This window comes from Lycium barbarum, chromosome 8 (genome assembly GCF_019175385.1).
Source record: "Lycium barbarum isolate Lr01 chromosome 8, ASM1917538v2, whole genome shotgun sequence".
Lineage (NCBI taxonomy): Eukaryota > Viridiplantae > Streptophyta > Magnoliopsida > Solanales > Solanaceae > Lycium > Lycium barbarum.
The window spans coordinates 122,204,474-122,276,562 of NC_083344.1; the positions used below are offsets into that span (position 1 = coordinate 122,204,474).

At 32.9% G+C, this 72,089-nt stretch overlaps 4 protein-coding genes, 1 long non-coding RNA gene and 1 pseudogene across 6 annotated transcripts in view; all 6 read left to right on the forward strand.

The window, feature by feature from the left end:
* The first annotated feature begins 698 nt into the window (after positions 1-698).
* LOC132607036 (probable disease resistance protein At1g61300) lies at positions 699-7,304 on the forward strand. The gene is made up of 3 exons (XM_060320824.1): positions 699-4,233; positions 6,274-6,783; positions 7,047-7,304. Exons 1-3 carry the CDS (start codon positions 1,555-1,557, stop codon positions 7,113-7,115), a joined length of 3,258 nt encoding a protein of 1,085 aa, XP_060176807.1. The 5' UTR covers positions 699-1,554; the 3' UTR covers positions 7,116-7,304.
* Positions 7,305-25,669: 18,365 nt separating this feature from the next.
* On the forward strand, positions 25,670-31,699 carry LOC132607037 (probable disease resistance protein At1g61310; annotated as a pseudogene).
* A 5,781-nt stretch (positions 31,700-37,480) lies between these two features.
* Positions 37,481-39,241, forward strand: LOC132605383 (uncharacterized). The gene is made up of 2 exons (XR_009569166.1): positions 37,481-37,837; positions 38,553-39,241. It is a non-coding gene; the product is annotated as an uncharacterized LOC132605383 (long non-coding RNA).
* Positions 39,242-55,619: 16,378 nt separating this feature from the next.
* LOC132607039 (uncharacterized) lies at positions 55,620-59,983 on the forward strand. Its single transcript, XM_060320827.1, has 8 exons — positions 55,620-55,755; positions 56,774-56,829; positions 57,744-57,887; positions 58,781-58,854; positions 58,963-59,017; positions 59,086-59,148; positions 59,306-59,433; positions 59,594-59,983. Exons 1-8 carry the CDS (start codon positions 55,707-55,709, stop codon positions 59,670-59,672), a joined length of 648 nt encoding a protein of 215 aa, XP_060176810.1. The 5' UTR covers positions 55,620-55,706; the 3' UTR covers positions 59,673-59,983.
* Positions 59,984-63,010: 3,027 nt separating this feature from the next.
* On the forward strand, positions 63,011-64,250 carry LOC132607038 (thaumatin-like protein). The gene is made up of 2 exons (XM_060320825.1): positions 63,011-63,170; positions 63,440-64,250. Exons 1-2 carry the CDS (start codon positions 63,104-63,106, stop codon positions 64,111-64,113), a joined length of 741 nt encoding a protein of 246 aa, XP_060176808.1. The 5' UTR covers positions 63,011-63,103; the 3' UTR covers positions 64,114-64,250.
* A 3,985-nt stretch (positions 64,251-68,235) lies between these two features.
* Positions 68,236-72,089, forward strand: part of LOC132607041 (amino acid transporter AVT1D-like) — a 12,988-nt gene continuing 9,134 nt past the window's right edge. For both annotated transcript variants that reach the window (XM_060320831.1, XM_060320829.1), the window contains exon 1: positions 68,236-68,414. The gene's annotated coding sequence lies outside the window, so the exon portion shown is untranslated. The remainder of the gene's footprint in view (positions 68,415-72,089) is intronic.

Below are 72,089 nucleotides of genomic sequence, written 5' to 3' on the forward strand. Positions count from 1 at the left end.
TCCTTTATATATATACATTTACTCACATAGTTACAATTACCTTAAAACCCCTATTTTTTCTATACAAATAGTTTTGAGAGAGTAGTTTTCTTTTCCGCAATTCTTTAAATAGGTGATAATAAATAATTAGATAATCCCCCTCTAGTATTAATTAAGCTAAGTTTAAAGACTGTTCTCGGATAGGCTCTGAGGGATGCTTAATACCTTCCCCTCGGGGTAAATAAAACCCTTACCTAGAATCTCACGGGTTTCAAAGACTAGAAATGGAGTTTACTTTTTTTAATGGTTTCCTAATATTTCCTAAAATTAGGTGGCGACTCCGAAAATTTACAAAACCAGAGGAAACATAGTCATAAATTGTGAACTAATTTTAATCCGTTAAAAATAGGGCATGACAGTGAGTATGTTTTGCATGGTCATAGTGAAGAAATGGACTATCTGATTATTTTATCTTTCCATTTCTTTGTGGTGCCATTTGGTTGTAGACATTATTCTAAAACCATCTGTAGTCATTTGTGTGAAACTGGAAGGGAAATACTTTGTTAAAAGTTAGAGAGAATGCATGCACAAAATCTATTCTTGGAGTACTTGGCAAGCAAATGGAAAATTCCAAAAAGCAACAATTACTTCTTCCTTTTTCTTCGTTACAGTGTCTGCCATTGCAAGAAAGCATATATTTTGGAGAAGTCATCAAATGAGTTTACAAGTTTGAGTGAAGCAAGATATGGAATCAGATCTTCACTACTTTAAGACTTTAAAATGTTAGCTAATAGACACTTCCACTTTAATTCTATCATTTTGACCCCACTCTTCCTCTTTCTTTATTCTCAAGCCTGAATGCAGAGCTTATATATATCTCAGTGAATATATTGCTTTGAAGAAAAGAACCAAATTCTCCATTGCCGCTCTTTGATCTTTTATTTTCATACCATATTCTACATTGCCGCTCTTTCAGCTTTCATTTACGCACCAAATTCTCTATTGCTACTTTTTTCATCCTTTTACCAAATTCTATACATTTCCGCTCTTTCAGCTTTCATTTCCACACCAAATTCTCCGTTGCTACTCTTTCATTTTATACCAAATTCTACATTGCCGCTCTTTGATCATTTATTTTCATGCCAAATTCTACATTGCCGCTCTTTCAGCTTTCATTTACGCACCAAATTCTCTATTGCTACTTTTTTCATCCTTTTACCAAATTCTATACATTGCCGCTCTTTGAGCTTTCATTTCCGCACCAAATTCTCCATTGCTACTCTTTCATCTTCATACCAAATTCTACATTGCCTCTCTTTCAGCTTTCATTGCCGCACCAAATTCCCCATTGCTACTCTTTCATTTTCATATCCAATTCTCCATTCCTGCTCTTTCATTTCCATACCAAATTCACTGTTGCAGATTTTTGTGCTTTCATTTCACACCAAATTCTTCAAGCCTGCTGCTTTTTGAGATTTCATTTCATATCACCTTTACTTCCCAGTAACTAAGAAAACCAATCAAAAAGAGAGAATTAAAAAAAAAAAAAAAATTGCAGTAACAAAGGAGATAGCTATGGATTTCTTATCTAAAGTTGTGGACAAAGTCACAGATTGGTTGATCGATTCAATTGTGCGAGAGATTGGGTATTTCTTTACCTATGAGAGCAACATCAGAACTTTGGATAATGAATCTGCAAAGCTGGAGAATATCAGAAGTGGAGTGCAGCTAAGAGCGGAGGCTGACCGGAGAAGCTTACGCGAAATTTCATCCATCATGGAGGATTGGTTAAATAGTGTTAATACGACTACTGCAGATGTGGCGAGTATACTGCGAGGTAGAGCTGAGGTTGAAAGAGGTTGTTTCTATGGCCGTTGTCCAAACATGAAGTCACGTTACTTGCTGAGTAAGAGATCGAAGGAAATTGCACAGGATGTGATTAAACTTCAAACTGAAGGAAAAGATCATGTTAAGTTCTCCCATCCTGTCGAAATTGTAGTTATGCCTAGTAACAGGGGTGAGGAGTTTGACTCCAGAAAACAGGAGGAGGAAGAGGTCATGGAAGCTTTGAGAGATGATAGGGTCATTATTATTGGGATATGTGGTATGGGTGGTGTCGGTAAGACGAAACTGGCTGAGAAAATAAGAGCAAGGGCGAAAAAAGAAATGATGTTTGATGAGGTTGTAATGGCAACTGTCAGTCAACAACCAGACTGGAAAAGGATTCAAGGTGAGACCGCAAGAGAAGTCGGGCTGACATTAGAAGGGGATAATTTATGGAGTCGTGGAGATCGGCTGCGTTCAAGGTTAATGGATCAGGAGAGTATCCTTGTAATATTGGATGATGTTTGGGAGGCTCTTGATCTAAAGAAACTTGGAATTCTCAGTGGTATCAACCACAACCATCGGTGCAAAGTAATATTGACAACGCGCCTCCGAGATGTTTGTGAAGCTATGGAGGCTCAGACGATCATGGAAGTTGCAACCTTATCTGAAGAAGAGGCATGGATCCTTTTCAAGCAGAAAGCTGGTAATTCAGTTGACGTTGCTTCCCTTCATCTCACAGCAAAAGATATTGCCGCTGAATGCAAGGGGCTGCCACTTGCAATTATTACAGTTGCAGGAGCACTAAAGCATAAGAGCAAGCCTTCATGGGAGGATGCCCTTCTACAATTACAAAGATCAGCACCAACAAATATCCCAGGAGTGATTAAAAATGTGTATCAATCTCTCAAGTTAAGCTATGATTACTTGGAAAGTGATGAAGTCAGGCACCTTTTCTTGCTTTGTTCCTTATTCGAACAAGATAGTAATATCTGGTCAGAGCAATTACTTAGATATGGAATGGGGCTTGGCATCTTTTCAGAAATTAAAAATTTAGAAGAAGCAAGAAAGCGGGTGTGTCATCTGTTAGAAACATTGAAAGATCGGTTCTTGTTATCTGAAGGCTACACTGATGTTTATGTCAAAATGCATGATGTAGTCCGTGACGTGGCTGTATATATTGCGTCTGAGGGCAAGCATGTCTTTATGGTAAATCACGATGTGAACTCAGAAGAGTTCCCAAGAAGAACTTCTTACGAGCCATACAGTCACATGTCAATTGTTGCAAAAGGATTTGATGAGCTCCCTAAACCAATATCTTGCCCACGACTTGAGTTTCTAATGTTAAAATTCTCTCAAAGGCCATTCAAATTGCCGGATGATTTTTTTGTTGGAATGAATAAACTCAATGTCTTAAGCCTGAGTGGATATAAGGACTCAGTTCTGTCTTTTCCAGCATCAATTCAGAGGTTGTCAAATCTGCGTACACTATCTCTGATTAATTTAGGGTTGGATGACATATCCATCATTGGCGAACTTGTCAATTTAGAAATTCTCAGCATCAGAAATTCTTACTTAGAGGAGCTCCCAGTGGAGATAGGAAAATTGACCAATCTAATTATGTTAGAGTTTTGGAATGATGAAAATGAAGTACTTAAAAGGATTTCACCAGGGGTCTTATCAAGACTAGTTCGATTGGAGGAACTAACAATATATCCATGTTCTGACGAAGTGATTTACAGTAACTTGGACCTTTCCTCCAAGCTGACACGGTATGCTCTAATAGTGGGTGGTGATAGTTACGTCGAGAGTTCACTCGCAGATAAGTACAACAGGATTATAGTTCTCGATGGGGTCACTGAGACCACCCCATTGGGTGATTGGATCTGCCGCCTGTTGAGGAAGAGTGAACTTGTACATTCAAGCGGAAATGGCTCCAAGAATGTGCTGACCGAGTTGTTGCTCGATGGATTTCAGAACGTGAAAGATCTCTGCCTGGCTGATTGCGATTCATTGACACATTTATTGAATATCCACTGTCAGAATAATATTCCGTTTCCCAAACTCGAAAGGTTGGTGGTAATCGATTGTCCTCATCTACGGTATCTTTTTTGTATGTCCTCGGCTGTAGGGAGTTCGTCAAACACGGCAGTAGTTTGCCCTGATGATGAGGAGGAGGAAGAGGAGATCTATCAAAGGATACATATCAGACCACAAGGGAACAAGGTCCAAGTAATCAAGTTCCCCAATTTATACCACTTGGACCTTGAAAATCTGTTTTGCCTCACTCACTTTTGCAGTGACACTGTTGAGGGCATTGAGTTCCCTCAGTTACGATTCATGTGCCTCTATTACATACAAGAGTTCCAAAATTTCTGGCCTACAGCCAACAACTCTATCACGGACTCAAATCCTCTTTTTGATGAAAAGGTGTGCTTCTACTTTTCTACCTCTGACGTGTCATGAATTTTTTTATTTTCCATTTCTTATTAGGAGGGTTTTTATGAATTAAAATATTACCTTATACTTGAGCATTAAAGATCTTTACTTACACAATGTCTAGTTTTTTCTATTATGTACAATATTTTATTATTTTTACCTGTGTACTTTATCTATAATTTAATTTATATTTTATCTTATGCTAAATTTTCAATTATAAAATATTTTCTAACTTGTAATTTGAAGTTCATTTACAGTATAAATAGAATATATTTTAGGATTTGTTATAAAATCTGCCTCTATTTTTAATAATTATTTGTCGTGTTTCGTGTATAGAATTTAAAGTATAAATAGATTATATTTTGCAAATTTTTATATGATACTTATAGATGCTTCTCAACCAAATAGAAAAATGAAAATTGAAAATTAATTATAGAACAGTCACCAAAAAAAAAAAACATGTGTACTAGTGAATCCTTAAAGCAAAAAGAAACTCCTCAAGAACAATTATGGCTGAAGCATTGAAGAATTTTATTCACAATATTTAATGCATTGAAAGATTATTCTACTGATAGTGACGATCTTGCTGAAAGACAAACATGGAAACTCAAAATTTTGATTAACGCTATTAAGGGATAGATTTGATTTACGCCAGAAAAGGAAATACTAACAAATTTGATTAGAGTACAACTAGGACTCTAATTATTTTAATATCTTTTTCTAAATCATAATTGTAAAAGTTATCATGATTGTCCTTTAATTTACCTGATGATGTAAAGTGTTTTATACAGTGCATAAAACTTAAACTCATATATTAAAGGTTCTCACTCTCTTTTATTCTCGATTGTATAAATAAATTATTGAATTTGATTGCTATTAATAAAAAAATTCTACTAGCAAATTATTTTAAATTTTTGTATTCTTCTCATTCTTTATTAATTAAATTGTTAACTTATAATTACTAGAAATTTTAAAAAAGAGAACAAATATCATGTTATTAAAATAAAAAGTTAAAAGAGACAAACTTTTATAATTTATAGGATAAAATATGTATTTGAAAAATTAGAGTGAGGTAGGAGGGAGAGAAAGCTTGTTGTTTAAAATTGGAGAGAGAATTTAATTTTTAAAGCAAATCCAGAAGAAAAAAAAACTTTTATTCATTTTTGTAATGCACTGTTAGAGAGCTCCCCTGTCTCCACCCTAATTTTCCCCAACTCGTTCTCGTCTTGCAACAGACTGATGGTATTTGAAAAAGCAAAAGTTGTTATCAGTAATAGAAAAACAAAAGATAATTAAAAATATTTAAATGAAACAAAAAAAAAACAGTATAGAAGTCATCCAATTCAACAAAATTCTCAATTACACTTTGTTAAATTGGGGAATTTTCTATGTTTGAACTACTCCTGTATTCTAATCCATTTTTTCTTCTTTTTGTTTCATTTGAATGCCTTCTTCATTTGTCTTTTGTTTTAAAAATTATGGATAGGCAAAATTTAAATATTGTGAACTTTTTTTTCTTTTTAATTTTCTAATATGGAATTTATAAAGTGGCAAAGCACTTACATGGCCAGTGGCATGTCATAACCTATTGCTGAAAATTTGACGTTCTAATTATTTCTATTTTCTAAGCAATTGACACATAGTTCAGTTACTTTAATGCGACAAAAAAATATTTCAGTAACTTTAGTGTTTTAAGTGGGTAAAATGTAGTAACTTAAATGGGGCAAAATATAGTTTTTGTAACTTTACTGTTTACGACAGATAAGTGGGTAAAGTTCACCAATCATTTATGAAGATAACCCTATTTTAGTGCTACGAATCCTGATTTTTCTTCTTCAGTTTCTACTTGGAATAAAACTCAAGAATTAAAATATCCTGCTAATTCTAATTCCATCATTTCATTTAAGTAAATAGTTTTTCACTTCCTATTACCTTGATGTACAATGAGATATGGTTCATTTTTCGATTTGTACTTGAAGTTATATTGAACTTTCAACCGTTATACAAATATAATTCCTTCAACGTTTGCAGGTTTCTTGTCCCAGTCTGGAAGAGCTAGAACTCTATAGGGCTGACAGCATAACTGCTCTATGCTCTCACCAACTTCCAATTGGCTACTTCAACAAACTTGAAATATTGAGAGTATCGTATTGTGACAACGTGAAAAACTTGATGTCTCCATCAGTGGCCAGAGGTGTTCTGAATCTCCGAATACTAAGTATAGCAGATTGTCCATTAATGGAAGAAGTGATCACAGAAGAGGAACAACAAGGAGAAGAAATGACTAATGAGCCATTATTTCCCCGGTTGGAAGAGCTGCACCTTATCCTTCTACCAAAGCTGGGACATTTCTTTATGACAAAGCGTGCTCTTGAATTTCCATTTCTCAGAGAAGTGCATATTTATTGCTGCCCTAAAATGAAGACGTTTTCTGTGAGTACACCGAGTCTCGAAAAGATGAAAACTTTTTTTGAGGTGAACGATGATCTTGGGGTGGAAGATGATCTCAATAAATGGATACAGCGGAGGTTCAATTCAAAGGTTTGTCTTGTGCTGCTGTATATTCTCTGTCATGGATTAACACACCCCTTTCTACTGCTCTGTTTCCGTTTTAACTATTAGTACTATACTAAGTAATATCTAGATAGTTGTTTATGTTTATCACTTGAAGCAACTTTCTTTCACTTGCCCAATTATATCCAATTAGAAATCTAAATTGTAAGCGTACTCTTTTATCTTTCAACGAGTTATAATTGTACTTTCTAATCTAGTCATCTCTGTCATTTTGCAATCTCCGCTTCCAGGAACAAGAAGCTAGTCATGGCTCTGCTGATGGCGACAAATCCGAAGCTAGTCATGGCAATGAATCTTGAAGCTTGTGGTAGCGATGAATCAAATGTTCTCAGAGTATCATTCTGAACTCAAAGTCAGATTTAAATAAGTGTAATAATGCAAATATCTTTTCATTTTCTCAAGCACATTTTAATTCCTTCTCTAAGAACGTGTTTAAGCATTTTGTGTAAATTAAAGACCTTAGCTGAAATATAATTATTTCGCAGTCATGTGATGATGAATGATTGAATCCTCAACCCAGAACTATTATAAAATGGAAATCGTATCTCCGCTTTTATTATTTTTTTAATGGAAATAAAGAGTGGTCATACATAATTCAAAAGTTGAAGCAACAACAAATTTTGCAAATATGTTGAATGCATAGTTTTAGTGTTTATTTAGCATGTTTATTTTGGAATGATATTGGGTTGGTGTAGCTGGTCTTGCATCATTAAAAAAGAAATGGAAAAGGGTCAAATATACTCCTCGTTATACTTTGGGTCTAAATATACCCCTAAGGTTATACTTTGGGCCAAAATATACCGTTCCACCGTGAAAGCTGTCTACCTTGGACATTCTATCCTACATGACAATGATATTTGATAAGATTGATGTCACGTGATATTGCCACCTCATCACCCCTAATCCATTTTATTCCTCTCATCCTCCACCGCCATTTCCACTATTACCGCCATATTATCCTTCAATCCCTCCTTCAATCCCAACAAGGTGATTACACCACCTCCAATCCCAAGTACAACTACCCTAATTCTGTCCATAACTCAGCTCCGATCCCAAACCCCACCCCATCACCACCGTCATACTCCTCTGCTCCGCTGTTCACCGCCACTTACAACACTCCGTCTTCAGATTATTTATCTTATCCTTCTTCTTACCCTCCTCCTTATACACACAATCCGATTTACTCTCCACTGTTCCGCCATCTCCATTACAGTCCTAGAACCCTCAGCCCCAGCCCTCCTCTCCTTCTCCTTCATTTGAATCTCACGGACCTTACCAAAAACCCAGTTCATTCTCAAGGACCTTATTATCCAATTCCTAATTCTTCCTATCCTTCAGTTTATCCAATTCTGAATTTTAATTATACCTGAAAGTTTGATCAAAATAGACCTTATTTTGATGATCACGTTGTATTATTCCTTCCCAACCCAATCGACATATTAGGTCAGTGTTGTTTGATTTCACTCTTACACAACCCGTGACCAGTACTCAATAATTGAATACCACAACTTACTGTCTTCTCTAACGTTTAACTTCTACCACCATTAAAATACACAAACATTAAAGTTTCTGACATATCCTTGCTGGTCCTCTCTTTCCCACTTTATGATTTTGGTTATAGAGAGAGAATTGGAGGGATAATTTTTTTCTAGAGCTCTAACTATATGGCGGTAATGGTGGTGGAGGGTGAAAATTTTATTGGTGGAAGCTGGGAGAAATAAAATGGATTAGGGTTGATGAGGTGTCAATGCCACAGGGCATCCAACTCATCAAATATCATTGCTATGTTGGATAGGATATTCAATGTGGACAACTTTAAAGGTAGAAGGGTATTTTTGTGCCCAAAGTATAGCCGTAGGGATATATTTGGAACCAAAGTATAACGAAAGGTATATTTAGCCCTCTCCCAATAGTACAGGGGTATATTTGGCCCTTTTCCAAAAAAGAAAAGATTAACGTCAAGCTTACAACTCAGAAATACAAGTTAATAAATTACACACAAATTTAACTTCTATACAATATTGTTACAAATGTTTACACTATCACGTCATCTAAAAGATGATCACATATAACCATCCATAAAAAATAAAGCAGGATTAAAACCCTGGAAAATGCAGGTTACTTGTTACAAGTCACAGTACGTTGAAATCTATTGACAGTGCTAGAGAGGTAATAGCTTCAAACTTGATATCAATTAAACCTGTCAACCGGTTCAAACCGGACCGGACCGGTAACCGGTTAGAAAACCGGCCGGTTTCCGGTCTAAAAATCAGAACCGGCCACCGATTCCGGTTTAACCGGTTCCGGTTTATCAGTTTTAAACTGGAAACCGGACCGGTTTTAAACTGTCCAAAACCTCTTTTTTTGGTATAGTATATATATATATTATAGTATTTATTAGTATCTTGTAGGTATATTTACATATGTTATATAAGTTTATAAGTAAAGTTTATATATTTACTGACTAACAGCATATACGTATATATATATATATATATATATATATATATATATATATATATATTAAGTTATATGCTTAAGTTATACTACATATACCTAAAATATACTAAGAATATACTTATATATATCAATATACTCAGGTTATATATATATATATATATATTATAACTTAAGTTATTTATAGTTTAAGTTTTTTCTAAGTTTAGAAATTAAGTATATTTATATTATAAGTATATTCTTAGTATGCCGAGGGTCTTTCGGAAATAGCCTCTCTACCTTCCAAGGTGGGGGTAAGTTCTGTGTACACTTTACCCTCCCAAGACCTCACGGTGTGGGATCCAACTGGGTATGTTGTTGTTGTTGTATATTCTTAATATATTTTAGTTATTTTTCAAGTATATAACTTTCTAGTTTTTAATTTAAGTAAATGTATATTATAAGTATATTCTTAGTATATTTTAGGTATACTCCTAACTTAATATAAGTAAAAATATGAACACAAGTAAATAGAAGAAAGCTCAATGAGCCATATATTTTATGCATTCTTGGATAACATTTATTTGCAAGATGTAATTTTTTTTAACTTGCAAATAATACATGAGTTGCAAAGAAATAGTAGAATAATAAAATCACCAATTCTCAATCATTTGGTTAATTTCCCCCATGTCATATTCGGCCATGGAGATATCTTCAAAGTCTTCTATTTGGTCCGGTCCGCTTGCTATCAAATCTTCAATCTCTTCCTCTTCGCCTTCCACCGCTTCTAAGTTTTGGTTGCGTCGCTCCGATCTAATCCAATCGCGAATGCACACTAGTACTTGCAAGCTAAATCCGGATAATGAGTGTCTATGGTCTCCAATTTGTTGTCTTCCTTGGCTAAATGCACTCTCCGAAGCCACGGTTGATATTTGAACCGTAAGGATAGCTCGAGCCATTCTTGAAAGTATCGGATGACTCGCCTTGTATTTCTTCCACCATGCTAAGACGTCCAAATCATCTAGTTGGTCGATATCCACATTTTGTTGCATCAAATAAAGGTGATATTCATCAAAATTTGCATTAGAAGAAGGAGTTGGATGTGAATGTAAAACTTTTGAATGCGACATGCCCTTGTTGCTACTTTGAGAAGTAGTAGGGCGTGGAGCAACGGGTGTAGCATTTTCTTCCAAATTAGAATAATGACTAAAAACTTTTCTAAACTCGACATCAATGGCAAGCTCGGCTTCAGCTAAAGATGGTTCAACTTCCTCTTCAATTTCTAAAAATGTATAAATTTGATTAACCAATGCTCTAGTATAAGACATTTTTAAACAAGAATTTAAAAAGGAACCCAATATAAATAAAGTTGGGATGGGAAAAAAATACTTCTTAAATTTTGTTGTCATATTAAAAATAGCCGCTTGATAACCGGATTTATATTTACACTCTTGTAAAATTCTAGCTATTTCCGCTAAGTAGGCTAAAATTCAGGTTACCGTGGGATAGAATTGTCTAGAAAAAGCAAGAGTTGCATTATAAAAAAATTGTAAGAGTTCAACACATTCCTTAACATTTTCCCAATCGGTAATATTTAACCAATCATCATAATTCGTATTAAAATGGTTGTGAACTTGTTGTATGAGAATCCTATACTCATATGCTTGTTGTAACATAATGTAAGTGTAGTTCCACCTAGTCTCAACTTCTACTTGAATTTTCCTAGGTTTAAGGCCATTTTCCACACAAGAATTCTTAAAATCTCTTAGTTTTGCCCTATTAGCATTACAAAAAAGAAACGCAACCGCATTTCTAACTTTTTGAATAGAATCTTCAAAACACTCAAGACCATCTTTAACAATTAAGTTTAAAATGTGACAACTACATCTCACATGAAAAATATTTTTTAGCGGAGGGTTTAATTCCCTTTTTAAAAGACCAACCGCCTTTGTATTATTAGAAGCATTATCTAAAGCAATACAAAGTGTTTTTCTATAAATGTTAAAAATTCTCATAATAGTAGACACTGAATCCGCTAAAAAATTTCCATCGTGACGATCTTTCCCTTCATCATATAAAAAAGCTATAATTCTTTTTTACATAACCCAATTATCATCAACCCAATGACATGTAATAGCAAAAAAATCTAACTTGTTAAGATTAAGACCCAAATCGGCGGTAAGAGAAACATTACAATTTAAAGAATTAAATACATGGCGCAAATAAAATCTATATTTTTTATACAAATCTATAACATCCGCTCTACAAGTACTTCTAGGAATACCCTCAAATAACGGATTATAACAACGTTGAATATAAGTAACAAACCCCAAACCTCGAAGGAAAGAAAAATGGTAAACAATCATAAGCTACCATTTTAGCTATTTCTACACGCTCTTTTTTCTTGTCATACTTAAAATTTTTACCGGTTCGTGGGTCTATCATCATTTGAATACCCCCTACATTTGAACCTGTTAGCTCTCCCCAAACATCCTTATGCTTAGTTTTTATATGACCCATTAGTGTACCCGTTCCACCATCCTTATTAGTTTGTTGCCTAAAAGCAAATACTTGTCCACATATGGTACATTTAGCTGTTTGACTTTCCTTATTCTTAGTCATAAATTTCCAAATTTCAGCGGTTGGCTTACGAGTTCTAAGCGGTTTGTCTTGTGTATGTGATTGTGCAGGACTTGTATCTCCTATGAGATTTTCGGGGGCTTGTGTTTCATCATCATCATCATCAATTTCATTAAACGTGTCGGTATAATGTTGTTGCATTGCCTCATGATCTAAAAGTGGATTATTTCCACCAACATCAATACCTAAATTAGGTGTTTCGTTCACAAATGTTTCCTCATTAAACCCACCTCTAACAATACCACTATTACCGGCACTACGTCTAAATCTCTTCGCCATTATTAAATAGAATTAATCTAAATTACACTCAAACAAATCACAAGAAAATAAATTTCAACAAATTAAATTGCGTAAATTAAATAGCGAAAAATAAAGATAGAGTTGGAACGAAGGTACCAAATTGCCGGACTAATTTCCAACAAAGTGAAGGCGGCTAGAATTGCAAATCCACCAAAGCTACTTCGGATTGTTGCAAAATCACCAATTCCACCAACAATATTATAATTGCAAAATTAATAATTGAAACTAGAATAAGACATTATAATATTTAATTGAGAGAAATTTAAAGTGGCTAATTGTTGCAAAGTAACTATAATTGAGAGTTTGAGAGAAAAAGAAGAGTGAATTGGTGTGGATTAAAATGGAAATGGAGAGGGGTTTATATAGGGGTGGGGGATGGGTTAAAATGTTAAAAAAAAGTTTGGGGGTTCGGGGGGGGGGGGGGGGGGGGGGGCAAAAGGGGAGTTTGGAACCGTTTGGCAATGGTCATTTTTGCAAATGGACCGTTGGCCAACGGTCCAGCCCAATGTCCCAACGGCTACATTTTAAAAAAAAAAAAAAATCTGACCGGTTTAACCGGTTCCGGTCCCAAAAAAATTGAAACCGGACCGGTATGTATTAAACGGTTGATCGGACCCGTTAAACCGGTGGAACCGGTTTTACCGGTCTGATTCCGATTTTACTGGTCCGATTACCGGTTAACCAAAATCGGTTGACAGGCTTAATATCACTAAATAAAACTTAGAAAAATTACTTGCTTTATGCCTATCAAAAAAGAAGAAGAAGAAGAAGAAGAAGAAGAAATTTTATAGCTTCTTGTTATCACTGTATCTGAAAACTTGAATGGTCTCCCTTTTTTTTTAGGGAAAAGGGTCAAATATACCCCTGTACTTTCTTTTATTAGCTAGCTTTACCCTTCATTAGCGATTGTGAACAAAAATATCCCTGTCATTACTAAACTTTACACCTATACCTCTATTTGGATAGAAAACCTCAAATCAAACTCAATTCCAAATTTCATTTAAAATTAGGGCAAAAAACATTTATGTACATGGTAAGGGGATATATTTACAGAACATGACGGTATTTTTCAGCTTACAAAATATATCAATAGATTTGTTACAAAATCTATACGAATTAGGTAAATTAAAAAGAAGTAAATAAAAAACATTAAATAAGGTAAGGAAATCGTTTTACTTATTTTATCCACTTTTCTCTCTCCATTCAAAATTTAGAGATATAGTTCCCTGATTTTCTTCAACTTTTGCTTCCTTATTTCATCCACTTTTCTCTCCCCATTAAAAATTAAGAGATATTGTTACCTAATTTTCTCCAACTTTTACTTAAAAAGTCCATTATAATTGGTAATTTTTATGTACAAAGTTCATACACCAAAAAATATATATGTCTAATTTTCGTATGCAATATGTATAACTGTATAGATTCTTATTTTTTTTTTATATATGAAATCTGTATAAAAATTAAATGAGTATTTTGAATATTATAAAGTACATATAAATTGTATAAAATCTAATCAAAGTATGTATAAATTATGAGAAAAATATGTATAATAAACTTGTAATTGATACAAACCAGATTTCATACATAGTTCATACACCAAAAAATAAATATATATTAATTTTTGTATGCAATATGTATAAATGTATAAATTCATTATAATTTCTACGTATGAAATATGTATAAAAATTGTATGTATATTGTGATTATGATAAAGTACATATAAATTGTATAGAATCTGATCAAAGTATGTATAGATTATGAGAAAGTATTTATGTCTAATAAGTTTTCTGATTGATGCAAATCAAATTTCATCCACATTTCATACACATAGCAGTTTTTAACATTTTTAAGACTAATTGATATCGAATTTGTTCGCATTTCATACACATTATGCCGCATATATCTAAAAAATGACATATATCAGACTCCATACAAATTTCATACATATATTAGTTTTCAACATTTTTTAAAACTACGGTTTATATAATTTATACAGGTTTTCAAAACACACAATGATCATATATATATATATATATATATATATATATATATATATATAAATCTGAAACCGATAAAATTCAATTTTTATGTACAATTAATACACAAGTTAGTAATCAAAAATACTTTGTAATATTGGTTTGAAAATTTATACTAGGAGAGAACATGGACTTTAGATATGAAAATGGCGTCTATCATAGAGGGAGAGGAAGAGAGAGAGAGAGAGAGAGAGATATTTTTAAAAAGAAGAAGAAGTTAAATGGTAACTATCCTAGAATTAAGTCCACATTTAAAATCAGATTTTCTTCTTTAAAAAAAGCCTAAAATCGTGGGTATCCCATTAAACCAAAATCTGATATACTTTGTAATTTTGTTGGTATGTTTTGTAAATAAGAAAAAGTATTCTTATGTTTTGTAATATAGAGTCTTAAATAGGTATTATTATGTCATTTTCCCTTAAAATTATCCATTTTGAACGGAGCCTCATTGAACCCATTCTGTAAATTGTAAATTGTAAATTGTGATGTTCTTGTATTTACACAAAAGTAGAAACGTCAAAATCAGGAAAAAAAAAATTGACTGATAGCAATAGTTAAACGAATATAATTTGTTTCAAGTTGTAATCCACCCATTTTGTGGTTTAAGAACACGGAGAGTGGAATTTTATTTCTTGGTACCTTGATGCTATTATTTGTAACAGAGGTTCATATGGATTGATAACTATCCTTTTATTTGTGAGACGTTTGGAAAAGGAATATTTGAATTTAATAATTTCTTCTGAAAATATACCAAAACAAACTGATGTTACCGATGTCCAGTTGAATGCTATTAATTATTGTTCTTTTTGTGGTCTAGGCAAAGAGTTCTTTCACTTAAAATTCACCAAACTAAGAAATTTTGTCTCTGTTTTCTCCCAGAGCAAGAAAAAGAAGTAGAAGCCATGGATTCTTTGAAATACCACTGAAGGAGTGAAGACTAAGAAAAGGGAATTAGACCCACATTGCTATAAGTGTTTCCAGTGGGGAAGGGAGAGTAAGAGCAGCCAATTGGAGAGGAACAATTTAAAGCTCAAGTTTGAAAAATCAGATTGCCGCAAACGAGCTCCGTTTTGAGTGAATATTACTGCAAAATAATGGAAATGTCTTGGAGAGTTCATATATGAAATTTGGATTAATTAGGTGGAGCATTCAGAGTTTCTTTTTGGTGAATTTCAGCTTCAAATTCGTTGCTGAAGAACTGGTGTGTCAGGGCAGGTCAGCAAAGGAAGTGGGAAATTTTAAGTGAAATTGGAAATTGGGTTTGATTTGGGGGTTTTCATCTAAATAGGGGTATAGGTGTAAAGTTTAGTAACGATAGAGGTATTTTTGTTCACAATCGCTAATGGAGGATAAAGTTATCTAATAAAAGAAAGTAGAGGAATATACTTGATCCTTTGCCCTTTATTATATGATGAAGTTTCACTATAGCAAGCAATTGATGGCATATTGCTATTCATAAATGTTACTACTACTTAGAAGAGGGAGTTCGGTCTTCCCTCTTCGTCGTAGTTTATTGGCCCCATAAAAAATAAAAAATAAAATTTTTGAACCCTATATTAAATAGGCCATAAAAAAATTGTAAAAAAAAATAATTATGGATCCCATATATATTAAACAACAACTAATATTTTTTAAAAAAATGGGCCTCATATTAAACACCATGCGTATTCGTAACAAACACTAATATAATAAAGTTTTAAATACGGAGCATAAACTAAAAAATTGTGGATCCCATATATATTAAACAATAACTAATATTTAAAAAAAAAAAAAAATGGGTCCCATATTAAACACCATGCGTATTCGTAGCAAACACTAATATAATAAAGTTTTAAATACAGAGCATAAACTACAATGTTATATTAGTCGTATTTTGAACATAGTATCCCATATTAACAAAATCAAGCAACATATAAAAAAAAAGGGTGCAGACTTTGTATTCTTAGCAAACACTAATATAATAAAGTTTTAGATACGGAGCACAAATTACAATGTTATATCAATCGTGTTTTGAACATAGTATATATATAAAAATAAAAATAAAAAAATAAAAAATTGGGCCCCATATTAAACAGGCCCATTAAAAAAAATTTGTCGGCCCTATATATATTAAACAACAACTAATATTAAAAAAAATGTGAGCCCCATATTAAACACCAGTTTTTTTTAAAAAAAAAAGTGGAACCCACCACATCCAAACTCACGGGACAAAAAAATGAACCCCATATTAACAAAATCAAACAATATTAAAAAAAAAATGTGAGCCTCATATTAAACACCGTGCGTATTCATAGCAAACACTAGTATAATAAAGTTTTAAATACGGAGCATAAACTAAAAAATTGTGGATCCCATATATATTAAACAACAACTAATATTAAAAAAAAAAAAAGTGGGCCCCATATTAAACATCATGTGTATTCGTAGCAAACACTAATATAATAAAGTTTTAAATACGGAGCATAAACTACAATGTTATATTAGTCGTATTTTGAACATAATATCCCATATTGACAAAATCAAGCAACATATATAAAAACAAAGGGTGCAGACTTTGTATTCTTAGCAAACACTAATATAATAAGTTTTAGATACGGAGCACAAATTACAATGTTATATCAATCGTGTTTTGAACATAGTATATATATATATAAAAAAAAAAAAATTGGGCCCCATATTAAACAGTCCCATTAAAAAAAATATTGGCCCTATATATATTAAACAATAACTAATACAAAAAAAAATGTGGGCCTCATATTAAACACCATCCAGTATTAAAAACAAAAGTGGAACCCACCACATCCAAACTCACGGGAAAAAAAAGTGAACCCCATATTAACAAAATCAAGCAATATTAAAAAAAAAAAAAATTGTGGGCCCCATATTAAACACCGTGCGTATTCGTAGCAAACACTAATATAATAAAGTTTTAAATACATAGCACAAATTATAATGTTATATTAATCGTGTGAGGACCCCACCGCCTGGGTCGCCCAGGACCGGTGAGTAGACTACAGGTGTAACCCATGCATGCTGTAGCCCCCTCCCATGCTTGACATGGCTTGACATACTGGGGTATTGTCTCTGTAGGGGTGCAAGCCAATTCGATTTCACTCTGCAGAGTATCGAACCCGCGACCTCCTACTCCTTTACATTCCCCTGAGGGAATCGCCTCTTACTAATTGAGCTGATACCAAGCTTTGTCACGCCCCGAACCATGGCCTGGACGTAACACGGCACTCGGTGCCTGATTGCATGTGACCGAGCGAACCACATGGCTTGCTGAATCATCATGATACATAACATATGCGGAATATAACGTGAATGCATAATGATCCTTTATAAAACATGGTAAGTCATAATACTTAATAAAATACTTGTTTAAGCATGAGTGAGCCAAAATGGCTATACGACTCCAAATGTCTGACATGACATAACTGACTTGTCTAGTCTATGAAACCTCTATCATGAGTCTGACTGAAAAACATACTTACTGGGACAAGGCCCCCAGCATACCTTTAGATGCATAATTAATCATAAAACAAAAGTTGACTAAACCCCGAATGAGATGGGGCTCACCAATAAGCTGATACGAATGTTGTCCTACTGAGCAGAGGTGTCGTCCTGTATATCAGTACCTGCATCGTGAAATGCAGGCCCCCGAGCAATAAAATGGGACGTCAGCACATTGAATGTACTGGTATGTAAAGCAACCGAAAGAAACAACATGGGACATGGAATAACATGATAAGAGCTGAAACTGAAAAACTTGGACATGAACATGAGCATGAGTACATATGTATATATATAACATTAGTAAAAACATGATAAGTAGGGAGAGCAATAACTTATAACCGATCCATGGTCTGGTGCTTGCGTCCCGCCAGCAGAACACTCAGTCCTTGCCAGGGAACATGAGATTTGCTAAAATATGAAAGGATCCAGTCATTATGAGAGATCGTCCGGGACATGGGTGGAGCGATCCTTATCCTACGGTGGCTACGTAGTTTCAGGCTATCTGAAGCCCTCCTCGGTAATTAATGCAACTCCCAAAACATGAACATGTAAAATAGTGGCACTTTCTGCCCATGGTATATCATGAATCATAACTTGCTTGTACATAGTGTTCATGAATCATAACTTGCTTGTACATAGTGTTCATGAATCATAACTTGCTTGTACATGGTTTTCATGAATCATAACTTGTTTGTATAGTTTCATAAGATAAGTTGTCATAGTCTTGCAAAACATGTTTTTGGTTCATGAGTAATAGAAAGCTTCCCGAGATTCAAATCCGATCCTAGTACACCTAGGACATGCCAAAAGAAGAATAGGGGTAGCTTTACATACCTTTTTCGCCCTTTACGCTAGTCCAAATTCAATTCCCGTTTCGTCAAAAATCTGCAATTGGTCACGTTTACCAATTATCAATTTCAAGCCTTTCGAACTTGAATCTTAACTTATACTTTTCTACAAAAATTTGGGCAGCATTTCCCCTATACATATAGCACCCCCGAGAATTTAACTCGGCCAAAATAATTCAACAACAACACTAACAACACCAACAATCATCACAAAACACAATATAGTATAACTAGTCCTCTTTCCAACATAGTGCAATAACTTTTATTCCAACTTCACATTTCCAAACCAATCTCAATGTTTTCACATTCATTACTAATCAAGATCATTACAATATAATTCGGAAGTATTTCATATCATTTCTACAAAATATTCACAAGATATACAAAATATACAAACTTTCCACCAAAACCATAATCCATCCAAAACTTCTAATCTTCAACCTACATATTCATAACATATTTCCATCTTCCAATTTCATCAACCATAATCATAATTCACACCTTAACAATTTCATTTTCATCATTACTTAAATTTACCATAAAATCACAAAACTTCCCATAACAACTTAACAACCAATCTTTCATGCCAATATGGACTATTATCCTTCCAAATTCACCAACTAACATAATAATTCACATTTAGAACTCCACTTCCATAATTACATAAAAACTTCATTAAAATCACATAATTTCCTATAACTATTTCCAATAATTTTCCATGCCAACTTGAACCATTTTCTTCCATTTCCAATATAAGGTCCACCACAACTACAACTAGAATACAACATAAAATTCAACTCATCTTATTTTTACAACCTTACATACATATGCACACATGCAAACCCACTTTGTAAACTTCCATATTTCCATAAATTCTACTCATTTCTACATACGACAACATAAACCAACCTTCATAACATAATAAAAAGGAATTAATTCTTATCTTTTTCTACAATCTTCTTCACTTGACCAAGTTGTCAACTTGAAGAAACAAGTGTTCTTTCTTCCAAAGTAATTACACCAAGTTGTAAAGTACCCTTGAATTAGTGGGAATACCACAAGAAAATAATTTTTGGAGGAAGATTTTAAGGGGTCAAATTCCCATGGTCATGGCTGAAATGGCCCTTATTTTTGCTCTTCTTTCCTTTGTTTTTCTCCTTCTCTAATTTCTTGAAAGTTCTAAGGATAATTAATGAATATATGGTCCTTTCATCAATTTTAACACATGGAAATTAATTAATTTTGTGGGCTTGGGCCATGTATGGCCGGCCACCCCTCTCTATTGGGCCTGATTTTTATTTTTTTTTATTTTTTGGGCCAACCCGGTTGGTCCCGAGTTGGGCCTAGCCCACTGACCTTTCTACCTTAAAACGTTCATATCTCCGTGTACCGACGTCACCTGGGAACCCACGACCTATGGTTGGAAATCTGATTCAATTATCTACAACTTCTATTTCTTGGTATTTTTCCCAATTCCAAACTTATAATACCATATTTGCCCCCCAAAGTCAGGTCACCCGAAAACGTTTTCTTAAAAATATTCGTTTGGAGGACTTCCACTTTGATTTGGCCCAAGGGTCCTTCATGAGTTGTGTTTAACTTCACATATGTGATTCATATAATTTGTCACATGTCCCAAAAAAAAATCTTGACGTGTGGGCCCCACCTCAACTTACAATTAATCCGACGTTCAAAAATAAGGGATGTAACAAAAGTCATAGACTTCTAGTATAGTTTTACTTATTGTGACATGTAACCTACATTCTTGCTGCAGTGTATCACCTATATAGGCTTTTAAGCGATAAAAATTATTAACGTGAACTGTCAGCACATAGAAATTAAATTATATAAACCATCATATATAAGATTTTGTTTTTACTATCAGGTCACTCAATTTTTTTTTATTTTTTTTTGCATAGGTAAGCCTCATTAAGATGTGAGATTTGTAATCTTAAAAATAAAATTGGTTACTTGCTACGACAAGTAAAGGTGACATGATAGTGTAAAAATTTCGTACATTGATAGGGTGTGCGTATATATATTCCAAGAATTTTGTTATTCATTTGTTTCAAACCTCACTCCTCTTTTGTAGAGCCATGAATATCGTCATATCCTGGGGCGGACCCACGTGTATCTAAGGGGTGTCAGCCCACACGGCTTGATCGGGTTTTTATTTATTTATATATGTATAATACTATTTAGACGAAAGTATTTTGGTAAATACAAAAGAGATGCCACTGCTTGGCACTATAGTGTTGGTAGCTCACTGGTGGGGCGCTTCAACAGTCGCCTTGAGGTTGTGCGTTTGATCCCGTTGAGTAGCATATTTTTAAACCTTTTTAGGCTTATTCTATTCTAATTCCAAAAACAAAGTAGCCACAAAGATTTGAACTCTTGACGCCTTGCTCAAAAGATCTAAACTTATCCAACTGAGCAAACATCATTCTATTGTCAATATGACATTTATCTATTAACTTCAATGCTTTACTTAACCAGTACTCCCTCCTATTAAAAAAGGGGAAAAGGGTCAAAAATGCTCATCTACTTTGGGAAAAGGACTAAAAATATCCTCTATTACAAATTTGGGTTAAAAATACTCTTCCTGTCATTAAAGTTTTCAAATATACCCCTATCTTAACGGAAATCCCCAAAAATAACCCAATTTCATTTTTAAACCCGCTCAATTCAAAACAATTAAGAGGTGACAGACCTGTGGGGGTAGGGGAGAGTAATAGTACCTCACCAGTCAACTTGAAGTGTTCTCTTTTCCCTTAATTTCCTCTTCTTCATAAACTCTAATCCTCTGTTTCAGATTGGCTTTCGACTAAGAAAACTATATTCACTCTCAAGCTATTTTCGACTGATTCCTACTGGAACCATTTTCTCCTTGCTCCTTGAATTGAAGAGGGAAAGACGAAAAGATTAATTTATAATGATAATGAGTTGGTGTAGTTGATCTTGCATCAATAAAAAGAAAAGATTAACGTCAAACTTACAAATAATCCTAAAGTATCTAACTGAACTACATGTAAATTGCTAGTCAAAAGTATTAGTGGTGTTAGTTTGAGGATTTTATTGAGCCAAAACAAAAAGGCCGATGGTATTTTTAGACTAAAAGGTGGAATTAGGTGTTATCTTGAGTTAAAAACAAAGCTTGAGGTATTTTTAGACCAAAAGGTGGAAGAAGGGTATTTGTAAGCCATATTCCATACGTTAGGATATTTTTAGCCCTTTTCCGTATAATCTATATATACGAAGTTTAACTTATATACTTAACACCGGTAAAAAACATCTGCACAATCAAATCAACTAAAAAATAATTATTATTTTTTTATTTTTTATCGCCCTCTCCCTTTTTGCTCCCTTGATGACTCGAACTCACAACCTTCGAGTATGAGGTGGGGAGTGTTTGCCATATGAGGGACCGTCTTGTCAGCTAAAAGATAATAACAAGTAAAAAAGTAGGATTAAAACCTGGAAACAACTTACAATATGTGTGTAGGTTGCATAAACATCAAAACAAGAGTAATAGCCTGTTTGACCTAGTTTTTTTTTTTTTTTCTCAAAAGTCCTTATTTTTTCAATAAGTGCTTATTTGAAAAAAAAAAAGTGAGGTGTTTGGCCAAGCTTTTGGGAGAAAATAAGTACTTCTAGGGAGTAGCATAAGCAGTTTTTCAAAAGCTAAAATAACAACTTTTGCCAAAAGCCCTTTTTTGAAAAGTACTTTTGAGAAAAATACAAACAGAAGCACTTTTTAAAAGCTTGGTCAAACACTAATTGCTGCTCAAAAGTATTGTTTTAATTAATTGGCCAAACACAAATTACTTTTCGCCAAAAGTATTTTTTTGAAAAGTATTTTTTAAAATAAGCTGATTTTAGAAGCCTGGCCAAACAGGATATATGTATTTTTAAATTAAAATTTGGAAAAAAGTTGAACGCTCTCCAAATTTAACTTGATAATACTAATGTCATTTGAGAGTTGTAATATTAGGCATATTTCCCTTGGCCCTTATTACTTCTAAAAGTTTACAATTTAACTAAGTTTCCATGTTCGAGCTTTCCTAATTTGCTGCTTCTCTGTTTCACTGGAAAGCCTTTGCACTTTGCTCACTCCTCACCAGAGTTTCCACCATTCAAAATGGAGTACAAAGCACACTGTAAAACACACAGACACACACTACATGTCTATAACAATAACATACCCAGTGTAATCTCACAAGTGGGGTCTGGAGAGGGTACGCAAACCTTATCTCTACCTTTATGGGATAGAGATGTTGTTTCTAATAGACCCTCGGCTCAAAAGAAATATAACCGATGCAGAAACATACGAAAGAAAAAGGCACAACAAAATAGCAAATTTACAAAACAAATGTAGTACTCCCTCCGTCTCAATTTATATGATATAGTTTGACTTGGAACGGAGTTTAAGAAAGTAAGGAAGACTTTTGATACTTATGGTCTAAAACAAGTCATAGGTATTTGTGTAGCTGTAAATCATTTCATTAAGGGTAAAAGGGAAAGTTTCAAGTTAAATTATTTCTAAATATAAGAATATATCATTCTTTTTTAGATAGACTAAAAAGAAATGTATATCACATAAATTGAGACAGAGGGAGTAATAGATATCAATACACATTAGCGAAAAAAGCTACACAACTACCCTAAAGCATACGACTACAAGTACGATAACACTTTATTACCTACTAACCATCTACCTTAATCCCTGACCTCCACACCTTCCTATCTAAGGTCATGTCCTCAGTTACATAGACGCACACTATGAGAGGAAAATATAGAAGGGATTTTGGCATAGGGGGAGAATTTGAGAAAATTTATAGTTCTATTTTGTGATTCGGTCCACTCGATTCCATTTAATCTTCAAGAATTCAATGTGTAGCTGTCAATCTTGTACAAAATTCAACTGATTCAGTTTGTGTAGAGGATTTTGTTCGGATATTCTTGCATGCAAACTCAGAGAGATTAATATAGTAACTAGTTTAGCTCCATCGTCGCTTTGTAGGTCTTCAAATGCAACCACATTTTACCAGGTCATGTTCAAGGCCTCCCCTCTTTCTATTCTCTTATTACTTTTGATATTCAACACCTGAATAATAGGGTGCTTTGCTTGTATATTCTCTTACTTTGAATGTAAAGCAATTCTTGAATCTAATATTCTGACAAGAGAATAAGATTGTGAAATTATTTCTATATTTCAATTATTAAGATAGCACAGTGGACAATTTGTTTTGAAATATTATAAATATATTACAACAACAACAACATATGTAGTGTAATCTCATAAGTGGAGCTATGGAAGGTAAAGTGTATGCAGACCTTACCTCTACTTTAATAGGTAGAGAGAATGTTTTCGATAGACCCTCGGCTCAATTAAAGAAGAAATACGACAATACAAAACATAAGCAGCAACAATGTCAGGATAGTACGAAAACTAAAGTAGAAGCGACAACAAGTAGTAATAGCAAACAACGAGTCCTCCGTAAGATAATTATCCAAAAATAACAAAATTAATGTTGCAAACAAATCCAAATACAAGGAAGTTAAGCTTAATATTGCACACCACAGGGAAGTCAGTGTTAAAAGCCAAACATTTCTTTCATTTACTGGTATTAGTATTTTCCCTAATTTATAATATACCAACTGCTAAAAGAGGGGAAGAACGTGGGTAAAAAAGAGGATGAGAAGTACAGAAAAGTCAGCAAGTGTATGATATTTGATTATTTTCATCGCTTTCAAAGAATTAAGAGGTGACTGGGCCCAAGTGTAGTAGAGCCATGCAATTGTTTTCTAGATGAACCAAGTGAGATATTATAGATTTTTCAGTCAACTTGAAGTCTATTCCTTTCCCTTTTCCATTCACACTCTTGTAATCCTCTGTTTTAGATCTTGTATTCACCCTGAAGCAATTGTTGAATCTAATATTCTGACAGGAGAAGAAGATTGTGACATTATTTCTACTCCCTCCGTCTCATTTTATACGAAGGAGTTTGACTTGACATGGAGTTTAATAAACATGGAAAAACTTTTAGAACTTGTGGTCTAAAACAAGTTTTGGATGTTTGTGTGGTTGTAAATCATTTTATTAGGGGTAAAAGGAGAATTTTTAAGTTAAATCATTTCTAAATATAGAAATATGTCATTCTTTTTTAAACTGACTAAAAAGGAAAGATGTCATATAAAATGGGACGGATAGAGGATATTTCAGTTAGTAAGGTAGCACAAAGGACAATTTGTTCTGAAATTATTCACCCTCTAGCTTATTGTGTTGCATTAAGTTTATTGGTGTATGCAATCTTTCTTTCTTCTTTGCTGTAAAATTAGTTAGAACTTAGGATTTTTTTTTTTTCCTGTTATTTGTTCTTAAATTAAAAGAATCATCATTACCGCTTTCATGGGAGAAATCCACTCTTCTCTGCTTAATCATGAGTCGAGCATGGAACTAATTTGAAACTTGGCAAATTTTGTGGATTAAAGGACTGTGTCTTAAATTTTAAGAACAATCTTTTTATGTGTAAAACAGTTCAGAGATCAATATTTTTCTCTACAGACGATTAAAGAAACTCAAACATAAAAAATGGACCATAACAAATGTTACAAACAAATGAAAATACAAGGAAGTTAAGCTTAATCTTACACACCATGTGGGAGGTCAGTGGTAAAAACTAAACAATTCTCTCATTTTTTCCTTTGGTTACTAGTATTAGTATGTGTATGAGAGTCATTTTGGACTGGCCCAATACTTTATCATTTACCAACTGCTAAAAGAGAAGAGAAGAAATCAAAATACAAGGAAGTGGAACTTAATATTGCACACCATAAGGGAGGTCACTGTTAAAAGCCAAACATTTCTTTCATCTTTTTATTGATTACTGGTAATAGTATGTGTAAGCTCTAAGTAATATTGTTATTTACCTCTGCTAAAAGAGAAGGGCAAAAATGGAGGGAAACACAGAAATGTTGGCAAGTCTGTGATATTTTCCCTTATCATTTCATGGGTGGATGGATGACTTTCAAATAATTAAGAGGTGACTGGCCCATGTTGGGGGGTGGGTGAGTGAGTAATAATATTTCGGAGCTGTGCAATATTTAGCCGGATGAACCAAGTGGGCTGCTATAGTTTTCAGTCAACTTAAAATCCAAACCTTTCCCTTATCCTATTTTTCATACTATCTAATCCTCTGTTTCAGATTGCCTTTCAACAAAGAAAACTACAATCACTCACAAACTATTTTCTACTTATTCCTAAATCCTACTGGAACCATATTCTCCTTGTTCCTTTTCTGAGCTTTCAATTTCATCCTACCTTTGCTTTCTTGTAACTACGAAATCTAGTCAAATTAAGTAGATATGGATATCTTATCTAATGCTGTGGGAAAAGTCGCAGGATTTTTGTTCCAGCCAGTTATGCAAGAAATTGGGTATTTGTCTTACCACGACGACAATATCACATCTCTGAAAACTGAATCTCAGAGGCTGAAGAATATTGTAAGTGGGTTGAAGCGAAGAGAAGAGGCTGAACGGAGAAACTTACATGCCATTTCACCCCACGTCAGAGATTGGTTAGATAGGGCTGATGCGAGAATTGTAGATAGATAGGGCTGATGCGAGAATTGTAGATGCGGAGAGTATACTTGCTGAGGTTGAACGGGATTGTTTCTATGGTTTGTGTCCAAACTTGAAGTCACGTTACTTGCGGAGCAAGTGATCTAAGGAAATTTCACTGGATGTGATTAAACTTCAAACTGAAAGCAAAGATTATGATAAATTCTCCTATCCTTAACCATCTGCAGTTGAAATTGAAGCTATACCTAGTGACAGTGGTGAGGAGTTTGACTCCAGAAAATTGAAAGAGGAAGAGGTCATTGCAGCTTTGAGAGATGAGGGGGTCACTATTATTGGGATATGTGGTATGGGTGGTGTCGGTAAGACGACATTGGCTGAGAAAATCGGATAAAGGGCGGAAAAAAAAGGCTGTTTAACAAGGTTGTCATGGGTAATTGTCAGTCAACAACTAGACTTTAAAAAAAATCAGGGTGAGATCGCAAGAGAAGTCAGGCTGACATTAGAAGGGGACAATCTATTGAGTCGTGGAGATCGGCTGCGTTCAAGGTTAACGGGTGAGGAGAGTGTCCTCGTAATATTTGATGATGTTTGGGAGACACTTGATCTAAAGAAACTTGGGATTCCCAGTGGTAGCAACCACAACCATCGGTGCAAAGTAATATTGACAACGCGCCTCCGAGATGTTTGTGAAGCTATGGACGATCAGAAGATCATGGAAGTTGGAAACTTATCTGAAGAAGAGGCATGGATCCTTTTTAGGCAGATAGCTGGTAATTCTGTTGATGCTCCTTCTCTTAATCGTACAGCAAAATACGTTGCCATTGAATGCAAGGGGCTGCCACTTGCAATTATTACAATTGCAGGAGCACTAAAGCATAAAAGCAAGTCTCATGGGAGGATGCCCTTGTACAATTACAGAGATCAACACCAAAAATATCCCAGGAGTGATTAAAATGTGTATCAATCTCTCAGCTAAGCTATGATTACTTGGAAAGTGATGAAATCAGGTACCTCTTTTTGCTTTGTTCCTTGTTCGAGGAAGATAGTGATATCTGGCATGAACAATTACTTAGATATGGAATTGTGCTTAGCATCTTTTTAGAAATTGAAAATTTAGAAGAAGCAAGAAAGAGGGTGTCTCATCTGTTAGAAACATTGAGAGATCGTTTCTTGTTATTCCAAGGTTCAGACGAAGATCATGTCAAAATCCATGATGTGGTCCGTGATGTGGCTATACATATTGCGTCTGAGGGAAAGCATGTCTTTATGGTAAGTCATGATGTGAACTCGGAAGCTTTCCCAAGAAGAACTTCTTATGAGCCATACAACCACATGTCCATTGTTGTAGAAAAATTTGATGAGATTCCTAAACCAATACTTTGCCCAGGACTTGAGTTTCTAATATTAAAACCCTCTCAAAAGCCATTCAAATTGCTGGATGATTTCTCTGTTGGAATGAGTAAACTCAATGTCTTAAGCATGAGGGGACATTGGATATCCATTCCATCTTTTCCAGCATCACTTCGATCATTATCAAATTTGAGGACGCTATTTCTGAATGAGTTAAAGTTGAATGACATATCCTTTATTGGCGAACTTGTCAATTTGAAAATTCTCAACATGAGAGATTCTAAGTTAAAGGAACTGCCGGTGGAGATAGGAAAATTGACCAATCTAATTATGTGGAGTGAGTATGAAGTACTTGAAAGGATTTCACTAGGACTCTTATCAAGACTAGTTCGATTGGAGGAACTATATATGATGAAAGTGAAACATTGTAGTTACTCTTCCTTGAGGGAGCTGGAATCCTTATCAAGATTAACCGCACTGGCATTAATCTTATGTTCCAAAGATGTGATTTACAATAACTTGGGCCTTTCCTCCAAGTTGACACGGTATGCTCTAAAAGTGGGGGAACGAGGTGATATATACGTCAAGAGTTCACTCATGGATAATTACAACAGGATTATCATTCTTAACATCACTAAGACCACCCCATTGGGTGATTGGGTCTGCTGCCTGTTGAGGAAGAGCGAACTTGTATGTTCAATCGGAAATGGCTCCAAGAATGTGCTGACCGAGTTGCTGCACGATAGATTTCATAACGTGAAAGATCTCTGTCTGGCTGATTGTGATTCATTGACACATTTATTGAATATCCACTGTCAGAATAATATTCCGTTTCCCAAACTCGAAAGGCTGATGGTAATCGATTGTCCTCATCTACAAAGGAAAAGTGGTAGTAGCATTAATAAGTATTACACCTCAAGTAATTGTCATTGTTGATGAGAAGATGAAGTAAGGCTATAGAAATGAGAAAAAGGATGGGAGTTAGATTTTGAACTTGGCAGTGAGCTGTTGAGGGTTTTCTACAACAGCTCGGAGAGAGGGAGAAGAGTATATGATTGGGAAGAACGAAGAAGAAGATCTGGCGAAGGTATCGAAATTCGAGAAAATTTGGGGTAGGAATAAGTCGGATTTTGTTTATTTTTTAATTATTTTTTAAAGTTTGGAACAAATGATTAAAAAATATAAAACAAATAAAAAAAAAAAAAAAAAAACCTCAATAATGGCTCAACAACACCCAGCTTTGACATGGTTTGGGCAATAAGGGTTGAATAAAATTCATTCGAAAGTTGTTTTGGGTTACTTAAACGCACTAACGTTACAGTGCTAAAGTAAGTTTTGGGGACAAATTTGGGAGGAATTTTATATATTTCCTTATTTTCATGGTAAACTATTACTGTAATGTTACTTGCTCCTCTCTCTCTCTCTCTCTTTGTTCTCTATGTGTATTGATTTTTGTGTTTTGATTATCATTATTAAAATATTTTTTAACTCGTAATTTGAAATTCATTTATAGTATAAATAGAGTACTTCGTAGGAATTTTCTATTGACATATATCTCTATTTTTAATAATTATTTATTTTATTAAGTGCATAGGATATTTATTCTAGAGTTCTCACTCTCTTCTATTCTCAATTGTACGAATAAATTATTGAAATTTGATTGTTATTAATAAAATTATTTATACTAGCAATATTTTTTATTCTACTCACTCTTTTATTATTTTAATTACTATAAATTTTAAAAAAAGAACAAATATCATGATATTAAAAAAAAGTAAAAATAGACAAAGTTTGACAATACAGGATAAACTAGATATTAAAAAAATTCTAGTGAGATAGGAGAGGGAGAATGTTTGTTGGTCAAAATTGGAGGGTGAATTTAATTTTTTAAGCAAAGCTTGAAGGGGAAAACTTTTCACTCATTTTTTTTTAAAATGCGCAGTTAGAGAGAGCTCCTCTCTTTCTCTTAATTTTCCACAATCCATTTTAGTCTTGCAACAACGTGATGGTCTTCAAAAAAGCAAATACTGTTATCAGTTGTAGAAAAACAAAAGATAATTAAAAACATTTAAATGAAACAAATATATAAATATATATATATATATATATAGCATAGAAGTTGTCCAATTCAAGAAAATCCTCAACTACAGTTTGTTAATATTTGGGAATTTTCTAAAATTCAACTACTTGTGTATTGCAATTCATTCTTCTTCCTTTTTTAGTTGTCTTTCGTTTTTTTAAAACATGGATAGTCAAAATTTAAACATTGTGATTTAAAAAAAAAAAAAAAGCCTAATGTGGAATTTATAAAATGGCAAAGCACATACATGCCAATAGCGTGCAGTGGCAGAGCCAGAAATTTGGCGAAGGGTGTGCAAATCGCCAAATTTGATTCTCACTTGTGTTAAAAGTGTGCAAAATTAAATATATACATATAATAGTTAACATTTAACCTATATATACCGCATAACTTTTCGCCGAATGATGTGCAACTGACCACCCTTCGCCTAAGGTGGCTCCGCCCATGGTAGTGTGTCATATAATTGCCAAAAATTTGGCATTCCAATCATTTGTATTTTCGAGCAATTCACACATAATCATTAACTTCAACATTTGCAGGTTTCTTGTCCCAGCCTGGAACAACTACATATCCATAGGGCTTACAGCATAACTGCTTTATGCTCTCACCATCATCCAACTGGCTACTTCCGCCCATGGGCGGATTTAGTCATGGCCCAGGGTGTTCACCCGAACACCCTGAGCAAAAAATTACAGTGTATATTTAAGGTAAATTTTTTGTGTTCATGTACATATATTAACTTTTGAACATCCTGAATAAATGCAAAAGGCTAGGTCAAGTGGTCCAGTTATTTTTCCGAACACTCTGAGTGAAAATCCTGAATCCGCCACCGCTTCCGCCAACTTGAAAATTTAACAGTATCATACTGTCCCAAATTGAGAAACTTGATGTCTCCATCAGTGGCCAGAGGTGTTCTGAATCTGCGAATTCTAAAGATAGAAGCCTGCCAATCAATGGAAGAAGTGATCACAGAAGAAGGAGAAGAAATGACTGAAGCTTTTCAGGCTACGAAAGCTAGGACATTTCTTTCTGACCAAGCATGCTCTGGAATTTCCATTTCTCAGAGAAGTGGAGATTAAAAGCTGCCCAAAATGAAGAAGTTTGCCCTGCGATTTGTGAATACACCGCATATATATGGAATGGATGACTGTAGAAGAGTTGATTAGAGATGCTGAGGTGAAAAATGATCTCAATAAGGCGAGACAACAGAGGTTCAATTCTAAGAAGGTTCTGCCTTGTGCCATTGTATAACTAACCATATTCTGTCTCAAGCATTAATACACCCCTGTTCTTTCCTTTTTAACTATTAAATAGTACTCCCTACGTCTCAATGTGACATCATTTGACTTGACAAAGGGTTTAAGAAAGAAGGAAAGACATTTGAAATGTGTAGTCCAAAACAAGTCTTATATAAATATATGGTTGTAAATAATCTCATAAAGTTAAATTTTCTCTAAATATAGAAATGTGATATTCTTTTTGGGACAGACCAAAAAGGAAATTGTGTCACGTAAATTGGGACAGAGGGAGTAAGTAATATTCATATAGTTGTTTCTATTTGTCACTTGAAGCAACTTTCTTTTACTTGCCCAAATATTTTCAATTAGAAATCTAAGGCATCAACATGTCCTCGTGATTGATGATGTTAGGTGTATTTATACATCTAACCGCCGTGTTTTATCCATGTTTCTACCTTTTTTTAGAGTAAAATGCATTAAATACAACTAACTAATATTGATTTTTCAATATCGAGCTAAAATGTGTGTTATTGTTGAATTTAGGTATTTTACGTGAGAACTACGCCGTCACGAAAATGAAGAGATTTGGAGCAAAATTGAATAAAAGTAGGAAAAGAAAAGAGAAAAGGAGAGGAGACAAGAAAGGGACATCATGATTGAGCCAATGATTGGTTCAATTAAACGAAAGCAAAACAAACTATTGCAAAATAAGAAAATAAAGGAAGAACTACATGCGTGGAATGGATTGAAGAATGGAGTGTTTTTTGTCCCCGTGGAAAGCATTATATGTTGAAAACTTGAAATTGAAAGAATGAATTGGATGTTGGAAATGAAAGAAAGACAATTCGTACCTGGGTGAGCAGCTCGCCGAGCGAATCGGAAGCAAGATTGTTGCTCGCTCTCAGCTTCGCGACGCGAGAAGCTTATTTACGGACAAAAACTATTGGGAAATCTACGTGGCATAACTAATACTCTTACATATTCATATTTAGTAGCTATAGTTTAGATAAATTACATTTTATAGCTAAGAGTAATATGTTAAATACAATTAATAGCTACATATATATTTAAAATAAAATATTTCATTATTGTTATTTATAAAAAAAAAATTGACTACTTCTGCTCTTAGTCAGATCGCCGCCGGAGCTCCGGCCACCCTCCTCTCTCTCTCTATCTTCTACTTTCTCTCTATAACGGTTTGTTCTCTGTGGTTGGAGGGTTGAATAGTGTCAATAGATTAACGATTTTCTGGTACTGTAATTTTTATAATAATAATCGAGACGGAAGAGAGTCAGAGTGGATCTGAGCCACCACCGATGGTTCCAAGATTCAGACGGAAGAGAGTCAGAGTGGACCATTCTATGTTTCCAAGATTCAACAGAAAGTAAGGAAAAAACATACATTTTAGTGAGAACAGTAGAATACCACTCTAGACTAGTTTGGATCTGAGCCACCCCCGTCTCTCTAATCTCCGGCGACCGAAAAATACACTGTATTTTTCAGATCTGATCGGAAAATACAATGTATTTTATTTCTTTTTGGGGTGTATTTTATTACCTGTATTCAGTATTTGAGTTTATTCAAAGGAGATCTTTTTGTATGCAAATGAATACAGTGAATTTGAAGTGTATTTTATTTCTTACATCTCAAATTTGATTGTATTTTATTTCTTTTTGGGGTGTATTTTATTTCCTGTAAAAAGTGTCTGAGTGTATTTGTTAATTTTTAGTGCAAAATTCAGTGTTTTGGGGGTGTATTTTGAAGGATTTTTTTATTATTTTTGTATACATCCGATTTTAAATATAATAAAGTGAATACAGTGTAAAAGTAGCTATAAATGAATACAGTTGAGTTGAATATATTTGACTTGAATACAACTTAATTGAATACATCTGACTTGAATACAACGAAATCAGAACTTGAATACAGCGAAATCTGACTTAGCCGAATTTTGAATACAATTTGAATTTTGAATACGATCTACTGTAGCGCACTAATACAACCTACTGTAGCTACGAAATCTAATTAGTTAAAATATAGCTATGCCTAAAAAAAACCCTCAAAATGTAATCATTTATGTAAGTTGCCCAAAAATATTCCTAATTCTTTTTGGACTCAGTTGTTTCATTTGGATTTTTTCCTACACATAGAAATAGTTCATAAGACACAATTTTTACATAACTTTAGACAATTTATCACCACGAGTTCAGAACTTGTGACCTAGGAAGAGCTAGGAGCCGCCATGGAGGCGAGAGTTTATCGGTTTTACCTTCTATTCTCAATACCATTAGTTTTTATATTTTCCTTTGGATGATTTGTTGTATTTTCTCCATGTCTATGTGGAGCTAAATTTCTCGTTCTAGGATTGTGGTAAATCATGAATATTGACGTTTGAGGATTATTTCTTATCTTATTACGAGTTACTGATTTTTATTGTTTCTTTAATTCATGTGCATAATTGTTTGATTGTTTGGTCAACAGTCAAGTTATATCGACTATCAAATATGTATACTTGGGAAAGATGTTAGATTAGAGAAGGATTAAAGAGAGCATGATCTGATTATCCCTACAGTTGGGTTAGGATTTGTGGCTAGGATTTATGGTTAGGATAGGAATATACGTCGGCGTCTCGTTTAATTAAATACCGTAAACAAATTGCTTTCTTAACAGATCAATATCATAGGAATATAGGCGGCGAACTGTTTTGAATAGGCGAGTAGTGGTTTGGGAGACCACTACGAGAGTTAATAATCCAGCTAATTAGCAATCGTCGATAATTTGGATTAAAGGGAAATAGTTCGAGAACTCAATAGGATTGATGAACCAACCGCAACCCTGGAACATTCATCTCATTGATAGCATAAAAACCCGCACTCTCTTGGTTGAAGTTCATTAGTAGTTTACTTTATATTTTAATTAGTTTATAATCATAACATTCAGATTTCATCTCTTGTTTAGATAATTAGCATTAGTTTAATTTAGTTGGCAGTTAATCATAAGTCTCTGTGGGTTTGACATTCAATTTCTAATATCACTATATTACTTGTACGACCACGTACGTTTGCGTGTGCGTTTAGGAGCAACGATTGTTTCTCAAGTAATGTACTTGCTACTCATCTCTGTTCTTTCTCAATCTCTGCTCCCAGGAAACAAGAAACTATCTAGTGATGGCAGAAGCTAGTGTTGTCTATGAATCCAAAGCTAGGAAGGTAATAAGTGGTGTGTGCAAGTTAGCTCCAACATCACCTGATATCTCTGCGGATGGAGGTAACAAGTAGAGGTTATTCTACATTGTAACCTAGGGATTCACGTGAATCTAGTAGCATTTTCAAGAGACCTTGTATCTATATTCATAAATGTATATAGTTGACTGTAAACGCAATTATTATTGTAAATTAACTTGAGGCCACTGTAAAATTCTATAAACTTCAAATTCTAAATCCATCTCTGGTTCTAAATTCTTCTTTCAATATATCTAGCATCTAATATGTAGATCTATTTCTCATGCATATCATATTGCATTCTATGTTGTTTTGACAGGTTTTAAAGGGCATTTTTGGAGAAGTTTTTAGAAATACATTTTTTTGAGTAATTTGGATTTAGATGATTTGTTTCATTTGAAAAAGAAGTGTTTGGATGGGATGTTTACCAAAAAATGAAAAATTAGAACTAGAACAATCGAACCCACTGTTTCCAGGAAACAAACAGGTGCCTTTTTTAGAAAAAGAAAAAAAGACACTTTCTCGTAATTGACCAAATGCCGCAATTGTATTGTCTTTTCTATTATATTGAAAGGCTGGTTGGGGCTACTTTAGAAAGGCCGGTTGGGGCTACTTTCTTGTCGTCCGGTTTCAATTTAATTAAAATTGTGGATCCCATGTATATTAAATAATAATAAATATTAAAAAAAATTATGAGTTCTATATATATATATATATATATATATTTCAATTTAATAAAACAAAAAAATTGTGAAAAAATTGTGGGCCCCTTAATTCTAATATATATATATTCGTTCCAATTTAATTAAAAAAAATGTGGACCCCATATATATTAAACAACAACTAATGTTAAAAAATATAGTGCAAATTAATAATGTCCACAAAAAAATTGCAACCCATATTAAAAAATCAAACAATATTCATGTAATTTCCAAAGTATCCCATTAAGTCAATAATGATAGATTCATTGTCATGTGCGTATTCGTAGCATACACTAATATAATAAAGTTTTAAATACGGAGCAAAAACTACAATGTTATATTAATCGTGTTTTGAACATAGTATCCCATATTGACAAAATCAAGCAATATATTAAAAATATTGAATCCCATATTAAAAAAACAAACAATGTAAAAAAAAAATAAAGTGCCAAAAAACAATTGTGGGCCCCATAATTCAAATATATATATATCCGTTCCAATTTAATAAAAAAAAATTGTGGGGCCCATATTAGCAAACACTAATATAATAAAGTTTTAAATACGAAGCACAAACTACAATATTATATTAATCGTGTTTTGAACATACTATCCCATATTGACAAAATCAAGCAATATATATATATATATAAAAAAAAAGTGAATCCCATATTAAAAAAATACACAATGTCAAAAAAAAGTACAGACTTTGTATTCATAACAAACACTAATATAATAAAGTTTTAGATACGGAGCACAAATTACAATGTTATATCAATCGTGTTTTGAACATAGTGTATATATATATATATACATAAAAATAGTGCAAACTTATAATGTCTAAAAAGGTGGGCCCCATACTAAACAACATCAAGCAATATAAAATTAAAAAAAAAAAAAACTATATAAAGCATGGGTTTAGACTCATGCTTCGTGTCCGTTGTCCCTTAAAAAAAAAGGGTGGGCCCCATACTAAATAACACCGAGCAATAAAAAAAAGGGAAGAAAAAAAAGTGAAACTCACCATCTCCAAACTCATGGGAAAAAAAAGTGGACCCTATATTATCAAAATCAAGCGATATAAAAAATAAAAAAAATAAAAAAAGTGAACCCCATATTAAAAAAAATATAATGTTTAAAAAAAAAAAAGTGCTGGTTTTGTATTCGTAGCAAACACTAATATAATAAAGGTTTAGATACAGAGCACAAACTACAATGTTATATTAATCGTGTTTTGAATATAGTATATGTGTATATATATATATATATATATATATATATATATTATATGCATAAAAATAGTACAAACTAATAATGTCCAACAAAAAAAAAGTGCACCCCATAAAGGGTGGACCTCATACTAAACAACATCAAGCAATATAAAAAAATAAAAAAATAAATAAAAAAGTGGAACCCACCATCTCCAAACTCACTGTAAAAAAAAAGTGCACCCCATATTAACAAAATCAAGCAATATCAAAAAAAAAAAAAGTGAACCCCATATAAAAAAAATAATGTAAAAAAAAAAAGTGCAGACTTTGTATTCGTAGTAAACACTAATATACTAAAGTTTTAGTTACGGAGTACAAACTACAATGTTATATTAATCGTGTTTTGAACATAGTATATATATATGCATAAAAATAGTGCAAATTAATAATGTCTAAAATGAAAAGTGCAATCCATATTAAAAAATCAAACAATATTCATGTAATTTCCAAAGTATCCCATTAAGTCAATAATGATAGATTCATTGCCACATGCGTATCAATCCATTAGTGGGAGCAAATACAACAGTTTAATATTTAGATTAGATCTCAGACTAATATAAAAAAAAAATTGTATGGTTTGTTATTCCGCCATGTCATTTATTTATTCTGTTTACTAAAATAAATATACTTAAAATATTTATATTTTAAAATAAGATAGAATTTAATTACTTTTTCATTTTTATTGTTACTCTAATAAATGTGAAAAGAGATTCATGTCGTAAAAAAAAATATCAAATGGTGATCAAATAATGAATAAGGTAAATTAGTCAAATTATAATTCTAATCGACGTTTTCTTAAAAAACCATGCAAAAGACAACATGACAACTAAAATGAGCTAAACCGAGAATATTTACCAAAAATTTAAAAATAGTATTTCTTTGTTTAAATAGAAAATCAATTTCTACTTTGTTTCGTTTTAAACATGTAAAATTAATTTAATACTTTGAATTAGAATTATCCAAATCAAAATTTGATAAAAAAAATAATAAGTATTTTACATCTTTAAATTAATCGAATTAAAATTGAAAGTATCAACTGATGCTTAAATATTGCTATTGTTTTATCTGAAAGAGGGGAAAATAGTTTCCTTTTAAACAAGTCTTCTCTTTTAAAAAATATTAATAAATTTTTGCCGATTTTGTATTCGTAGCAAACACTAATATAATAAAGTTTTAGATACGAAGCACAAACTACAATGTTATATTAATCATGTTTTGAACATAGTATATATATATATATTATCACTATCTAAACACAACTACACATACAAAGATATATTATAATCTAAAATGTTGGGCCCGTACGCAACACGGGCATAGGCCGTCTAGTTGTTTTCATATAAGCCAGATATTTGATTGTTGCGGGGAGGGGACTGCATGGGACCAAAATTATTAGGGGAAAAAAACGAAAGAAAAGAAAGGCAACCAATAGATAAGGAAAATCGGAAACATGCTTATCCATAATTGTCGACAATTATAAAAGAAGCTTATACATTATCAGTGCGCAAAATTAGACTCTTTCCAAAATGAAAGCCACTAAAGACTAATGTCTCTTTCATAAAAGTAGAGTCTTTCTTTATAATTTTTCTTTGTTCTTTTTTTTTTTTTTGGTCAATGACTGCCCTGTACAGTGTGAAATATTGCTCTTTATATATCACTTCTTGCCTTATAAAGAACACCCCAATAAGACTAGCTAGATACTTCAATTTCTTTGCCAATGGCTTTTTCATGTAGCTTAGTGCCCAAAACCATGCTAATATTTCCCAGCTTCAAGCCAGGTCTACTGATCAAGACAATAATAGCCATGTGAGTAATTAACATCCTAGTTTTTTTTTCTTTCAAAAATGCATGCAAATATGCAAGATTATATTATCTTTTTAAAAGGAAAATTCGTGAGTATTCCTATACTGTACTAAATATCTGAATTCACCTCTGTTAGACTACCGGGGTCATTCATACTCTTGTTGTTGGAAACTTGTTTCATATTTGCCTTTAACCTTAATGGAGCTCGAATAATGAAGTATAATGAAGGATAACTCAAACCATCAGTCAAAAATAGAGAGGTAAATTTGGACTTTTCTCTTAATTTCTTTTTTTGAATAATCACGGTGTCCGGTCCAGCTTGCACGCACCTCGATTAATTTGACGGAGTACCTGTTACCTCCCACCAACACAGATACTGAGTAACTTTGTCAACCTAGCTAGTATTTTTGCTTCCGATGAAACTAGAATCTAAAACCCCATAGTTCTCAATCCATTTCATTGATAACTAGGTCATATCCTTGGATACCCTTTTCCCTGAAGGATTTGAACAAGTAGAATTCATGTTTGAAGCTCCATAATTTTAACGCAGGCAATTTGTTAACGATAAGGGTGCGAATAATCTCAAAGCACAACAAAAATATTTCGTATATACTAGAGGAGTAAATTTGGACAGTAACTCATTTACACTCATGTGATATATTTCTAATTGATAATATTTCTTCTTGAATTCGTTGGCTCTTTTGTGTTTAATTTGCAGGAGATGCATAAATACAACAAGGAGGCCACCACCAAGGCCACCCCTAAAAAATAAACCGCCACAGAACAATAATTACAAAGACAAGAAAGAGACTCCGATGACAGAGGAGAGGAGTAACACAAAGCTCCAAGAAGATAATTCAATGGTCAAAACAAATTAACTAGGAATCTTGTTTGTTAAAGATCATAATAAGTATACTTGGTCTAACGTTAGTCAAGTACAATATGCTTACTCTTTATTATCAGTGAAACTAGTAGCAAAAAAGCGGTGATGCATGCCCACCGCCCCCCCCCCCCCCTCCCCCATCCCCACCAAACCCCACCCAAACATATTAGAAGTAGTATGATATTTTATTTTGTCGCAGGTGCTTGTGAGGTAAAATTCACAAATAGTCACGTTTCAGTTGTTGTTGAAAAATAATCAAATTCACGGAGTTTTAAATTTCACAAATAAAACTTCAAGACATTGTCATGGAATTTCACGTGTGAAATTTGAAATTTCATGGCAATGGTTATTTTTCAAAAACAGAACTGAAAAGTGGCAAGTGAGGCGCTATTACTGTTGTGTGCTTAAATTGTCCTTTTGTTTCCTATTTTCCTTTGGTTATCCTATTAGGGGTTGTTTGGTTCGTATACAAGTTATGCGGAAATTGTAATATATGAATTGCAATGTAGGCCTCTACTTGTTGATGTGAAGCTGTTCTTGAATTTTCCTTATGCAGTACATAGTTAAAAACAGAAGTGAAAAACAGTACTTCTTTCTTAAGTAATATGATATGTGAGTTACCTATATATGATATATCCGCAGTTGATGTCTTAAGAACCTCATGACTCAAAAGAGAAAACAAGACCGGACTAAAAGAGATCTCACTTTCGACGATTGAACTTGACTTTGCCATCCAGATTGAAACTGGACTTAAACGTCTTTGCATCCTGCTTTGGGCCGGCTTTCACTTCACTTTCACTTTCCAGTTGATATCAGCCCAACTTTTGTTTGGGAGGAACCTTAATATCAAACATTAATGGGAGTTCAGAGAGAAAATTTGCCCTAAATTTTGGTCCAGTAGTAAGAGCATAGCACGTGATGTGTGATTTGGCATATGTTACAAGTTCGAATCCTATTATAAACAAATGCCTGGTATGTAAGTGAAGAAGGATAGAGAAAAATAGGTCTATTATTCTTTGAATTTCGAATTGTGTGCCGCTGCTCCTCGAGAATTTCTCGATTATCAAAAAGAAACTTATTTGCCATCACCATCTTTCTCAAAATATGAGTACTATCAGCCATTTTTTTGTGTCCTCATCCATCCATGTTTAATCGAAGCCTATACAAAGTCCTCTCCCTTTCACAAAATTGGAAAAGTACTATCTCATTTGTCTTGTTTTCCAATAAGCCAATCATTTCTCGAAAAAAGTAAGCCTTGACCAAAGTTATTTGGAGAAAAGATAAGAAAAGACAATAGGTGAAAATATCCATGAGAATAAGAAGACTAGCAAACTATGCCCGTGCCCAACATGATTAATTTGGTTACTCAATTTAGTTAGTCCTTATGGTTTGTATATTTTGCAAAGGATACTGCGATTTTTCTCCTTAATTTCTCAATTGTTGTTAATGGGATACTGCGATTTTTCTCCTTAATTTCTCCATATTTTTTTTGCTTTTCCTTTTATTTTTCTCCTTAATTTCTCAATTGTTGTTAAAAAAAATCTTATTTTGGTTATGTTCGCCTCTTTTTATATTTAGTAAGTTGACAATTTAAATATCCTACATGTCAAGTTTATAATCACAAGATTCAAAAGTCTATCTTTATTTCATAAACTCCGTGTCTGGTCAAACGTAGACACTTAAATTGAGACAGGGGGAGTATATGCAAAATGAAGGAAATGAAAGGACAATTGAGAAACGTGGGGACTTAAAAAGTAAACACACAAGAGGTAGTATTAATGTTAAACTTCTGAAATGTTCACATGTTAGTCCCGGCTTAGAGTACAATTTCAGTTGCTTTTTGTACAACTTATTGTTGTTGTATTCGTCCACCTTGGGCGTTTGTTGTTAAATAAAAAAAAATTGTCTTATTTTGGTTATGTCCGCCTCTTTTTATATTTCGTAAGTTGACAATTCAAATATCCTATATGTCAAGTTTATAATCACAAGATTCAAAGGATATTTTATTATATTATACACATTTTTAATTTAGAACCACAAGATTTGAAAGTCTATCTTTATTTCTTAAACTTCGTGTCTAGTCAAACGTAGACACTTAAATTGAGACAGAGGGAGTATATGCCAAATGAAGGAAATGAAAGGATAATTAAGACACTACAGACCCGTGGAGACTTAAAAAGTAAACACACAAGAGGTAGAATTAATGTTCAACTTCTGAAATGTACACATGTTAGTCCCTACTTATGGTACAATTTCAGTCACTTTTTGTACAACTTATTGTTGCTCTATTCGTCCACCTTTGGCGTTTATATATAATATATAAGAAAAATATAGAATAGAAAAATAGACATATATTTTTAGTAATGTGGCGAAGTAATATGGGACGAAGGGAGTACTTCATTTTTTAATTCTTAAATAACGTGAAAAGTCAAGTATAGTAATGTGACCAAGTAATATGGGACGAAAGGAGTACTTCATTTATTAATTTTTAAAGAACGTGAAAAGTCAAGTAATGTGGCCAAGTAATATGAGACGGAGGGAGTACTTCATTTATTAATTCTTAAAGAATGTGAAAAGTCAAAAGTGAACACGTAAAAGTGCACAGAGGAAATAAATTTGTGTCAGAGAATTAAAATTGAAGTGCATACATATATACATGAGAAGTGAATAAATATTTAGCAAGAACGTGAAAAGTCAAAAGTGAACAAGTAAAAGTGCACGGGCGAAATAAATATGTGTCGGAGAATTAAAATTGAAGTGCATACGTGTATACATGAGAAGAGAATAAATAGTCAGTACTATGACATATTTATTAATTCTTAAAGAACGTGAAAAGTCAAAAGTGAACAAGTAAAAGTGCATCGTCTATACATGAGAAGAATTAAAATTGAACTGCATACGTCTATACATGAGAAGAGAATAAACATTCAGCAAGAATGTGATAAGTCAAAAGTGAAGAAGTAAAAGTGCACGAAGGAAATAAATGTGTCGGAAAATTAAAATTGAAATGCATACATCTATACATAAGAAGAGAATAAATATTAAGTACTATGACATAAGTCCATGTGGGATAAAAAAGTAGTCGGTTAAAGTGTACAAGTTATATAGCTTTTGGTACAAGCATTCATTGCGTGTACAATTTATAAAGCTTTTGGCATAAGCAGTCAATGTTGTGTTGGTCCCTCTACCACACTTATATATAATAGAAAAGAAGAGAAAAACAGTGTTTTGGAACGTGAACTGAAGACTAGTGTCATCTGATTTTTGTAGTCTAACAGTTGCCTACAATTATTAACGCACTATTTGATTGCTCCATATATAACACCTCCTCTTGCCTAAGTCAAGGCCCATTCTAATAAAACTAGATAAAGTCAAGGCCCATTCTAATAAAACTAGATAATCGTTGCTCATGCTCTGCACGGGCCCAACATTTTCAATCCTTATATATTGCTTGTGTCAAGTGCCACTATTTTAAGTTTTGACTCATATTGTAAAAATAGTTTCGGCGTCACAATAGGATAGTAAACCCGGGCTGATCGTTATAAGTTTTGATGGATGAGCAAATATTTTTCCGGTCACACATGCTAGCGGATTGTCAAGACTTTAGTACTAATTATGTCTTAATTTTGAAACAAATGGCGCATAAGTTTTGGTGAATGCCCAGAGGTTTGAAGGGAAAAAGACTTGCCCCGCTTTATGCAAGTTTGGGCGGATCATAAAGACTTTCATACAAATTGTGTCATAACTTTATTATCAATTGGTCCACAAGATCTTGATGGATCATCAAAAGTTCTGATGGATTGGTGTCTTGCCACAAATCTTGATTGTGTCATAACTTGTACAAATTATTTGCAGATCCTTACCGATTGTCGAAACTTATACACAAATTTTAGCAATACATTTTGGCATAAAAAATTGTCAAAATCGGTTCATATCAACTCCTTAATTAAATACTCCCTTCATTCCATTTTACTTGGCCCTTATTAACTTAGCACTACTCTTAAAAAATTATTTATTAGGGTTACCAACTTCATTTTATTAGTTTAGATTAGAAGGATGAATCAAGTCAGTATTTACCAAAATAATTTCTTGGAACTCGAAGATGGTTCTGACACGAAAATATAGAGTTAGAGATACTAATTCATTGTTAGCTATTAGACAATGTAATTCTAAATGAAGTAATTTATAATTATAGCAGTATGAAATTATTATTCTTTTCGTCTCAATTTATGTGACACTTTTCGCTTCCCGTGAGTTTATTTGACTAATTTTTAAAGCTAAACTGGAATAGATCAACTCAATATTTTAAAGTTAAAATTTAGATATTAAAAATTATACGAAAAATACTATAAGTTATAATTTTCTCATGTCAATATGATGAATAATACATTATAAATTGTTGATCAAAATTTATATAATTTGAATTCCGAAAAATGAAAAATGCCTCATAAATTAGCACAAATGGAGTAAGAAAAAGAATGATAACCACAATTTAATTTCAGAACAATTGAATCTAACGAACCTAAGCTGTAAAAGATGAAAATAAAAGCACTATGTTCACATTAGTATATTTGCACACGGAACTAATGATGAAACAGGAAGTTAACTTTGTCCAAAATCAAAATAGTAGTAATTTATAACATAGTATAATTTTATACTCTTTTGAAACAAATCTAACTGAATAGGAGTAGTGGGAAAGTAAAGTGTTAAAAGTTGTCAGCCACAATTAGGGTTGTTCACGGTTTTGGTTAAAACCAAAACCAAATCGAAAATTTAACCAAACCGAATAAAAAAACCGACATTTGGTTTGGTTTGGTTTGGTTTGATTTGGTTTTAAATTTTAAAAACCGATAATATTTGGTTTGGTTATGGTTCTAGTAAAAAATAACTGAATAAATAACCGAACCAAACCGATAAATTATATACATAAATATTATAATTATTTATATGTATAATATTAGTTTTTCATAAATAATTATAAATATTTTATACCTTTTAATCATTAATTTGGTTTTTGGTCTACTTATTTCACATGATTGTTTAAGGCCTACTTATTTCACATGATTGTTTAAGGCCCATGTTTTTAAGAATATGCCAAATCCCATGCCTTTAAGTCTTTTAACTCTTTAAGTGTTAAGTGTAAACCTACTAACAGAAGCTCTTGTTAGAGTCTAATGTCTTTAACTTAAATTTTTAGCCTTTCTTTGTCAGCCATTTGATTTTAGGTTGTTTCTTCTTCTTTTTTCCGAATTTATACCTTTCTTTTTTCTTGTTTGAATGGGTCCTAAACTTCTAATATTTTTCATATGAAAAGGACAGAGGTTGTAGATTTGGAGGTTCCTATAGAAGATGCTTCAGTAACATCAGCATTTGCTGCAACTCAAGCACATAGTAATGCCCTAATACTTCTTTCGTGGGTAATCCTCCTAAAAAGCAAAAAAGAACAACTCCTTGTAGTCGAGACCCTAGCCTTGGGGATAATGATAGAAAAACATCTGAAGTTTGGGATTATTACACACAGTTTTTTGAATAAGATGGGAGAATTGAGGGCAAAATGCAATTACTGCCCCAAAGTTTGAGATCATTACACAAAGTTTTTTTATTTCATATATTTTCATTTTAATTTTAGGTAGTCTTTATGTTTAATTAATATGTATGTTTGTAACAACAACTAAAAGCTCCTATGCTCTACTTTATTTCCAGGTATGTGTATTAAGATGACAAAAATGGTGCAGCCACTACTAAGTTAGTTTTTAGCTCTATATGTAATAGTTTAGCAACTTTGAGTAACTTAAGTACTATACTATCACTAATAGTGAAAATGTTTCTATGATGTATATTGTTCCACCTTAAACTATAAATAAAAGTTATCGTTTGAACCAAAAAAAATACATGTCTTTTTCAACTTTTTAATGTTTTACTGATAAGTATAATGGCTGCTAGTCATAAACCGAAAAATCGAACCAAACCGAACCAACCCGACAATAACCAAACCGGTGGTTATTATTTTATTTGGTTTGGTTATGGTTTTAGACATTTGAAAACCGACTAAATTGGTTTGGTTATGGTTTTAATCAATAACCGACTCAAACCGAACCATGAACACCCCTAGCCACAATCATAATGAGAACATGGACCCACTTAAAACATACCCCATACGTGTTAAAAGGGCTAAAAGGTCTGCACACTCAAATACTAATATAGTGATCAACTTAGTTGGGCCAATCAATAGTCAGAACTAACCCTAAATGACCATAATGCCACTTACAAATTAATTAATGACACTTAAAGCAAGCATGTCGACGATCCAACACTTAAACTCATGTTTCTATATAGTTAGAACTAGTTATAGCTTCGTCTCATTTTTAAGTAATTAATTCATACTCATTGCTAATGGCGTTCTGGTCTACCTTAGTGCCCAAAACCAAGCAAATATTTCAAAGCTCGTAGTTTTTTTCTCTCACATCATGCAATTATGTATGTCATTTATCCCTTTTTTTTTTGGATAATTACGGTGTTCGTGCCAGCTTGCATGCACCTTGACTAATTCCATTAAGTATATTTACCTTCCAGCACAACTACCAGGCAATTCTGCCCACCAAGATTTGGAGATAAAAAGAAATCACCTAGCGTTTTTTTTCCTCTGCTGAAATTTTGAACCTGAGATCTCATGGTTCTCAACTCACTACATCGACCACTAGCTTCTATATACTCGTAGCATTGATTTACTTGCCAGTAAAAATACACTGATAATGTAAAAGTTATTTAGATTGTCGGTGTAAATAAGTTAAAATTCTTATTTGAATTACATGCAAGATTCTACCATTTCCTTCAAATTATGAGTTATTTCTAGCTGATACTTATTCTGGAACTAGCAAACTATGCTCGTGCGATGCACGGGGCCCAATATGATTAATTTAGTTACTCACTTTAGTTAGTCTTTATGGTTTGTATATTTTGCAAAGGATACCGCAATTCTCCTTTATAAGTCTCCATATTTTATTTCTTTTCCTCTTATTTTCCCTTTACTTTCTCAATTGTTGTTAAAATTTGTCTTATTTTGGTTAAGGAAAATACATAAAAAAAACCCCCCAACGTATACTCGGATTAATTATGATGCACCCAACCTTTGCGGGCAACCTATTACCCCCGGCTTTATTTTTTCTGTATTTTTGTACCTTTTTTGGCTGATGTGGCACCAAAAAAAATTGATGCCCTGTTGCACAGTGGAGAGTGTTGCACACTCTCCGCCACATTGGTGCCACGTCACTGTCACTTTTTTTTTTTTTTCATTTGATTTTTCTTTTATTAATTATATTTACACTAATTAACCTCTAATTAACCATTAAACCATTAATTTTGTCTTCTTCATCACTAAACCCTTCTTCTTCTTCTTCTTCTTCTTCATTTCAAGAAATCCATCAACCCATTTTCTTCCTCCATTAACACACATACACATTCAACTCATTTTCTTCCTCAATTAACAATACACATTCAACCCATTTTCTTTCTTCATTAACACACCCATTTTCTTCCTCCATTAACACACACATTCAATTTAATCATCAATCATAAAGAGCTTATTTTCAAGAAACATTCAACTCATTTTCTTCAACCCATTTTCTTCCTCCATCAACACACAACATTCAATTTCATCATAAATCCCACCTCTTCTTCTTCTTCTTCTTCTTCTTCATTTCAGGCTGCTCCCCCCCCCCCCCTCCCCCTCCCCCTCCCCAACCCACTCCTCTTGCCCCACCAATTTGAAGAAATTGCCATTGACACCCATTTGAAGAAATTGTCATTTGAAGGACAAACTGTGCAATTTCTTCCTTTCTGGGCTATGTTCAATCATGGACTGGAATTTAACAACAATGAAAATTGTTATTTGTTAAATTTCATGGAAATTGTCCAACCTGCTCCTCTTGACATTTGTTAAATTTCATGAAAATTCATGGGGAATGAAATTTAACAACAATGTAGAAATTGCATGAACTGCCCATGATTTCATGAGCTGGGCTATGTTCAATCATGGCAGCATCGGTGGCGTCGGTGTGGTGGCGGCGACGGTGGGGGTGGTTGAGGAGAAAGAAGAAGAAAGAGAAAAAAGAGAAAGAAGAAGAAAGAAAAAAATAAATTGCAATTAGTAGCTTTAACAATTAAAATGTGAAAGAAAGGGAGGGTGGGGGTGGGTGAGAGGATAAAATATAAATTAATTTTTATTAAAATATAAAAAATATTTTTACTGCTTTCACTCGCTGTTAATGTTTTTTGGTGCCACGTCAGCCAAAAAAGGTAAAAAAAATACATAAAAAATAAGGCCAGGGGATAATAGGTCGCCCGCAAAGGTTGGGTGCTTCATAATTAATCCGAGTATACATTGAGGGGTTTTTATGTATTTTCCCTTTTGGTTATGTCCGCCTCTTTTTATATTTGATAAGTTGACAATTCAAAAATCCTACATGTCAAGTTTATAATCCCAAGATTCAAAGGATATTTTATTATATTATACACATTTTTAATTTAAAATCATAAAATTCAAAAGTTTATCTTTATTTTTTAAACTCCGTGTCTAGTCAAATTTAGACATTTAAATTGAGACAGAGGAAGTATATGTCAAATGAAGGAAATGAAGGGACAATTGAAACACTGCGGACACATGGAGACCTAAAAAGTAAACACACAAGAAGTAGAATTAATATTAAATTTCTGAAATGTACACGCACTGACGAAGATGGAGAGAAACTATTCCTCCTAGTGCACTTCTTATCACACGTTACAACCTAATTAACCAAAAAAAACGACATGATTATGTATTTCCGCGGAGATAGACTCGGTATCTAAAAAGGACATTTTTGGCATTTAAGAATATGAAAGAGGACAAAAATTATACATAGGCATATAAGTTACTTTAACCACAAAATATTTCCTTAATTAACATTGACATTCCTAAACTACCATAGTTGTCCTCTTCAACTCCATCTAACAACAATAGAAATTGTTCCATTGTTGTTTGTTAAATTTCATGGAAATTGTCCAACCCGCTCCTCTTGACATTTGTTAAATTTCATGGAAATTCATGGAGAATGAAATTTAACAACAATGTAGAAATTGCACGAGCTGCCCATGATTTCACGAACTGGGCTATGTTCAATCATGGAGGCATCGGTGGGGTCGGTGTGGTGGCGGTGGTGGCGGCGGTGTGGCGGTGACGGTTGGGGAGAAAGAAGAAGAAAGAGAAAAAGGAGAAAGAGAAAAAGGAGAAAGAAAAAGAAAAAGAAAAATAAATTGCAATTAGTAGCTTTAACAATTGAAATGTGGAAGAAAGGGAGGGTGGGGGTGGATCAGAGGATAAAATATAAATTAATTTTTAAAAATTAATTTTTATTAAAATATAAAAATTATTTTTACTGCTTTCACTCGCTATTAATGTTTTTTGGTGCCACGTCAGCCAAAAAAGGTACAAAAATACAGAAAAAATAAGGCCAGGGGTAATCGGTCGCCTGCAAAGGTTGGATGCGTCATAATTAATCTGAGTATACGTTGGGGGGTTTTATGTATTTTCCCTTTTGGTTATGTCCGCCTCTTTTTATATTTGGTAAGTTGACAATTCAAAGATCTTACATGTCAAGTTTATAATCACAAGATTCAAAGGATATTTTATTATATTATACACATTTTTAATTTAAAATTATAAAATTCAAAAGTCTATTTTTATTTTTTAAACTCCGTGTCTAGTCAAACTTAGACATTTAAATTGAGACAGAGGGAGTATATGCCAAATGAAGGGACAATTGAGACACTGCGAACACGTGGAGACCTAAAAAATAAACACACGAGAGATAAAATTAATGTACACGCACTAAGGGAGATGGAGAGAAACTATTCCTCCTAGTGCACTTCTTATCACACGTTACAACCTAATTAACCAAAAAAACGCGACATGATTATGTATTTCCGCGGAGATACACTCGGTATCTAAAAAGGACATTTTTGGCATTTAAGAATATGAAAGAGGATAAAAATTATACATACGGCATATCAGTTACTTTAACCACAAAATATTTCCTTCATTAACATTGACATTCCTAAACTACCATAGTTGTCCTCTTCAACTCCATCTATCCGACCAAAGAGCGAAAAGAAGAAGCTTGAACCTGGAAATAATCGAGCGACAAAGGGCTTGATTGAACCAAATAGAGAAACAACGAACACAATGAAGAATCAAGATAAGAAAATAGGAAGAGTAAGAATGAATTCCGATTTGACCATGAAATTATTGTAATCCTCTTCTAATTTGCTGTTGAATGAGAAAGAAAAGAGTTCAGTATCTACATTTACATGATAAAGCACAGTACGTGTTTTATGGAGTGAAAAACAGTACACGTGACTACGTGTTCCTAGGAGAGCTAAGTTACCAATATACCCCTAAGTAAATTCAAAAATTTCAGGAATACTGCGTTTGTCCCATTTCAATGTACTGCTTTTTGTACCAGTACATAGTGCAGTGTTAGACACAAAGGTGGGACTTCAGGAAATACTTTGCCTTCAGCCTGTACTAAGTGTCGGGCAGGTGAACTTCTGTTCTCATTTTGATCTTCTGTTTCTACCATTTCATTTCTTTGCAAATGCTGGTATAAATGATGTCCTGTAACATTAGTGTAGGCCACTTCTTTTCCTTTCCTTCAAACATAACTTCAATTCAGTTGGGTTTCATTAGACAGTCTGGTAAGCTTTTCCTGTCTAGACACGAGTTTTTGCTTAGTATTGTTTCCTTAGTTTGGACAAGAGCGTAGAGCAACATAAAATGTTAGAGTACCCGAAACTCAGACTCTTCAAAAAAATGCGCGCGTGTTAGATCTTCCAAAAGTAGTACTCCCTCCGTCTCATAATAAGTGTCACATTAGCCAAATTGTTTTGTCCTATAATAAGGGTCACTTTAGGAAATCAAAACATAAATTGACTAGTTTTTTCCAATTCTACCCTTAGACAATAAAGTAACATCTAAATGATGATTGGAAAAGCCACATAGTAACTTGGTTGTTGGATTCCCAATGTCAAAAGGTTTACTTCTTGTGCATGCTCTAATCAAAAGGTAAAAGTAATTTATTTTTATTATATAGGGGTAATTTTGTAAACTTCATACTGCATTATTGGTTTCTTAATATGCGTATTTTTTGCTAAGGTGACACTTATTATGGGACGGGGGAATAACTCACAACTACAGTACATGGTTTTCTTTTACTCCCTCCGTCCCATAATTAGTGTCACCTCAGCTAAATTTTTTTGTCTCATAATAAGGTTACCTTAAGAAACCAGGACATAAATTAATTAGTTTTTTCCAATTCTACCCTTAGACAATAAAGTAACATCTAAATGATAATTGGAAAAACCACATAGTAACTTGATATTGTTGGATTCCCAATGTCAAAAGGTTTACTTCTTGTTCGTCCTCCTTCACCCGAATTTGCTTCTCCTAATTGGATCTGCTCTTTGAAGAGATTTTTTTTCCCGGACTAGAATTTAAGTATTTAAATCAAGTGCGGGAAAAAAAGTTAAACTAGACAAAACTTATTTGTCTATTTTTTTACTATATTAGAAGCATGAGTTTGGAGGTGGTTTCGTCGTCCACCTCCAACTCATGCCAAACAAAAAAATAAATCGAAACTCATATTAAAAAATCAAGCAATATCCATATAATTTACAAAGTATTCCCCATTAAGTCAATAATGGTGGATTCATTCAGTTGGATTTCTATACCACGCGTTGCATTTGCAGCATTTTTGAATGATTGTCCAAAAAAAGTGGCCCCTGTTTAACTTTACTGTGAGAGTCTCTTACTTATCCAATCTCCATAGCTTTTTTAGTACTCCTGTAGTACTAATATTCAATAGACAAAGAAAGTACAGGTAAGGATTACTTTTTCAAAAGTAGTTCTAAATATATTATTATCAAGCTTTATTTTTTAAAAGTTACTATTACAACTGATTACATTTTGTAGTTCCATGGGTGATATCTTACCTCACCAACTGTAATTCTATAATCAAATTAATTGAATATTGTTACAACTGATAAAATAAATTACTCGAATGTTTATTATAGTACTGTTTAATATCCTAAAAAGAAACTAAGATGGGTATTACATTCTCAAAAGGCATTTTCCAATGTTTTAAGTTTCTAATTATATACGGAGCACCAAAATAGCCAAAATAATTTATTAGTACATACTTATGATAGGATAAGTAAAAAAAGGATAGAAATCTTATACCGCATCTATGCGCATGTTATATGACACAATATACATAATCACCATATGTATAAAAAGTTTCACGTTTTAGCCTAGGGGAATGGTAGTTCAAATGACGTTTCCATATTTAGAAGTAGTTAAAAATTCAATAAGTTTTGAAATTCTGGTTCAAATTTGATTAACGCGTAGTTTAAAAAGTGTCTATTAGCCTTTTTCTTAAATAAAATCATATAAACTGAAACAAAGAAATAACATCATGGGACAAATTATTGAACTCGTGCTCCCACAATTTCTATCTTTACATACGTGACTTTGAAGAAATGTTGTAGAATATATCAATTCTTTTTATAATTGCATAAAAATAAAATTATAAATATATATTGGGCCCGTACTAGCACGGCACTTGTATCTAGTTTATAAATAGAAGAACTAATAGACCTAATCGAATTAATTAAGAAACTAACTGACCCGATCCATCCTTCTTATTCGGTCTTTGTGGCTAGTAGTAGGCTTTTGCAATGGAGTTTAAAATAGTGGCGCCCGCAATCTTCAAATCTTGGATCCGCCTTTGCTTACTCACCCAGTGTTTGCTGATGATTTAGTGATTTTTTGTAAAGGTGATGAAGCATCAGTTTTCTGGGCTATGGAAGCACTAGGCCATTTTAGTAGTATCACTGGACTCTCGGCTAACTTGGACAAGTCCAGCCTATTCATTGCTGGAGTGGATGATACTAAAAAAAGGAAAAATTACTACTGAGAACTGGATTTGCCCTTGGCTCTTTTCCAATGAGATAACTAGGACTTCCTTTATCATGTAGGATGTGGAATAAGCTGGAATGCCATCAACTTGTGGTGAAGATCACCAGTAGAGTTAGGACTGGGTATGCTGCTCAACTTTCATATGCTGGTCGACTACAAATTATTACTGCTGAGCTGTTTTCCATTCATAATTTTTGGGGGTCAGTCTTTATTCTCCCCCAAAGTGTAGTGAAGGAAGTGGACAAATCTGTAGGGAATATCTTTGGGGTAAAACAGAAGATAAGAAGAAAGTTTCTCTTGTGGCATGGGAAAAGATCTGTTGTCCTAAGAAAGTAAGTGGTTTGAATGTTAAAAGGTGTAGGAATTGGAATGTTGCTTCAGTTGGGAAAGTCCTATGGCAAATATCAGAAAAACAAGACTCTTTGTGGGTGAGATGGGTTCATGGAATATACATAAAGACTGATGAGAGCATATAGACACACAAAGGTCCGACTGATAGGAGTTGGTATTGGAGGAAACTTACTGGATTGAAGGACATTATGAGCATTTGGTATTCACAGGGCGGATATAGGTTAACTCCTAGTGGTAAGTAATCTATCACAAGAAGTTACAACCAGATAATTGGACAGCATGGGAGATGGAGAATTGCACAGTTGGTTTGGACTTCTGTTGCTCAACCAAAACACAGGTTTGTCTTATGGTTAGCTGTGCAGAGAAGACTTTTGACTAAGGAGAGGCTAGCCCATATAAACATCAACCATCCCAGTTGATGATGATACATGCTGCTTATGTGACAAGAAATTGCCAGAAAATACTTTACACATATTTGCTGAGTGCGAGTGGTTGAAGCTAGTTCAGCAATTTTGCATTGGGCTGATGTCCATGTGAAATTAGGAGAGGTTAAGCAGGCTGGAGAGGAACAAGGCTAAACATTGGAAACCATTCAAGAAGGAGATTGTGGCTGCTATTTGCGGTGCGAACATTTATCACATTTGGAAAGCAAGAAACTGGAGACTCTTTAAGCATGTTAATATTCAGCCAGATATAGCAGTGATTCAAATCAAGAAGGAAATTGTAGAGAGATTGGCCCTTCTTAGAAATAATAGGAAAGCCTATAGATGCCAAGGATACATACATAAACTTTGTAATTATATGTTAATATTTTCTTCTTGAGGCCTTTCTCATGTGTGCACCCTTCCTGGTAAGGTGGTATGGGGGGCTAGGTGCTCTTTAGGTTGTACTTTTACTTTGTTTGTTATGGTAAGTTTTCAAATTTTAATTTTAAAAAAAATGAGGAAAATGACTTTCTTAGGGAAAATAAGTCTCACAAGGGTCATCTAGCATTTTAACATAAGAGAACTATAAGGGCCTGTTTCGAAAGCCACCTGGTATTGGAATTGGTGTAATTACTAGGGTAGTAATTACACTGCCTAGTAATTACACAGTAGTGTAATTACAACGACCTGTTTGTTTGTCATAACGTAATTACAGTGTAATTTCAAGCGTGTTGTTTGGTTGCACAAGTCTAATTACACAGTTGGTTTAATTTAAAAATAAAATATAATTATAAAAAATTTAAAATTAATATTTAAAAAATATTTACCTTTATAAATGATATTAAATTAGTTATTTAATAACACACTGTTTCTTGAAAATATATTAATTAATAATCATATATTTGTAACTAATGTTGTAAAAAATAATTGATATATATTTTTTTCAAATTAATAATATTTAATTTTAATTAATTATAAAACTTAAAAGAAGAGTTTTTTTGTGAGAACGTCATCGATTGGATGTTTGACAAAAAAAAATATTTATAAATATAATGTCATAATATTATTCAAATGTTTGACACAAAACATCCATCAAATGTAAGTGAAAAATAAACAATATGTAATGTAAGTGAAAAATAAACAACGTGCAATGTGAAAACAAATAACTTAAAATCGAAAATATTACCTAAATTCAAAATCCAAAAGAAAAAGTTTAACATAATACGCTTATCTCAAATTTCAACATTACATAAGTAAGTTCCAACCTAACTTAAGTAAATAATTCAAAACAAGAGAAAATATAAGTCTATAACCTCATTCACGTAACTCGTTATATGCCAAGTTTATTAATGACTCATTCTTTCCAATATTAAGAGGTGTAGTTTTAAAAATTAGAATAATAACAAGGCTATGCTAAATGAATAAAATTTAAAAAAAAACACGAGCAATTACATGGATCACAAGAAGGAAAGGTTGAGAATGAGAAGAAAGAAAATGAAAGAAAAATACATTTAAAAAAAATTAAATAATGGAAATAAAAAATAAATTAAAATAAACAAAAAAAAAAAACTAAAAAGCAACCCTGTAATTACAGGGTGTAATTACACCCAATTCTCAACCCCCTTGAGAATTGAAAAGTGTAATTACACCCTCTCAATTACACTCAGTTCTCACCTAACTGTGTAATTAATTGGTCAAACAAACATGCCAAAATGTGTAATTACACTCAATTCTAATTACCTGGGTGGCTTACCAAACAGGCCCTAAATGAATTTGCATTTTAATCATTTGGGTATTAGAAATCTTGCAATGATCTACTTCTTTTTTAATGTAAACATCAACAAGGAAAGCAATTAGTACTATATTATTTATTACGTAATATTTTTTAATCAAATAGTACATCAACAACTCAAATTTATTTTCCACACTCGTTACTTTATGACTTTACCTACTGAGTATCAGCCAAAACACACATTTATCGAGAAAAGGACCAAAATCATCCATAATGTTTGGGTTTGGATCAAAATCATACATATTCTTTCACATGGAGCACTAATAGTACATTATGTTTGCATAAGTGGTGCACTTTTAGTCAAACTTCCAAATAAATTTAACGAAAAAGAACAAAAATGCCCCTGAACTTTTAGAAAAGGTATAAAAATACCCTTTATTCATCTATTTTGCTAAAACTATCCCTCAATTCAACTTTTTGGCTCATTTATTCCCCTTGACTAACGGACAACACTAAAAAAAAAAAAAAATTGCACATGACATTTTATTACTGAAAATTTGATTTATTCTTTTAAAAAGAAATCTGAAAAATCGTTATTTGTAGAATAAGGAAAAATAATTTTTCAACATCCATTTCTTTAAAAAAACAAATGTAGTAAGCCTTTTATATATATATAAAATAAAAAAACATAATTGGATTTTCATTAAAACATGCGGAATTTTTTTAAGTTTGGAAAACTTTTTTTAACGGGTGGAAACCCCTTTTTTTTTTTTAAGAAAATTCAATTTTTAAATCTGAAAAACTGATTGTTTTTTTAAGTAAAATGTGCAAAACTAATACTCCATAATTTTCTTCTAGATTTAAAAAAAGATAGTTTTCTGGTTTTTTTTTTAAACACAGTTTTTCCATAAAAAATTTATTTTTTTTCAGATTTTTATAAAAATCCAATTTTTCACATTTTGAAAAGAAAAAAAAAATTAGTGTTGTCCGTTAGTCAAGGTTTTACTCGTTAAAAAAAAGTTTTCCAAATTTAAAAAATTCCAAGGTTTCAGATTTCTTTTTAAAAGAATAAATCAATTTTTCAGTAATAAAATGTCATGTGCAATTTAATTTTTTTTTTTAAATTAGTGTTGTCCGTTAGTTAAGGGGAATAAATGAGCCAAAAAGTTGAATTGAGAGATAGTTTTAGCAAAATAGATGAATAAAGGGTATTTTTATACCTTTTCTAAAAGTTCAGGGGCATTTTTGTTCTTTTTCGTTAAATTTATTTGGGAGTTTGACTAAAAGTGCACCACTTATGCAAACATAATGTATTATTAGTGCTGTGAAAGAATATGTTTGATTTTGATCCAAACACAAACATTATGGATGATTTTGGTCCTTTTCTCCACATTTATCCATAAATGTTTTTCTAAAACCAAAACAAATCACCTTTTTTTTTTTTTCTGAATTCTCAGTAAGATCGAAAGGATAAAATGCCTGTAAGAGTGGTGGAAGCTTCTTGCCAGCCTTCCCAGCCTTCAGGTAATCACTACTTGCAATAAGTTTCTCATATTTGATTAAAATTATCTTTATCTTTTATATCTACTCTGTATTCTGAATCGAAGTTGCAAGTTTAGTTATATTTATTGATATAGAAACAGAGGTTTTTAATATTTAGGGCTTGCTTTAATCAGCCCAATCTTGGTTTATTTATTTATTTGTTAACATTGAGAATCAGACAAATTTAGCATATTTTTTTTTCCGTCTGTTTTTTCATTAAAAATACTCCTTTTAAGGATCTGGACCACTTGTTTTGCCCAATTCAGTGGTTTAAGATTCTTGGCAAGTGTAATTTGCTTGTGAATTGAATTGGATTTCTTCAGTTTATGATTTCAGTATATTTAACTTTCATAGAGTTAGTATTTACTACTCCCTGCGTTCATTTTTACTTGTACTTGTTTGACTTGGCACATCCCGTAAGGAGCAATAAATTAAATGATACTTTTACTATATGACCCCTTATTGTTGTAAATCATCTGAATAATTGAAATCAATCAGACATACTTTAAAAATTGTGCAGCCACTGACAATTCACTGAGGTTGTTTCCAGTAGACCGTCGGCACCAGGGGCGGACCCATGTATATATTTTTGGTGCTCGAGCACGGAACCCCCATTAACCGTGGCGGTGGCGGATACTCTATGTAGATATATAGAAAATATTGAAATTTTGGTATAAAATAATAAATAGCACCCAAGAAGCAATAAAAGATCTTGGTGCTTTGGTTAAAAGGTGGTAGGCTTTAGGCTAAGCCATGGAGGAGCAGAGTTTGAATCCCACTCAAAGCAATATACTTTTTGTTGATTTTAAGGTGAGCACCTAGGACAATTGAATCTTGGGTCCGCCACTGCTCGGCACAAGAACAAGCAATTTAAAACAACATATATAAAAGAATCCAAGACAAAGAACAAGCAATTTAAAACAGTATATGTGATTGTGTGTATTAATTAGTAAATAGTTGCTGCATGACTCAAATGCTCCTTTTTCTTTCAACTACAAAGGTGGAACTTCAGGAAATACTTTGCCTGCAGCCTGTACTCTTCTAAGTGCCGGACAGGTGAACCTCTGCTCTCATTTTGACCTTCTGTTTCTGTCATTTCATTCTTCGCAAATGCATTTCCCGTTGATTTACATGGTGTTATATTTGTATAAATGATGTCCTGTAACATTAGTGCAGGCCACTTCTTTTATTAACGTTCCAACATAACTTGAATTCAGTTGGTTTTCATTAGACAGTCTTGTAAGTTTTTCCTGTCTAGACACGAGTTTTTACTTAAAATTGTTTGTCTAACATTCCCAGTAGTGTTAGTCCAACATTCCATTGAACTTAAAATTGTTTGTCTGACATTTCATGATTTGTATGAAGCTGTTGCTTGAAGCCTCAGCATTGGGCCGTTTGACTTGAAGATGATTATTTTAAACTTAAATCCTTTTGAACTTACACGTGACGAGGTTCTGCATATTTCACCAATGTTCCTTAACACTATGCAAGGTTTGCCAGTTTGTATCATATCCAAATTGTATTAGATGAGAATGATCAGGATGTCACTGCCTAACCTCTTGGTAGACTGAGAGTACTCATGCTTGTTTTGATTGAAATCTAAATTCAGTAAGCATCAGTGAGCTTCACCTTTCATTTTTTGAAGCTTGTTACCCTAAATGTGAATTAATAGCCTACACACCTTGTTCTTTTCCTAGCTGCATGTAGCCATATCAAAGTCACCTTTCACGAAAGCATTATGGGCATCCATCTGATAGACCCACTGATCAAGTGCTGCAAGGGGACATACTTCTCACTGTCATGTTTTGGCTAATCGTGAAAAGGTTTCATGGTGGTTCAATCCTTCCTTTTGATTGTACCTTTTGGCTACTAGTCTAGCCGTGACGTGTTACGACTTACAGTTTATGGTTGTTCAACTTGTCAAACAAGTGAGAAGGGTCATCATTTCTCACTGCATTGCTTTGTTCCAGGCATTTTCTGGGACTCAGAACGTCTCAAGTCAGCAAAAAGATGAAGCTTGGCGAGTAAATGTGCGAATTCAAGGTTGTGACCTTGATCATGGATATCTCTGTGGTACAATGGAAGCTCTTAATGTTCCTATGGCAGATACACCAGTGAGAAGCCTTTGCTTTTACTTCAATGAGCATCAGATCTCTTTTCCCTTTTCTTCCTCATTAAATTTCTTTGTTACATGAATAAGTAGCTACATTAAAGAATAAAGAATAGGCATCTCTCGAAGGTTTTACCTTTTGGCCGCATTCGTATGAAGCTACGCAGGTGAAAAGACGTCGCTTGAAATGTCATTGATAGGTGAACGAAGAAAGGAAATTTCAGGAATGAATAATCGTTGCCAAAGATTCTGCAGTTATATCTCTTATAAGTGAAATCAAGTTTCTGCTTCACACAATTAATATTCTTTTTCTTTTTAATGTTATTTTCTTGTTAGAGCTTTTCAGTCTTTTCTTCAGCAGGTGTTTGTTGAACTATGAAAATACATGAGTTCGGTTCAGTGCTCAAAACTTTATCTCTCATCTTACCTTGAACCTCATTCTTCTCTTTTTCACCTTTAACAATCAAGTAGTTACCTAATTCTCACTTCTTAAAAATTAAAATAAGATTAACGTAACCTAATTCTCCTTACACTTTAGCTGTAAACTGGCAACACGGAATCTTTAAGTTTTGTTACTTGAAGCTGGGTCTCTGCGTCTGTCCTTTAGAACTTTTTGCTTCTGCTATTAGCCTTATACAATCAAGTAGTTACCTAGTTCTCAATATATCCTAGTAGAGCTGCTGTAGCAGGTTCGTTTCCATTGAGAATAAACTTACTTATTGTGGAAGTTCTTCGTCAAGTTGTGATCAGTCTTCAGCTTGTAACTGAAACTTTATCTTCTACGATTCGTCTCTTTTGGTAAAAAGAATGTCAAATGTTCCGAGTGCTCTGTCATATCTCTACCATGGGCCAACCTCCAAAATTTAGTATAACACCAGTTCTTTGTGGTATTGCCAGGTAGTTACTTTCTGGGAAGGGGAAATTGTTGATACCAAGAACTATACTTTCTTCACTGGCAAATGGGGCGCCACGTATGGTCTTTTCCTCCTCTTTCCACACTGACCAATACTCATTCCAAATGGTTTGCCTAATTTACAAAAAAAAAGAAGTTTATCTAATCGGTTTGGTTTTATGATCAGATCAGAAGATGACATAAAGCACTGGACCAAGTTTTCATCGTTTTCACCCCTTTTGGTAAGCAGTCAAAGCTACTCCCTTAAATGTGGATATTCAGTCATTTTGATCTTTTCTGCCCTTTTCAGAGCCAAGTGGAGGCTGATGGCGGTAAATCACTGGACTTGAGTAACTACCCAGACATATTCATGGTAACATGTCTTCTTTTTCTTTCTTTCTTTTTTTTTTTTTTTTTTTTTTTTTGGAAACTGGTAACTGTGGTAACATGTCTTCTGTTACTGATTTATATGGTAAGGGAGCTTGATTGTAGGCTCATGATGTGTTACCGTTCTGACTTTGGCTGTGCAGAGGTGGAAAGAACAATACTTTGTGAATGTAGGAACGGACTGTGGGTTAACAATAGCTGGTTTCTACTACGTTTGCTTCTCCTGTAGTGATGGCTCCATCAATGGCTTCTATTACGATCCTAATAGCAGGTACCGTCTTTTACCAAAGCCCTCTCTTTAAGTTTTTCCCATTTTTACGGATTACCTATTTCGTGCTCATGAACCTTGCCCATCTATTTTGACCTTCATAGTTAAAAACTTCTACACTTATTGAAGTTGATGAGGATGTGATTGAATTTTATTTTGGCAGCCCTTTTCAGAAGTTGGAGCTGAAATCCACAAATGAAGGAAGATTAGGTTTCAGTTGTTCCTCATATGAGTTGCAGTGAACCATGTTAGGTGTGTTTTAGAGAAGGTCGGTTGATATTAGCTTGCCCCAAAACTTTGATATATTATTTCTAAGTCTTCCATCAATGGTTTCAATATGCACATTAGACGCTTCGCACTAGAGATAGAGGTTCCGAAATGGAACAGAGGTCCTGAATTAGTTGTCACGGGTCAAGTAGATGAAGTAAAGTTTAATAATGGGTTGAGTCCTAGTGACAGTAGTCATTTTGATTTGAGATATGTTTTAGTGAATATCCTTATTATCAACTTCTATCTAGTTTTTCTCTGGAAGACTCATCTTTGATTCGCTGGATCACCTTGTTTTGATCTTTTTCTTTTCCTTTTCGGTGGAATCATTAAAACAAATGTGAGTACTACTGAACTAACTGCTGGATCTATTATGCACCGCTATTTGTTGGATGGTGTTGATTTGCATTTGGCACTCGAATGTAATAGTATATTTGTGATGCAAAGGACTATAAACCAAGACAATATATAAGGATATAAAGAACTGCAAACCCCTGCTATGAAGCTCAGTTAAGGTAAGTGGTAGGCTTGAAAGAGTAAGCTTTGCGTAGGTTGATAATAATAATAATAATAATAATAATAATAATAATAATGTAGTTTTGAACTTACTTTGTATTGCTATCAAATGCCTATATGTCTTTCGAATAGATTTGCCCCTGAATTTAGTGACTATATGTCTTTCGAATAGATTTGCCCCTGAATTTAGTGACTTAATTCAAAACAAGGAACTGTTTGACTTAAATGCATGAATCTTCCACTCATGGACATTCTTCATAAAACACGAAAGACATTGTCGTGGTAATCCACTAGTGTATGTTTTCTCTTTATCATTCTTTGTTCCTTCAAGTTCTTCCTCTATTCCTATCCAGCAAGCCAACAGATTCCGCTCGATCATATTTTGATTGTTAATACGATATAAAAGGACAATTATTACAAAGCGGATTACTACTTATCCCGTGCCATTGTACTTTTACCACTAGACCAAAGATTTACGGTCTCTCTACTCCTTCCCTCCTTTTTATTTCCTATTTCTTTTTCTTATGTATATTTTACTCACAAGTAGGCGCTGGTCGGAATTGATAGATTCCAATCTAACTTCTAGCTACTGTGAAAGTTATGTATAGATTCACACTTAAAGCAGCCAAAGAAAATCTTCCTTGTCAAGAATCATATTCTTTTAGTATTAAAGATCATTTCTTTTCGAACATCCTTTTGGGTAATAGAAGACAGTTCCTTATCATGTCTGGATATAAATATTATAGTTGGAGGCAAAGCCATGCCTCCCTTTTCCTTTACAAAGTTAAGATTGCTTCCACTACACACCAGTACAAAAGGTTAAAACCAAAACCATCTTCTCTTTAGAATAAAATAATAATCCTGTTTCTACTTTCGTCTAATTTGCTCCTTTTTATTTTTAAGTAGAATAGTGTAAAATGATTATTTATGGTTTTCCTTCTTTTTACATTTATAATTCATTGTTAAAAGAAGCAAACATAAAGAAGTACAACGGGACAATCAGAGAATTATGAATATGTTGAAATTATTTAATCCCATTTCAGCTTCAACCTGATTGTGATTAGCCCAAGCAGCTAAATATTTTCAATCAATTACGTTTCAATCTCAAATTAATTAGGAAGTTTGTTATAGTAATCCTTGTGGTGTCCACTCCGCTCCATTTAAGCTTTCGATATTCAAGCAATTAATAATTTATCATGTATCATGAACCAATATGCAATGTCATCACTCTTCTCACATTATATTAAAAGCGATTAATATTGTACAAAGTAAATCGACAAACCGTACCAAACCGAGTTAAAAAACCGACTAGTCGTTTGGTGTGACTTGATTTGGTGTTGAGAAAAAAAACCTGACCATAATTAGTTTGGTTTGGTTTTAACTAAAAAAAGTCAAACCGAACCAAACCAACCCGACATTACTGTATTCAACTTTTAAAATATTTTATACATAAAAATATTTATTTGTAATGTAATTTATAAATATTTCTTAAATTTTTCGTAGTTTTTTTTTATCCATTATCATATTATTCAAGCTTGGACTTAGAATTTTGAATAAGTTTTATACCCTATGGATGTTAGTAACTCAAATAAAGTCCAAACCAAAACCAACTCAACACTAATGCTAACAAAATAAATTCAATTTACCACTAGAAATGACAATAATGTTGGATAACTATTCTTTAGTTTTGCATAATTGATTTAGAGAGTGAAAATACATAACTTAAGTTTTTTTCTTTGTCGTGTAATTAATACTTATTAGCCGTACTTATTTTAGTATGACTTGGTATTTTTAGATTATGGTCATTTTCTTTATGGCTTGTTAATTAGCAATATTTATTTAAACCGATTTTATTAGCTTTTGTTGAATATTTTAATACAATGTCATCACTCTTCTCACATTTTGTGTTATTTTCTTAAAAAAAACCTTAATTATATAGTTATATCTTACGAGAACTAAAGAAATATTTGAAGTAAAAGTTATATGTTTTATATCAAGACTATTCCAAAAACAAATCCGAAAAATCCGAGAAAAACGAATAACCCGAGAAAACCCGAGGTCGAAAAACCCGAATTTTATTGATTTGATTTGACGTATAAATTTAAAAACCCGACGCAATTGGTTTGATTTGGTGTTTAAAAAATTCGTACCAACTCGGTCCATGTACACCCCATGTAACCAGATAAATCTTTTCTTTGACTTAATTCACAATTAAATAAAGTACATTACACGAAACCTAATAAATCTTCTGTTTCACTTAATAACCAATTAAATGAAATAGATCACATTAGCCAACATTAACTTTAAAGAAAATCTTGAAAAATCTGCTTGATTAATAAATGATACTCAAACATATCATGACTCATCTTGAACTGTAAAGCACTTGAGCATTTTCTTCAAGTTTAACCATGTGAACTTATATTTTTCCACTGCCATTTAAAAGAGTACTGCAAGTGGAAGTCCTCCATTTGAAGCAATGCAAATATGCCTTTTCTTTCCAAAGAAAAAGTTAACAGCGTTTAAGGTATATACATCATCAGTTTAAGAAATTTTTATATTATCAAGTTACATTATCTATTGTAGCAGATAACATGTCTTATTTTCAAAACTAAATCTCGCATTTTAAAGAGACTTATCTGTAAATATCCTTTGAATGACTTGATAGTGCAAAAAAATACTTTACCCGTATTATATAACTTAAACTCAAAACAACATATTAAAAAATTTAAAGAATAACGAACTACAAAGAAAAAGAGGCAAAAAGAAAGCACACAAGCACTTACCCGCAAAAGGGGAATATTGTCTACTAAGAAAATTTGTACTTTAAAACCTTGAGTCCTTGTCCAGAATTGATCATTCTCACTTACATTTCTAGTCATACACTAACAAAATGCTTATTTCACCTTATCTTATCCATATTTTGCTCTGCATATTTCTCTTCCTTTCTAGCAGTACTGGTAGTTCTCTAACTTTAACTCATTTTCTCTAGTTGTCTTTAGTCAGGGGCGGAACTAGAGAGAAAACTGGGTTTTACATGTGACTGTCATCAATAGCTTTGGTCAAAACCTATGGAGTATTTCATATTATAAGCTTCACTTAATATGTAGTAGTAGTATATATTTATAACTCATAAACTCAAAATTGTGGCTTCGCATATCATATGTATGTAGTGAAGAAGTAATAAAATGAATCTGACTAATTTTATCACTCTTTCATGTGACTGCAGATGGAACACAAGTCATTTTGGTGAACAACTGCAAGGAAAGCATATGGCCCGGGATTCAGGGCGGTGCAGGGCAGACTACACTAAAAGATGGCGGGTTTCACCTCAACAGTGGCGAGCAAATAGTCCTCGACATGCCTGACAAGTGGTCGGGGAGGATATGGGGAAGACAGAACTGCCATTTTGACGAAAATGGTAAAGGAAAATGTGATACTGGCAATTGTGGTGACCAGTTACAGTGCCAGGGGCTAGGAGGTGAGCCCCCGGCTACTGTAGTGGAAATGACACTAGGCTCATCGACTTCGCCCTTACATTTCTACGATGTAAGCTTAGTCGATGGATTCAACTTGCCAGTATCGATGAAGCCTGTGGGAGGGGGCGTTGGATGTGGGGTCGCACAGTGTGAAGTTGATTTAAACGTATGTTGTCCGTCAGCACTGGAAGTGAAGTCCGGAGATAAGGTTGTCGGGTGTAAGAGTGCTTGTTTGGCTATACAATCACCAAAGTACTGCTGCACAGGACAATATGCAGATCCTAAAACTTGCAAGCCAACTGTTTTTGCACATCTATTTAAGGCTATTTGCCCCAAGGCTTATAGTTATGCATTTGATGATTCTTCTAGCCTTTACACATGTAGGGCCCCGCGATATCTCGTAACTTTCTGTCCTCCTAAGTGAGAGGTTTATGTATTTTCCCCTGCAATTTAGGATGTGATTGAAGAGTCACTTCCATCCTATTAAGGGCAGTATTTTGTCTAGCTTTATGTTTATTCAGTTTTAATGGTAAAAGAAGTTAAAAGGCTCATGAAGAACAATCCTAGCCCTGCTTACTGGCGTGATATTTCTATATACTGAAAAACAAATTAACAAAACTCAATCCTGAAATTAGCTGCATCCAAACAATACCTTACTTGAGACTTAACAGTTGAAAACAAAATGGAAGGAAGAAAAATCAGAAAGAAATGGGAAGTTTTTGAGAATATAATTAAGTGTGTTTTCTCTAACAGTTTAAGCTTTTATATGAGATGGTCACGCACTCAATAGAAATCAATGCCAAATATTGAAGTGAAATAATAGGCAGGAAAGACTATGCCTCTAATTTACAGAGGTAAAAACATTTTCTGCCACGAAACTCCAACTAAGAACAAGAACTTACCGTTACAACAACAACAACATACCCAGTGGAATCGCACAATGTGGGGTCTGAGGAGGGTAAAGTGTATGCAGACCTTACCCCCAAGGTGGGGTAGGGAGGTTGTTTCCGAAAGACCCTCAACAAGAACTTACCGTTGGTGATGTCAATTGATCTCAACATGCTCATGTAACTCATCGACATTTGTGAGATCATGATGAAGCCAGGAGAAAAAGTAACTAGAAATCTGAATAATCGCAACATACACAACAGCCAAACAAACAAAAACAGATGGTATAAAAAATCCAGCACCTACAGTATCTTGAGAAGTTACCCTGAACCTCCAACACTAGCATTAATGTCAATGGTTTGCATGACAAGAGTTATATATTTCAGACAAATTTAGCCCAATGGATAAGAGGAACAGAATTTAAATAGTGGCCTCAAATAAGGCCATTTGTGCAAACGTCCTTTCTGAAACACAACTGTATGAAAACGGATATGGAAACTTTTTTTTGCGTGGATTGGCCTTCTTTTGGGGTGTTCTTTAATTTTTGGTCCTGAAATTGCTCTGGTCTTTAATTTTTGTCCTTCTCTTAAAAAGTAACCGAAAATACTCCGAGGTTCTGAGTTCGAACCCTCGCTCAGTCAAAAAAAAATAAAAAAAATCGCAAGGTAAGGCTTTTGCCAAAAGTCTACCGTCTCCGACATTAGTTCTATGTAACTTCGCCCGAATAGGCATAGGTTTCCTTGCGAAATTATTATTATTTTTTACTCTGCTGGATTTCGAACCTAGAACCACCGGGTATTTTCGGCCACCTTTTTAAACTAAGGACAAAAATTAAAGACCGGCGAATTGAGGGACAAAAATTAAAGACCAGTCCGTATGAAGGACAATCGTGCAAATTTCCCATGTTGAAACAATAGTTTAGCCCACCAACAATCAGGGCCAAACAGTGACGTTGAGACGTCAACCCATAATTACAAGGTAATTCATGCATGAGGCCCTTTCTATTGTTGGTGGGTAATACTTGTGTCTCTTTCATCAATATCTATCCCTCCGTGATAATTGTCATCAAAGTTATTTTATGTTTCCTTTTACCTAATGTCACTCTTTATTTAAACTCAACGATTTTACATGTGGCTGAGCAGCTTATTGTCCTCCTCCTTACAAACTTAACGCCAATTTTGGAATTTCAGACAAATGTATAGGTGATATGTTGTACTTCGCGCTAAGAGAAGTGAGAAGTGTTGTCGATGATAACTTACTAAGAGCAAAAACAACAAAGCATTTTGGAATTATTTTCGACGTATATCTTGTGTGCAGGGGAAGGATATCCACATCTTTTGCTTTCGAGCCAATTTCTAACATGCGTAAGTCACTCTCTTTTACTAGCTCTTTACAAGCCTAATAAAGAATGATTCATTATAAAGTGAAAAGAAAAGTTATTCTTAATCAATGAGGATGCTTCCTTCTAAGATACACTTTTATTTCTCCGACACAATATTAGACAAGTGCAAAAACCAAATATCATTAGAGATGGTGACAATCCTTAAAAACTGTTTGTTTCCTCTTTGCTCTTGCTTAATTCTTCTCGAGTTAAATGAGTATAGTTATTAGTAATTTGCACGATTCCCTTATTCGGGGGTCGTCTTTAATTTTTACCCTCAAATTGGTGGTCTTTAGTTTTTGTTTTTTGCTAAAAACCCCTTGGTTTTGGGTTCGAACTCCCGCTCAATTAAAAATTAAAAAAAAAAATCGCAAGGTAGAGTTTGGATTCGCAAGGCAGAGTTTTGCCTCAAAATGAGGTAGAGTTTGACTGGAAACTCTACCTTTTCATATAGAGTTTTTGACTGCAAATTTTACTTAAGACAGAGTTTTGCTTTCAGGCATAAGGCAAAACTCTACCTTACCTTATGCCTGAAGGCAAAACTCTGCCTTAAGACAAAAAAAAAAAAAAAAGTTTTACTCAGGTGGAATTTGCAAAACTCTGCCTTAAAGCCTAACTTTTTCCCGAATAGGCTTAGTTTTACTACGAAATTCTGCCTTGCGAATTCTTTTTTTTTTTTACTGAGCCGGGATTCAAACTCAAACCTCATGATATTAGGCAAAGGACAAAAATTAAAGACCAGTGACTTTGAAGGGCAATCCGCACAAAAAAATGTACTTACGTGAGAAACTTCTAACTTATATGCATGAATCTTCGTTGCACACTTTTGCAAAGTTTGACGCCATTTATAAGGATCGTATATATGGTATAAAGGATATTTTAGTCTTAATGTAATAAATTTTTAAAATTGTATCATTAAAAAGATTAAAAAATTTAATTTTATTCAGAGAATAAGTTTTCAAAAAAGGACAAAAAAAAGGGTCATTGAGTTGTTATATGTACAAGAAAAAGCTAGTATTACACTTGACTTTACAAGTAAAACGAGAAAGCAAAATTAAGCACTATAACTGCAGAATAGTGAGGAGGTTAAAACATTTGTTTTTAGCCAAAATTTAGTCGTGAGGCACACAACTCGAGACCACTTTTTGCTGCTTTTTATATAAAAAAATGTCATTAATCTTTCACTATACAATTACGTTATTATAGAACGATTCTTGTACAGTAAAGTACTTATATCCTCAATTTAAAACCATTTTTTCTGTTCAATTCTTTTTACAAGTTTCTTATTGAGTTGATTTGAACAAGTAATATAACATAAAAGTTGATGCAACATTTTGAACGAGTTGATTTTAGTTTTACACTTGTTCTAATGCTTAAATTGGCATATCATGCATCCGTGATCCGACATGTTATATTAATTGACATAAAAATCATCAGGTGCAGCATTCCTATTTATAATTATAGTGCAAAACTTACTCTAAATAGAAATGTAAAAAATCTAATTCAATATTATTTTAACTACATTCTATTTACATATAAATTAAAGGAATTAGCAAATATCAAATCTAAAATAATTTAAGTTTGTACTCCAACTTTTCGAATTAATTATCAACAATTCAAATTGCACTGTACTAATAGGACAAACTGACACACCGAATATTTGTAAGTTCATAATTATGAGAATATCCACATCGCATGTTACTTGATGCTTAGTAGGCCCTCTTATCGGGGAGGAAGAGGTAATAGATACGGGTTTATCAGAATTTAGTAGTCTTAATTTAAATCATATATAAAAATATTAAAAATAAAAATTGCAGTAAATCGGTATAAATCATAGATTTAAATTTAAGATTCAATAAATCAAATAAATTATAGTAAAGTAAAATCTTAAATTTAAATTCATAAAATTCAATTTTTCAAACTGTCATGCATTACTAGAAACTCATAACCTTATTTCCTTCAAGCTTCAATAATTTTATAGTGGAAAAACAGCTAATGCATGCTTCCAAATTTCCGCTAAAGTCATGTCACCCATGTTCCCATATAAAGTGTTTAAAATGTTATCAACGTCTTTTTTTCACCCCAAAGGTGGCTTCTGAAAATAACATTTACATGATTAATTACTTAAAAAAGATAATTATAAGTAATTGTCCATAATAATAAAATAATTAACCTAAACAAAAAAAGACATAACTAACTTATTGGAACATGTTAAAAGTATAATAATGTAATATTATTTGCAGTGTAATTGAATATGATTTAAAACCCTATTTACAAACCAATATGTTCACGAGTTTGAATGTGTGGTGACTAATTCTCTTGAGGATATATATGAGATTGGTTATCCGTTAAAATAGGTAACTCGAACCAGAAAATCACATGCAAATCCCAATCTACAAGCAGGAGCTTGGCTGTGTTTGTCGTCAGTGATTACCGTACATAAAACTCTAATCAAGGTGCTTAAATTCTATCTTAATCTCTTTCAATTTCTTTATCTTAATTCATATTATTATGTATGACGTTCTTTTGTACTGTGTGTCTTTTAAAATGACGCTAAGCTAATAGTAATAGCATAATGTTATACTCCCTCCATTTCAATTTTTGTGAATTTATTATTGTTTGAGGAGTCTACGAGCTCGTTGTTCTTACATTTTTCTACTTATTTGAATTATAATCATGACTTATAGTATTTTTTTTATGTAATTTCTATACATATATATATAAATTTTATTTTTATCAGCTTGAAAAATATATGTTAAAATTTAAGATCAAAATTATAAATTTAACCCTCATATTCAGAAAAAATTCACATAAATTGAAACAGAGTAATCACTTCTTTTAGAAGTTTCACGAATTCAAACCCTTCAACTATTTCTTTACCCATCCTAGGAGCTCCGACCATTTTTGCTCACTAGGGGCAATCCCCTCTCTTCCCATTCAGACTTAATTAAATGGTGTTTACTATTCATTACAAAAAACATAAATAAAAAGTGTATTTTTACTATTTTACCCTTATTTTTTTAATAATTTACACTGTAATCAATATTGATTAGTTTCAAAAACACTTAATATCAAAGAGTCCGGAGCCAAAATAGCATATTTTTACAGCAATTAGACCAAAATAGGCTGTCTTTTTTTTTTTATACCCAAATGGGTATTTCGTTGATCATTCAACGAAATACCCCAGTTACTGTTCATAGCAGCAACTCTTTTTTTTTTTTTTTTTTTTTTTTTTTTGCTATTTCGTGGATTGTTCCACGAAATAGCTTTTTTTTTTTTTTTTTTTAATTTCGTGAAAAAAATGATTTTTTTTTTACATATCATGACACAATCCACGAAATAGATGTTTTTTTATTTTATTTCGTGAATAAAAAAAGAAATAGGAAATTATAATTTTTTTTTTTGTTTTTGCATTTCGTGTATTAAAAAACGAAATAGTATAAATTTTTTTCTAATTTCGTTCGTATAAAAAGGAAATTGGAAAATATATATATATATTATTTCGTGTATTAATGAAGGAAATTGATTTGTTTTTTTATTTTTTTTGCATTTCGTAATCTAATGAACGAAATAGGTTTTTTTTTTTTTTGTATTTAGTGAATAAAAAAACGAAATAGGAAATTATATACATATATATATATATATATTTTGCATTTCGTGTATTAAAAAACGAAATAGGAAAATAAAAAATAGGAATATATATATATATATATTTCATTCATGTACCAATGAAATAGGATGAATATATATATATATATATTTGTGTTTCATTTATAAAAACATTTATATATTCACGAAATAAAAAAAATCTTATTTCGTTTTTTAATAAACGAAAAAAAAAATAGTTGTAAAGTCAAGACATAACTTTATTTTAAATATAAATATAATTCTAAAAAATATAGGGAGAAAAACTAGTTGTAAAGTCGTCAAACTTTAGATGGTCATAACTTTGCGCTCGGACGTCCGATTTACGCGATTGTTTTTTTGATTTTGGGTATTTTTCCGAGATCTATGCACACAAACAGCCATAAGGCGGTTTGGCCGAGCCGATTTTTAAAAAAACGCCTTTTATCACATTCAATTTCAATTTTTCCCCAAATTGGCATGAAATTTTCAGTTTTATTTACTTATAAGATGATGATACGCAATAGATTTCAACGTAAAAATCCAGGGATAATGTATCTGTGAATGTCAATTTCACTTCTACGGTTTCAATTTTTGAAAATAAAGCTGACTAATTTTCTCGATATATAAAGTTGACTAAAATAACCTTACACTTAAACACTAAGTTTTTTGAAAAATATATTTTAAAAAAATTAAAAAATGGCTTTTAATCAATTTGGAATATATATATATATATATATATATATATATAAGATCAATTTCAAAAATATATAAAAAAAACTGTTTTTTTTTATATTTCGTGGATTGTTCCACGAAATGCAAAATAAAAAATAAAAAAAAAAACAGTTTTAAATTAAAAAATAAAACAGTTTCGTTAATATAAATAAAACTGTTTTTTTTTTTTTGCATTTCGTGGAACAATCCACGAAATATGTTTTTTTTTTATTTTTTATTTTGCATTTCGTGGAACAATCCACGAAATATTTCATTGGTACATGAATGAAATATATATATATATATATATATATATATATATATATATATATATATTCCTATTTCATTTTTATATAAACGAAATGAAAATAAAATTATTTTCCTATTTCGTTTTTTAATACTCGAAATGCAATATATATATATATATATATGTGTATATAATTTCCTATTTCGTTTTTTTATTCACTAAATACAAAAAAAAAAAAACCTATTTCGTTCATTAGATTACGAAATGCAAAAAAAATAAAAAAACAAATCAATTTCCTTCATTAATACACGAAATAATATATATATACATATATATATATATATATATATATATTTTCCAATTTCCTTTTTATACGAACGAAATTAGAAAAAAATTTATCCTATTTCGTTTTTTAATACACGAAATGCAAAAACGAAAAAAAATTATAATTTCCTATTTCTTTTTTTATTCACGAAATAAAATAAAAAAACATCTATTTTGTGGATTGTGTCATGATATGTAAAAAAAAAAAATCATTTTTTTCACGAAATTAAAAAAAAAAAAAAGCTATTTCGTGGATTGTTCCACGAAATGCAAAAAAAAAAAAAAAAAAAAAAAAAGCTATTTCGTGGATTGTTCCACGAAATGCAAAAAAAAATTAAAAAAAAAAAGAGTTGCTGCTATGAACAGTAACTGGGGTATTTCGTTGAATGATCAACGAAATACCCATTTGGGTATAAAAAAAAAAAGATAGCCTATTTTGGTCTAATTGCTGTAAAAATATTCCATTTTGGCTCCGGAGGCAAGATAGGAAAGATTTAATTAATTCTATCTTGATTTTATAAATTGACACAAGTAATTTGGGACAAAATACATTTAATAATGTGGACAAGTAAGGAATCGATTGGACTATTTATTTTGTGCATTTATTTGTGAATTTAACAAATTAATTTGTTTTTAACTTTAAGAATCCTTCTCACGATGAATGGTTAGAAAGGAAAGAACACAAATTGACTAGAATGTACTAAAATGAGAAACCAAAATAGGAGTATCATCATAAAAAATAAAAAAATATATACAACAACAACAACAACAACAACAGCCCAGTGAAATCCCACATCTTGGGGTCTGAGGAGGGTATAATGTACGCAGACCTTACTCCTACCAAGGTAGGATGGTTGTTTCCGAGAGACCCTCGGCTCAATAGAAGCATAAAAAGGGGGTCAGATAAGGTTAAAAGATTTAAAACGATATTGCAATGAAATAATGCAAGCGACACAGTAAAACAGGATAATCAAGGAATTCAAAGCGATATGGAAATGCAAATCACGAAAGCGGCACAGATAAAATAGAGTAATCAAAGTACAGAAAGTAGCAAATAATAACATAAATCAAAGCACAAGAAATTATAATGCGCTAATGCGCCTACTAATAAGGAAAGATAACGAGACTTATATACTAGCCTTCTACCCTAATGTGGGTCCTCCACACCTTCCTATCTAAGGTCATGTCCTCGGTAAGCTGTAACTGCGTCATGTCCTGTCTA

Coding starts and splice junctions, on each gene's coding strand:
- LOC132607036 (XM_060320824.1), top strand. CDS start 1,555: ATGGATTTCTTATCTAAAGTTGTGGACAAAGTCACAGATTGGTTGATC. Junction 4,234..6,273: donor ATCCTCTTTTTGATGAAAAG/GTGTGCTTCTAC, acceptor CAACGTTTGCAG/GTTTCTTGTCCCAGTCTGGA. Junction 6,784..7,046: donor AGCGGAGGTTCAATTCAAAG/GTTTGTCTTGTG, acceptor CTCCGCTTCCAG/GAACAAGAAGCTAGTCATGG.
- LOC132607039 (XM_060320827.1), top strand. CDS start 55,707: ATGCCTGTAAGAGTGGTGGAAGCTTCTTGCCAGCCTTCCCAGCCTTCA. Junction 56,830..57,743: donor CTCTTCTAAGTGCCGGACAG/GTGAACCTCTGC, acceptor GCTTTGTTCCAG/GCATTTTCTGGGACTCAGAA. Junction 59,149..59,305: donor ACTACCCAGACATATTCATG/GTAACATGTCTT, acceptor TTGGCTGTGCAG/AGGTGGAAAGAACAATACTT.
- LOC132607038 (XM_060320825.1), top strand. CDS start 63,104: ATGCTTATTTCACCTTATCTTATCCATATTTTGCTCTGCATATTTCTC. Junction 63,171..63,439: donor CTTCCTTTCTAGCAGTACTG/GTAGTTCTCTAA, acceptor ATGTGACTGCAG/ATGGAACACAAGTCATTTTG.